General features: G+C 39.2%; 2 long non-coding RNA genes across 6 annotated transcripts; both read left to right on the plus strand.

Annotated features, from left to right (window-relative positions):
• Positions 1-24,527: 24,527 nt before the first annotated feature.
• On the plus strand, positions 24,528-28,923 carry LOC311600314. The gene is made up of 3 exons (XR_014780210.1): positions 24,528-24,593; positions 28,656-28,717; positions 28,804-28,923. It is a non-coding gene; the product is annotated as an uncharacterized lncRNA (long non-coding RNA).
• A 2,691-nt stretch (positions 28,924-31,614) lies between these two features.
• LOC311599887 lies at positions 31,615-59,703 on the plus strand. Of its 5 annotated transcripts, none has more exons than XR_014780047.1 (5): positions 31,625-31,739; positions 40,033-40,186; positions 40,445-40,581; positions 53,406-55,892; positions 59,499-59,703. It is a non-coding gene; the product is annotated as an uncharacterized lncRNA (long non-coding RNA). The 5 variants fall into 5 exon arrangements; XR_014780048.1 differs by lacking the exon at positions 59,499-59,703 and adding an exon at positions 51,287-51,357 and having other exon boundaries at positions 53,406-58,405; XR_014780050.1 differs by lacking the exon at positions 59,499-59,703 and adding an exon at positions 58,237-58,405.
• Positions 59,704-72,089: the final 12,386 nt, after the last annotated feature.

Here is a 72,089-nt window from a genome sequence, read left to right on the forward strand (position 1 = left end):
CCACAAGCAATAATGCACCTTCTCAAATGTCCCTAGTTTCCTGTTTGTGGTCAACCCTCTCTCATCACTAATGATATTTACCTCTCCCAGGATCCTGTCTGTTCTAATTTCCTTTGTGCTGCTGTGGTAATGAACTCTGACTAAGAGTTTAGTGGAAAAGGGTATTTTTGGCTAATGCTTCCATAAAACAGTCTATTAATAAGAGGAGTTAGGGCCGGACCTCAAGTAAGAACTTGAAAAGGAGACTGGGAAGGAATGTTACTTACTATCCCACTTACAGATACATGAATAACTAACTGCCTTAAACAACCCAGGATGACCTGCCTAGTGTGTGTTTTACCCACAGTGGGCCAGGGCCTTCTACATCAGCTGACAATCAAGGCATCTATCCACTGAAATCCCCATAGGACAAACTGATAAGTATACTCTTTGATATATATTACAGTTAAGTCTAAATTCTTTGTTTCATTTTATTTAATTTGATATCCATCAATAATTTTACATATTTCATTTGTGACTTCCTCTTATGCAGTACTCTTCCATTGCAGCTATGATCTCACCACTGAAGTACATTATTTCACAAAGTTGACTATAAACAAAAATCACACAAAAAATCACATCATTTATAGACATTTCATCATGTCAGGTTATTACACTGATGTGTATATTTAATATCCTTGGCTTGAATCTCACAGTAGGATCCCTAGTTGTAAGCTAAGATCAAGTTTTACTCTCTAATTTATTTTCAGTGAGCTGTTTACATTAGTGATATCATTTTGCATTCCAACATCAGATGATTAATTCTTAGGTTAACTATTTGATTAATTTTCTTTTGCATATATATTACATTAACTATTTTTAATTTTAATAACTATTATTTTCCCTAATGGGAACTTCATTTACTTATTTTATCTGTACCTGATAGTTTTTCTAAGGCATTGCTACTTCCTTCTGTTTTCATTGTTTTCACTTTAACATTTTAAAGTGGTTATTTTCTCTCTGGTTTGTTGTAACCTGATACAGTTAGTGTCTGCAATCTAATTGTGCCCTTTATTTCCTATTTTTGATATGTACATTAATTTTACTCAATGGGAAATGTTATAGCCTATCTTGTAACTGTGGATTGAATTATCTCATGTGTTTCTCCCTTCCCCTGGGGGCCATTGGCCACTGGGCCATGAGGACAAAGGGAGCACAAGTAATGAATAGGTTTCAGACTGCCTTTAAGTATGACAGACAAGACTCATGGGATCAGCTTCAGAGAGACAGCTTATTTTATTGTTTCAGGGGTGAGGTATATAAAGGCTCTTAGAGTTACAGGTGGAAAGAACTGATTGGTCATAAAACAGTATCTAATTATCTTATGGGCAGGCAAAGGAGCCAAACTCATTCATGTGCAGCATCTTGTGCAGCATCATACTCTGAAAATGGCCAGGCATCTGTGCCTAGAGACGCTCTCCAGATGACGTTAAGCAGAGAAGAGGAAGCCCCCGCTGTGAAAGGGAGTCCCCCATTTTGCACCAGTCTTGGAGAGCTATCCAGACATGGTGGACTGTGACCTTAATAGCAGGGTTTTCCAGCAGCTCCCCGCTTTATTTTATAATATAGAAGTGTCATCATAGGTTTTGAGAGCCTTATAACCTATATTGAAGGGGACCATGCCTGACAGTGGACCATAACCTGGTTGGTGGTAATTCTAGTAATGGTGGTAATCTGTTGGGGAAATCGTCTAAGACAGGGAACAAGCATCAAAATAAAATATAGCATATTTAAGGGACTAGGAAGAGGTGGGAGCCAGGAAAACAAGATGATATTGAACCAGCTTAATTGTTCAGTGGAAGAGCAAAGAGTCCTGCTCCTTTTGTCTGCCCATAGGATAATTTGGTACTGTGTTATGACCAATCAGTCCTTCCAACCTGTAGCTCTAAAACCCTTTATATGCCTCATCCCTGAGACCTCAGGGTAGTATATTAGATAAATAGTGAAACCTTACGACTTAGCTAGAGAGGTTCAGAACCTCGAGGACATGGCCCTAAAGGCACGTGACAGCCTGCATCCTCATGTTCTCTCTCTCTCTCTTTCTCTCTCTCTCTCTCTCTCTCTCTCTCTCTCTCTCTCTCTCTCTCTCTCTCTCTCTCTGTCTTTCTAACCATGAGATGAACATTTTGTCCCCTCCCCTATATCCTGCTCCTATGATGTGCTGTGTTGTCACAGACTTACAATCTCATGAACTGTAACTTTCAAACCATGTGCCAAAATTATTCTTTTATCTTCCTGAGCTGGTTACCTAAGGCACTTTGCTATTGTAAAGTGAAACTGACACAGTTGACTGACAGTTGAAAAGTACAATGCTTTTTATAAAATTAATTTATTATTCTCTTGTATATTACATCCTGATCGCAGTTTCACCTCCATCCCCCCAGTCTTTCCCCTCCCCCATTCACTCCTCCTCCTTTCCTTCTTATTAATATTGTTTCACTTAATGTACTCATGTGGCAGTTTCCTTGTGTGTCCGTGACCTCTGTAGTTTCGTATGTGGTGGCTCTGGAAATATTTGAAAATATTGCCCGGCTCTATTTTGCTTTTGCAAAATGCTAGGTGTGAGCGTTCTTCAGTGGCCTTGGGATTGATCATTTAGCACTTCTTGTCCCAGTCTGCATTCAATGCAGAAGTATAAGTCAGTGAACGGCATGCTGTGGCTTATCCAAGATTCACTCATCATATCTGAGATCTAATGCAGGAAAGCACGGTGTTCTAAGCAGACAGTAGCGTAGACTTGGGGTGAAAACAGAGAACAGTTCGCCACTGCTGCTGTGCACTTGTATTATACAGAGGCGAGTTCTCAATTGCTTACCTCTTGTAAGACGCTGTGTGGTTCATTTCTTGACCACAGCGGGCTGTTTATAAAGCCTTCCCAATCATCTCTTAGATGGGAGAGTTAGATCAGAGGTAAATATACAGCAAGGTATTTAAGAAAAGATCCAAAGGAGCAAGAAATATTGGGAATGTTATGCAACAAGGTTTTGCATGAGTCTATTGGTAGAATGTTGACAAGACTCCAATAGATAGTAGATAAAACGCACACAATGTTTACTGGGCATGCTCACATCTGTTGCTGAAAGATCAATTCTTATTATGTTTTCTCTCTTCCTGGCTCTCCTTATCCATTACTAACCCCAGGGCCCACATTAATATGGATGTTTAGGCTCCAGTTATATGTGTTATAGCATTAAACCATACAAAGCAATTGCCAATGTTCCTTGCTTTTTTTTTTTTTTTTTTTTGCAATTTAAAGATTAGAAATCTCAATCCTATTAGAGTTCAAATCTGAAAAGTGTGGCAAAAAACAAAAACAAAACAGGAATTTGGAATACAATGATTTGTAACATTGGTTGAAAAGTGTGGTGAAAACAAAAACAAAAACAAAACAGGAATTTGGAATACAATGACTTGTTACATTTCATTTGGGATAATTTGGGCTGAAGTTCCTAAGTAATTTATTGATGGAGAGGGAATTTTAGTAAAAATTGTGGCTTTATTCATGCTTCAGGAAATGCACAGAACCACTTAAAAGAGGAATCATTTCTTATGAGCACAAATCATCTGCTTTCAATAGCTGACATCTGTATTACACATCTAGTCTTCTCTAAATTGGAATCATAGATAGTCACTGGGAAAAGCACTATTAATTGATTTAAGCTCTGTGTCTACAGAACTTTCTTTAGTTAAAATGTAAAAAGAAACAAAGCGACAGACAGACAAGACATTACAAATTTAGAACCCACCACTATTTCAATTGGTGATAAAGATACAAGACCAGGATATAAATTTGAATACTCATATTGTGAATTCATGTGGCCTTATCTAATGAAAACAAAAGTAAGAATACATGATTGTGCATGGCTTCAAAGAAACTAGTTGGAAAAAACAGAACTAGGTTAAGTCTAGTCTAACCTTGCAAATTGCAAAAGAGAGAAGAGCCAGGCACCCAGTTGCTAGTCCCCTCTTGCTTCCCCCTTCTCTATGGAGCTACCTGTCAAGGTTGGATTTTTAGAACATTTTTCCTGTGTTGACTTCCCTAGGAAACATTTCTTGACCTAAGGTCTCTGCCTAATAGCACTGTACTATTATTCCAAAATACTGATGTAATCTTTGATATAACATTTCCTACATCATATCATGAGTCTGTTCACAAGTCCAGGTATTTCCTGACTCCTCCCCTGGAGTCATAAAATTAATTTGAATGTCAAAACCATATCTGTTTCCCCAAACAAATAATTTGGCAGAGAGTAGGCACTTGTGAATGGGTGGGGTACATACTGTCATGATGCCAGAAAAGACTTTAATTATAAAAGCGTTTTGTATATTTTATTAGACAAATATTTTAACAACATAATTTTTTATCACCCCAATACATTATTTTACAATGGTATTTCCAAGAAATATAGAAAAGAACACATTCAAGATGTTTTAGACTTACAGTTGTTTCAATATTTTTGATGCTCACTGAATGGGATGAAAACCTTAAAAACTTCATATAATTGAGAAGGTTTAATTCACTATTAAGTAAGAACGAGGAAACAACTTAGGAACAAACTGTAAAAGAAAAAAAGCTTAACAAAGAAGAGATGAAAACAGTGATATAATACCCAAGTCCACCCAAAACTTGAAAAAAATCAATATCAGCAAATGTCATGGATTAAATAAGAATGGTTCCCAGTAGAATGGCACTCTTTGGAAGAATTAGGTGTGTGAAGCTTTTGCCGGGTAGATGTGGCCTGTTAGAGGAAGGATGTCACCAGGGACAGGTTTTGAGGCTTAAGAAGACCAAGCTTTGAGGCCTCAAAACAGACCCATGACTAGCAGTAAACATATGTGGACAAAAGGCTATACTGTGTGATACGCTACAGCTTCTGTGACAAGATTTTTTGTTGGTCTGTTTGTTTCATTTTACTGTGGGAGGAAAGGGATTTGGGTGCATGATGTGTAAATCATAGACATTCAAGTTAGAAGGAGAAGGAGAAGGAGAAGGAGAAGGAGAAGAAGGAGAAGAAGGAGAAGAAGGAGAAGAAGAAGAAGAAGGAGGAGGAGGAGGAGGAGGAGGAGGAGGAGGAGGAGGAGAAGAAGAAGAAGAAGAAGAAGAAGAAGAAGAAGAAGAAGAAGACCAAGCTAGTCCCAATGGCTCAATCTGTCCCTGCTGCCTGTCGATCCTGATGTGGAATGCTCAGCTACTCCATTATCATGTCTGGCAGCCTGCCACTGCCATGCTTCCTGCCATGGTGACAATGGACTTAACCTCTGAACTGTAAGCAAGCCCCCAATTAAATTCTTTACTTTACAAGTGTTGCTGTGGTCATGGTGTCTCTTCACAGCAATGGAATGCCAAGACAGCATGTATTGAATATCTGCAGTGAACCATATGCTGGGATTTGACACCAAGTAAATGTGTGGTTTCTGAATCTAAGCAGTGGTATTTACAGCTTTACAGTAAAATAATAAATGATCTTATTTCTCTTAACATGGTCCAAGGAGCAGTTATAGAAGAAGGTTTCAGGAAGCACACTTGCATAACAGCTTACTTCTGGTTAATAGATGACCCATGAAGGAAAGACAGTGGTTACCAGTCACATTCTACCAGTTAGTAGCAGAGAGCATAAGATAAATTACATATGCCAACTATGGTTTCCTGCAACAGCACAGCCATGCACAGTGACCGTAAAGGTGAAATGCTGAGAATAAAACTCAGTCACATGCCTACCCCATAGTGGGACCTTATAGTTATAGTATAGTATATGTAATATATAATTATCATTTAGTATAGTATAGTATAGCATTAGCATAGTATATAGTATATACTAGTCATCTCTAGGTAATAGTCCTTATCTTAACCCTGGCTAACAACAGGCATCTTGAAAGTACTGGAAACACTTAAGAAGTTTAGGGATTCAAACACTCTTCAATGTCCACCCATAGGTAAAAAGAACGACGCAGAATATGCGTGGCCAGCATCACCTAACAAACGTACAGCAGAACAAGGCATAGAGAGCAGCCCTCCCATCTGGGAAAGCTGGACCAGAGCAGTGGCTCCTCCAGGGCCGGGTCTTCCACCCCTGATGTCTTCAGTGCTTTGTGTTATAGTGGACATAACGAAGGGCTAACTCACCTCTGTTGTAAAACCAGCATGCATTTATCTGTGACGTATAGAATTCCCCCAGCCTAAAAATAATTACTGAAGTGAAAATGTCAATGGCTCTCTGGTTCTAAATTCTCTTCGCATTGTATACTTTGCTAAAGAGAAAGGTGAGGGGAAACAGGGAAGGAAAACCCTCATTTCAAAATCTCCCAGAAGGCAGTTACCATATTTTTCTGACCATAAGATACACTTTCCTCCAAAAAAATTAAGGAGGAAATTAAGGTATGCATTGTGGTCTGACTGCTGTTCTCCTGTTTTTCTTCTTTTACTGCTCTAAAAACTGGGTGTGTCTTATGGTCAGGTGCATATTATAGTCTGGAAAAATATGGTACTCCTCTGCCTGATGTGGAATATTGTAGGAGCTATGTGAAAAAGAATATGAGGGCAAAATTATAGTAGCTATTTATCTCTATGTTAAAAATTCTGCTTTTTAATTTTGTTTTTATAGTAAGCATTCAAAATATTGGTTTCATGGTATTTGGAAATATTTTATTTTTTTAATTTTACTATTTTATTTGATGTGTAAGTAAGGGTGCTTTGTCTGTCCGTATGTCTGTGCACCACGTGTTTGTCTAGTACTAGTGGAGGCCAAAAGAACATGTCAGGTCTCCAGTAATTGCAGGCTGTGAGCTACTTTGTGGGTGCAGGGAACCAAACTCAGGGTTCTTTGCAAGAGCAACAAGTACTCTTAATACCGCACTATCTCTCCAGCCCCTCATTATGGCATTTAAAGAAAAGTATTTTAATATGCTTTCTTCCCTCTCCACTCCCCCACTGAGTTGTCTTCTACCTGATGTGTAACTCCCCCTTGCTTTTCCATTTTCACATCACACGTATCCTATTGCATAACCCCCACATCATCAACACCTTTCTTAAACCCCCATCTTGTTCTTCTTTATTAATTATTTACACTTGTCCACATTTACAGAAGTTTCATACATAGGCGTATGCATTTCAAGCTAGGGCTGTGTATGGGAAAGAATACATGTGACTTTTTCTGAATTTGGGCGACTTTGTTTAATATTATACTTTCCAGATCCATCCATTTTTACTGCAAATCTTACAATTTCATTTTTCTTTACAATTAAGTCAAATTCTTTTTTATATACATACCATACTTTTACAATCCGTTCATCTGATGAACATTTGAGTCCACTGACACATGTACAATTATATGGACACATGTACAAACCGACAGGGATACCCTAATAAGCAAATATGCTGATTAACTTACTAATATTCCCATCGATTCGGGACATGGGTGGAGTAGTTAAACACGTGAGTGGCTTGGTAAGCAAGCAGGAGAGAAGAGAGGGCATCAAGGGAGGTACTATGCAAAGCAATCATGAGAGGCACCACAATGACCCAGTTACACTACAGTACACTAGGAGGTCTTGGATTGCATTAGAAAAGGAACAACTAGTTTTAAAAGCCAAAAAGATTATCCTCAATTTGGCAGCTGAAGATTCTAAATTTGTCTTTTCTATTTGGAGCCAACATGTGCAATGATATTTGGCCTTATCCAGGTGCTGGCTGTCTGATACCAACTGAGACATTTATTGAAAAGATTACATGTGCTGGTTATTTATTTTCTTAAAAAATATGAAGAAACCCTTAGTTCCCACAAAAGATTTTTCTCCAGTATCCAACAGCAAAAGTTGTGAGTCTTCAAACAGCAATATGTTGAAAATAATAAGAACATTCATCATCCATGTTCTGTGCCTGTGTCTTAGCACTGGCTACTCAGAGTGCTGTCTGATATCCTACTTTGATGCCCCTGTAGATCATGTCAATTGGATGTGAGCATCCCGTGTAAAATAGATTATGAGTTATATTCTGCCAATTACAGTTGTGCTGAACTCCGTATATGATATTCAAGCCACTGTATAGCATTTTTATTCAGTGATTAATTATAATTTGAAAAACTAAATGATTTAACTATTCAGAACATGAATGTTCACAACAGTGCTATACACAGGCATATTTTTATATATGTCTTAACTGGATAGATGATTCATGGCACAAAAGAAGACTTTGAATACGATGATGAAGACCTTGCCATTTTAAACACACACACACACACAATATACAAAACTGTCTAATCATTAATACAGACCTCCTAGCATTTAAGGCTATACTCCTCTTTTCAGGAAATCATTCTGAAAACTGACATGTTTCTGGCCTCCATCCAAATTAGCACACTTTCAGAGATTTTATTAAGATAAATACAATGGTCTAATGGCCCAAGAGCTCTGCTAAGTGATGCAGCCTCATGAGCCTGCAGTGTTAGGCAGAAGCCAAAGAGCTGTGTTGCATGATGGATTGTCCTGATTGCCAAGGTTGGTATTATGTGTCCCTATGGCACAGATATGAAATCGCAGATATGACCGTGCATAGAGGTGGCAGGGGAAATCATATTTTCTACCCGATTCCTATATTCCTAGCCTTAGATGACTTTAATGGTGGCTCTGCCAACATCAACATCTGCAAAATGCCTGGAAGCAAACAACAGGAAGCAAGTGTCAACTTAGGTAAGGTGTTTGTCATTTTATCTGCAGCGTATCATTGAACCCTAATGCAAATCAGTATTCTGAAATTCACTTTATCTAGGGGCACACTGGGGCCCTGAAAGGGTAATTTATTATCAAGATGTCAGTCCAACTTGAATCATGCTTACTTTGAAGTCAACGGCATGAATTTTGAGTGCAGCCTACAGGAGCAAACCTCAGAGCATTCCAGACTAGGAAACATCTTACCATAAGTCTGACAGGAGCCAGTTTTAGGGTAAACACAGGGCATCCATTTCTCTGACAGATGGCTGCCTCCATGAATTTCCCTTCCAAGGTTGCAATTGCTGACAAGGATGTAGATCTCCACCAGGCAGGAAAAGTCACACTGCTGTCTGAGGAGGTGTCTGGGTTTTGGCAAACCCCCTTTCTCACCAGCAGAGTCCCAGAGGCTGGAGATGGAGGTGAGAATGTTGTCTCATGTGGGCTCCCAGGAAGTGTGGTGGCCAACTTCCTAACTTGGAAGGAAGGAAGCATCTCCTACCCAATCTCTGCCTCCACAAACCCCAGTGTGTCTCTTAGCACAGATTTCCTTCTTGTAAGTCGTATAATTTAAGAGCAAAGAGAAAATTTCTGAAGTCAGAGCAGCAGTTTGGGAATTAACACTACTTTAGAGTCCCAGTCTTTTTTAAAATAGGGTGTCAGGACGTAACTGAGAACTAACTGAGGAGGGGACGTGAAATGCTACTTTTAGCTGATGCGAAGAGAAGATGGAGAAACATCACTTCTGTCAGTTTATCCTTTGGCATGTAGAATGCAGCTTAACTGAGTCCCTGTCCCTCCAAATCAGATGCAAAATACAGTCTGGGCTTTATCTACCTTGGGCAAAAACAGTTAGTCTCTAGAAATACGACTTTAGTGACCAAAGGCTTGTGTCTTCTCTGATGGGGCTGGGTGAAGATCAGCTTGGAGCAGGTCCCATGTTTCTCCCAAGGAAACTTCCCAATAGCTAGTAGTAGTGTTAGCGACTACACTAGGTTTAGGGAGGGCTCTATAACGCTAACAGACGCTGACTGAAACTATGACTCCTCTAGCAATGCAGCCAGAGAACACACAAGCAAAGTCGGTCAAAATATAAATGGAAGAAAGGCAATGCTAAAAAACAAATAAACATGGCAAACATGGCTGTTAACACATGGAAAAATGAAGCAGGATCTTTATCTCTTACTCTGCATCAAACTGACCTCCCCATGGGCCGAGGACTTCTATATAAACCCAATGACCTGAAACCGCTGCAGGCTGAAGGAGAGAGTAAACTTCAACTATTAAGCACAGGTAAGGACTTCCTTTAAAAAGGAGCACAGGAGAGGAAGCAAGACCAACAATTGAAATGTGATGTCACCAAATTAAAAGGCTTCTGTTATAGTGAGTGAAACTGCCATTTGGCTTAAGACGTGGCCCACAGAACGGGAGAAAAGCTTTGACAGCTATAAACCCAACAGTGTATCTAGGATATACTAAGAATGCAGAGCTAAACATGAACACAGGAAACCAACTTAAAATGGGCTGTGGAACCTAACCGAAAATTTGCAGAACAAGGAATATAAATGACTACAAGACATTTTAAGAAGTGTTTGACACATTTGGCAGTTAGAGAAATGCATATTAAAACCACTTTAAGAGGCCAAATCTCCCCAGTGAGATTCCCCATGATCAGGAATGCAAATTACAACAAAAGCTGGTGTTAAAGTGAATGGAAACTAGTGAAGCCAATTTGAAAATCAGTATTGAGGTTTCTCAAAACCAAACCAAGAACTGTTGCATCACCCAGCTATGCCAGTCTTGGGAATATACACAAATGACTTTATGTCCCTCTACAGAGATATTTGCATATCCATGTTTATTGCTGCTCTGTTTGCAATAGCCAGGCAATGGAATCAACCTTAATGTCCATCAACTGATAAATTAATAACAAAAATATGGTGCATGTACACATGGAATATTAGACAACTATAAAAATATGAAATGTGAAGGTAAGTGTATAGAACTGCAAAAATTATCTAGAGTGAAGTCACCCACACAAATTTCAGAAATGCCTTGTTTTTAATAGCTGAGTAGTATTCCATAGTGTAAATGTACCACAGTTTCTTCATCCATTCTTCTACTGAGGGACACTTAGGCTGTCTCTATGTTCTGGCTATTATGAATAAGGCTGCTATGAACATGGTTGAGCATATGTCCCTGCTGGAGCATCTTCTGGGTATATTCCAAGGAGTGGAATAGCTGGGTCTTAAGGAAGCCCTATTCCCAGTTTTCTGAGATAGCACCAGACAGAGTTCCAAAGTGGCTGCACTACTCTGCATTCCCTCACTTATAACTGGACACTAGCCCAAGGGGCAGGTCTCATGAAGGTCTTCCCTAACCAGGAAAGTGGGATAGAGATGAGGACATCCTATTGGGACTCTAGGTGAGAGAAGCATGGGAGAATGGGGAAATAGAAGGATCCAGAGGGTCCTAGAAACCTACAAGAAGAATACTATGATGGGTGTATCTGGGCCCAAGGGTTCTGCTCAATCTATGGCACCAACTAAGGACAGTACGTGCAGTCATCATCAAACCCCTACCGAGATCTAGCCAAGGAACAGGACATTCTCCACAGTTAAGTGGAAAGAGGGAACAGACTTTCACACAAACTCTGGTGTCCCATATTTGGCCATGTCCCCTTGATGAGGAGGCCTGATGGCACTCGAAGGAAGGATAGCAGACTACCAAGAAGAGACTTGATATCCTAGCATCATATTCAGGGGAAGGAGGTCCCCCTCAGTCACAGTCATAGGGAAGGGGAATGGGGTGAAAGCAGAAGGGAGGGAGGAATGGGAGGACATAAGGGATGGGCTAACAACTGAGATGTAATATGAATGATTTTATTTTGCAATAAAAAGTAAATTTAAAAAGATAATTTCTAATAAATTTGTGTTAACATTACATATTTATATTTACATATATTTAATAAATAACTTCTTTGAGTAAAAAATAAGTAGAAAGCGGGGAGTACTGGGGACTGGAAGGCCAAACATAGAAGAGATGGGGGATGAGGGATGGGTAACTGGCAGAGTAGGAGAAGGCTTAACCAGAAGATCAAAATATTGTATATTAGCATATGAAAATTTAAGAATAAGTAAAAATATTATTTTAATAATAAATGAATAACATACAAGATAAATTAAAAGTTATTGCCCCCATTACTTTTCTTCTCTTAGAGTGAAGAACACATTAAAGATACTGGAAGGATTTTTGAGATAATTCATTTCAATCATCACTAGAAAGAACCTTCTTCCTTCTCTCTTTTCTTCTCTCCTTCCTTCATTTCATGCTAAAGTTCTGTCAGGAAACCACTAGTACTTTTATTTCATAGCAATATCTGGCACATTTCTTGCATATAACATGTGTTGAAACACTGCGTTATTAACTTACTAGAAGTCACATGTCTGGAATAAAGTCAACAGACAGAAGATCATATTTTTAAAAAACACCCCAGAGTCAACCTAAACTTTTGTAAATGTACTTATGTCTTGATTATGTCATGCTGACTATAAAGTCTCAGCATGTGACTCATGGTGGCACTTGCATTCTCTCCTGAGCAAATGTGAAGAGATCTTTAGTGCTCTTAACTGTTGACTTATGCCTGCTTTCATCCTAATTTTATGCTTTGAGGAACTTCCATGTTGTTTTCTGTAATAGGTATACTAACTTGCGTTGCTACTAAAACTGTCTCCACATTGTTATCCCGTATCCTGTATCCTGTATCCCGTACCAGTGACCATGGGGCTTTTCATCATGATAATAATGTATCTTCACAGGTCTGAGAGGATGGTAGCTGTTCATGTGCTTGGTTTGTACCTGTCTGCAGATTAATGATGGCCAACATTTCCCACACATCTATTGACTAATGGCATGCCTTCTTTTGGGGATTGTCTCATTAGTTCCCTTGCCTTATTTTTTTTTTGAAGCAGTGTTGGAGTTTGTTATGAGATTTTTAACAAAGATTTGAGTCATAAGAAATGAAAGAAAATCCAAGGGATGAAAGTAAGAGATGCCTAAGGATGTGGACATGGGCTGTTCAAGCGGGGAGGTTTTCCCTTTGCCCGTTTTCACAGTCCCGCTGGCCTTGAGTTGTTTGAGTTTCCTCCACATTTCGGATAGTCATCCTTTATAAGATGGATCGTTTCTAAGCATCTTCTCCCATTCTGTTCATGGCCACTTAGGTTTCTAATTGTCTCGCTTGCTGTATAAAGTTTTTGACTTTAATAACATTTCATTTACCAAAAGCTTCTGTACAGCTTACAATCTGGTCATTTAATAATCAAAATAGTAACTTGACACAGGTAGGTGATTGACAGGTGTAAGTATGAAAGTGAGTTCAGCCTTGACTATGTAAGTTCCAGGTCAGCTTTAGGCTACAGAGTGAGAACTTGTCTAAAAAAAAACAAAACTGTGTTTCACGGTGCCCCCACATCTCAAGGAGGTCCTCACACATGGCTGTACAAAGCAGACTGCCCGCAACTCCTCAGATAGCAAAGCACCCAGGAAACAACTGGCTACAAACACTGCTCACAAGAGTGCACCCTCTTCTGATTAGGATGAAGAGACCTCATTAAAGGTCTGGTGCTGTGGCACTCCGTGAAATCCGATGCTATCAGAAGTCCACCGAATTGATTCACAAGCTCCCTTTCCAGCATCTGGTGTGAGAAATTGTTCAGGACTTCAAAACAGGCCCAAGCTTCCCGAGTGTAGCTATTGGTGCTCTGCAGGAGGCAAGTGAGGTCCACCTGGTTGGCCTTTGTGAGGGTACCAACATGTATGGTATCTATGCTAAACATTTATGCCAAAAGGTGTCTGGCAGGCATGCAGCACGTGCGCAGGACCTGCTTGAGGAGAAACATTTCATTCAAAAAAAGTTCCTCTCTTCTGCCTGTTATCAAAACCCAGGTATTGACAGTTTTTCTGTTTTCATGTGTGTGAATTTTTAATAGAAATGCAAGGTATAATAAAGCATTAATGCAAGCAAAAGGCTTCAGTGAGCATGTTTCAACAATGCAACCTTATGATAGTTATTTTAAAAACTCTTATTAAAGTTTTTTGGACAATGTTGGCACTTAGATATTTGTAAAATAAGTACATTTCTTACAGATGGCAACTAAATGGCATTTGTAACATTTTTAATCATACAGTAGACTTCATCCATTCACTATATTTTTATAACTGAGTTGTCCTACATGGAATTACATGTTTTTAATGTTGTCTATCTTCTGTGCTGTTCCTGTAATACTGCTATTAAAATACATTATGCTCTAATAAAAAGAAAAAGAGTTAGCAGGGCATGGTGGTGCACGCCTTTAATCCCAGCATTCAGGAGGCAGAGACAGGCGATCGAAGTGAGTTCGAGGCCAGCCTGGTCTACAAAGTAAGTCTAGGACAGCCAAGGCTACACAGAGAAACCCTGACTCTATTAAAAAAAAAGAAAGAAAGAAAGAAAGAAAAGAAAAAGGAAAAGAAAGCCCAAAACAAACTGAAAATGTTCCATAGGTTGAGTCCTATACTGCATTTTATGTATTCAGATATTCTTTTAGAAGATAAATATGCTATATATTATTATTATTTTATTATTCCAATTTCATCATTCTGGTAAATTTTGCTTTTGATATTTGTGTCTGATACATATCCATAAAATCATCCCTCAGATTAATGTCATAGACCATCCTTTCCCTCATTTTTTCTGGAAGTTTCACCATTTCAGGGGTTAAAGTTAAGCCTTTAATCAGTTTTGAATTTATTCACTGTCATGAGATAAGGCTCGACTTTTGTGTGTGTGTGTGTGTGTGTTTATATTAATGCATTGATGTACATACAACAGCAACAAGAAGAGGTAGGGAGTAAAGCGGAAGCATAGGCGTTAGGAGAGGGGACATGGGAGGGGATGGGAGAAAGTGGTATAATTGTATTTTGATTAAACAAGTTCTAATAAAAAAAACAGTGCTGACAACATGCCACATTTCTGAGTCTCCTCCCTCCATGAGAAGAAGCCACGGATGTCATACACCCAAGGTGTTTTGGTTCTGAGCTAATCAGATTTCAGTGACCCGAGGACCCACTGTCTTTTGCATATGGACATCAAGTTTCCTCACACAGTTTATAAAAGGACCATCCTGTTCCCAGTGTCTAGTCTGGGTACCTTTCTGGAAGTCAGTGGATCTGAATGGCTTGGGTTATTTCTGAGCTCAGTAGCCTATCCTATTGGTATGTGTCTGTTTTTATGCCAGGACTTGACCATTTTGATCGCTACAATTTTTAGCAAAATTCAACCAGGTTATATGACGATGGTAGAACTGTTCTTGCCCAACTTTAGCTGTTCTGTGTCCCAGTTAGCACCACTAAATTAAAGGACTGTATTTTCTACTTCTACAAACAAAGGTCATTGAAAGCTTTGTGAGCCTGTCTGTGTCTTTATATTATTTGGGTAATCTGGACATTTCAACAATATTGGTTCTTCTAATCTATTACTATTGAGTATCTTTCTTTTCTTTCTTTTTTTTTAATGTTTGCTTCCTTTTGTGCATGCTTTATAGTTTAAAGACTAAATCTTTTAGTCCTTTAATTAAACCTCTTCCTAAATACTTTGTATTTAGATCTATTAAAATCGGGCTGCTTTCTTGATTTTTTTTAAAATCAGATAGGTTTTTATTCATGTATAAAAAGAGAATTGATTTTTGTTGCTTCTGTAAGCTGCAACATTATTGATTGCTCATCGTATAGCTTTTGGTGGTGTCTCTTGGTATTTTATTGCATAAAATATCATATAAGCTTCAAGCAAAAGCACCTTTGCTTCTTCCTAATTAGGAAGTCTATTATAGATTGCTTTTTTATCTTGCCTACTTGTTCTGTCTAGGGCTTAAAGTAATAGCTGGCAAACAGTGCTGGGAGTTGTCCTTCGTTCTGCAGGATCTAGGCGATAAAGCCTCCCACTCTCTCTGTGTAGTGGACTCCCCATGAACGGGCTGTAGCTTGTACACTTAATTTGTCGAAAGCTACTAAATCAATAGAATGCTGAATTTCAAAAACTATTTTTGTGTCTATTGACGTGAACATATACTCTCTAGCCTTTATTCTGTTAATAAGATTTGAGTGTCATGAGCCACTTATAATACATCTTAGGGGTAAATCTCAGTTGATTATCTCTGTAGTTAGGTTTTATGAGATTTTATTGGGGAGACATGCATTTATTCTTATCAAATATTGGCCATTGGTTTCTTTACTTGTAGTGGCCTTATCTGTTTCAGATATCAGAGTAATACTGGCCTCATTAAATAGGTTTGGAAATGTTGTTCAGATTTGCACATAGTAAGAGGGATTTACATTGATTCTGTAACTGTTTGGTTAGAGTGTCCCCTGTGAAGCTACCAGGTCTTGGTGTTTCCTGTGTTAAAATGCATTTTAATACCTCCTGACACCCCTTACATGTTATCTTTCTTCGGATTTTTCTCTCTTCATGATTCAGTCCCAGTGTGTTCTCTTTCTAAGAATTTATCCACAAATGCCTTCCCTTTCTATTTTGTGTCATATGAGAGAAAATGTGATATTTGGTGCCTATCAGATAACGTGATAGTCTCCATTCAGTTCTGTCTAATTGCCTGAAATTTGTACAACTTGGTTTTTCCTTATGGATGCATAAAACTCCCCTCAAGTAGCTGTACAATTTCTTCCCTGACTTGCTCTTGCTACAGTCCATGCCTTGGGTTTCTACTTTAGTTTTCTCACTACACTTGATGCATGCTCTGGCATTTCTTCTTCGATTCATCCAATTGTTCAGTGTTTTTGTGTCTAAGTGTTTATGAATGTTTGTGTCCGTTCTGTTCCTGAACTCGTGTGATTGTGTTTGGGAAAGACACTTGGTATGATTTCAGTCTCATTAAATTAAGATTACTCTTGTGGACTAATAGATGGTCTGTACCGGAGACTATTGTGTCTTCTTGACAGAAAACTGTATTCTATGGGATGTATGCTTTCCTCATGTTTGTCTATTTGGTTTAGATGGTTTTTCAAGTTGACTCTTTTCTTATTGATGCTTTGCTGTCATGTATTCACTATTGAAGACAAGATTCAATAAAATTATTGAATCACAATCCATTTTTCATTTCAGTTCTGCTAATATTGGATAAATATGTATATTTATATATGTATATTTATATATTTGGGTGTTCTGCTATTAGATACTTCTGGACCTATCAAATCCTTTTGATGAACAAGTTCAATTCTGATTATGCAGTCAATATTATTTGTCTCTTTAAGTAGTCTTTGAATAAAAGCCTATTTCACAGTGATACAAATATAGTAGCTCTTGCTGGCTTCTGGTTATCAATAGCATGTGATAGGTGTTTCTATCATTTTAATTTCAGATTGCATGTGCTCTTAAAGTCCACACAAATCTCCTGTATATAATAGACAGATCAGTGTTTCTAAAAAGCTATTCAGTAAAGATGCTTCAGTACATTAAAATTTTAATCCCTTTATACATTTATTTAGTCATTAGTGACAGCTCAGACTTTCATATTGTCATTTGCTATTTTCTAATTTATGGTTTCCCTGGGTTTTTTTTCCTCCTTTGTTTTTACAATATGATAACCATTTTACAGTGTGGTTTGATTGTTTTCTTCTTTGGTGTATCAACTATAGATTTTCTCTTTGTGGTAACTGAATCTTATATATAATATCACTTAGATAATAAAAGGCTATTCAAGATTGAGAACTTAGCTACAGCTGTATATTTAAAACAATATTTCAACTTCTTTCCCTTACAGTTTATGTTACTGATACCATAATTTGCTTTTTATTGTATTTGATGAGCTGTTTGTCATAGCTATAGTTGGTTTTAATACGTAAGCCTTCAGAAATTTTATGCTGTACCAAAAAAAAAAAGATTTAACCACAACCGTTGCTCCATTAGACTACTGTGAATTTGACAGCACTCTTACCTGTACCATGCAGGTTCTCTTTTCATTTATCTGTGTACTGATCATGAGTGTCCTTTCATGTACCTCTAAACCTCTCAGAATTCCTTGAGAGGCAAGTCCACTGGTGATGATTCCTAGATTTGCGCGCGCGCGCATGTGTGTGTCCGTGTGTGTGTTCTAAAGGACTGCTTATCTGGGTGGGAGATTATTCTTATTATTATTATTCCCTCATACAATATACCCTGACCAGTTTCCCCTCCCTCCATGCCTCCCATTTGCTGTCCCCCAACCCCCTTCCTTCCCTTTGCTCCAGATCTCCTCCTCCTCCATTTCCTTTCACAAAAAAAAAACAGGCTTCCCAGGGATATCAACCAGACATGGCATAACAAGATGCAGTAAGACTAGACACAGACCCTCATATCAAGGCTGGGTGGAGCAACTCACTGGAAGAGAAAGAGTTGCACAGAATAAATGCTTGGAACAACTGCATGCTGGATTGGCAAAAGCAAGCAAGAGGGCTGACGAATGGGTGTGTCCCTGATTTAGGCAAAGTCCTGGTGGATTGTGCTTCGGGACTGATGATTGTTGCTCTATTACCTTCCCATGCTTGTCTTGTATGCCTGGCATAACGCAGTTGAGTATGAATAGACTCTCACTGCCTATGGCATAATATTACTCCTCCCTAGGGGGCTACTCTCTCCATTGGGCAGATTTCCTACAGATTGTATAATCCCTGATACCGGCACCTGAATTGATTCAGGTAATTTAAAAAACCTTCTTGTAGTATAGAAAAAACTATTAGGAGCTCCATGTGAATTACACCAAGAAGGAAAACAAGATGAAAACAAATTAATAATCAAGGAAACACGTTCATTCTAGGTTTAGTCCAAGGATAAGGTGTACACTATGATAAGAAAGACAATATGAATACAGAAACAAGGAAGAAATGGTTAGCTATACAAGACACGACAGACACCTGTTTCTTAGAAAAACCTTGACATGAAAAATTCTTGCTTTGAACACATAACATACATTTGAAATAAGAAAAAAAAATTTCTGTTTGAACTTATAATGAGCATAGACATAAAATCACTGTCTTAAACTTATAAGAAGCAAAAGTATCTAGTTAGATAGAGTTCTAATGAAACAACTTAGAGTCAATAGTCTTGCTCCCTTTTTATGGAATTACTGTATCTATTTTTGAATAAGGCAATTTTTCATAGGTGATATAAAAACCCAGGACAGAAATAAAGTTGTTGTTGGTTGATTGGAGTTTTCCTCCATTCACCACCCACCATGTAGGTGTTTGTCGGTCTGATTGTCTATGTCTTTGTGTATGTTTATAAATGATCTGTGAGAGTTCTCTCTCTGTGTGTGAATATATGGGTTTCCTCTTTCTTTCTTTTCTTTACAAGCAGTGGCCCGAAATAGCAGGCTACCAGCCAGAGAGTAAGAGTTCAAGTACAGCAGCCAGAGCCATCAGCCTGACAGTAAAGAGTTAAGAAAGCTCAGAGTTTCTTCCCATGAGCAGAGGCCCAAATAACCTGAAAGAGTTAAAGTACAGAGAAAAGCACTGGAAGGAAGCTGCTCCTAGTTCCAGTGTGCCTGGAGCAAGAGCCCCTGGACCCTCTTTTGTGCTGACTCTGCTCTCCCACCTCAGCCACCCCTGGACCATGTGGATGTAAATCCTGGTTTTTACAAATAAAGGTCATATAGGCAAGCACTGCTGAATGCTGTTTTCTCTTCCTTTACTGAATACTCTTGATAAAACAAGGTGTTTGTGATTCCTCAAGGTTTTCTATTTCACTCTTCAACCAGATCCTAATTTTCAGTCTTATTTGGAAGTAAAAGCTCTTTCCAGCTGACTATAACATAAAATGGGAGTGGCACCATGCTCTAGCTTTCTGGTAAATTGCCAAGTTTTCTAGAGGATGAGATGACAGAGCTGAAACGGACTGCTTTATATCTTTGAACAAATTGGACTCTGTCTGTAAATCAGGAAGTGGGGTCCGTCTTGCAGATGTTTTCAGATTCTACAGGACAGAAACAATACTAATACCTCTAGTTTGAAGTTGCAATGTTAGTAAAAAGTATGTATATTTGTGTGCATTTTCATGGGTATGCCTTCTCTCTCATATGTGTCATGTATTGATGAGATAATAAGTAAGTTATACACAGGCTTTCTTGTAATGTCATTTAATGTTAAACATTATCATAAGGACTGCCTATAGAATGACATGAGAGATGTCAGTTTTCGATCTACTCTGAGCAGGTAACATAAGCTGTTTTAAAATAAAATTTAACTTTGGTCTTTATTATGGAATGTTGCCAAGCATCATCATCATCATCATCATCATCATCATCATCATCATGCGCTAATCCATCATGAAATTATAAGGAATCTGCTGTTGTTGTCATTTGTACATGCTTAACTATCACATATAGTCTGCCACACAGACTATTGTAGACTATCTCACTTAAACATCTCAACAGTGCATCCTGCAGGTATTAACACACTTATATAAGAGACACATGTGCGATTCAGATAATCATTAACTTGACATAGAGCTACCAAGCTTTTGAATGGCAGACACAGATTTGAAAGCCAAGCAGTCATTAACTTTGAATAGCATGGGTGAGTTATTGCTCTCACTTGGAGATCCATCTGTTGGAGTAGTTGTGAAAGGAGGATCATTTGCATCTATGATTGTTTGTCAAGTCTTCATTAACCATCTTTGGTTGCCAGAAACATTACAAGAAATACCATAATCTAGAGCTGGACTTTTGTTCTCCAAAGCCACACAGTCTGGGGAATAAATACACTTCAGGTGCCCTCAAGATTCCTCTTCTGCTGGGGAGGAGGGAGACACTTAACACAAACCCAAGCAAATGGAGATTGTCACCTGCACAGACAAGTCATCCTGCCAGCCAGTGTCAAATGTTGATTGCACAGCTGACATCTGTATTGCATATTAATCACAGGGCCCCAGCTTGGCCTGAGATGCAAAGACTTAGACAAGGAAGCATAAATGAGCCAAGTTCCTCTATAGTCCTTCCACCTGTCTATCACAATTACACGTACGTGGGCTGAGCTAAACTGATACATTCATAATGGAAAGGGCCGCCGGCAGCGAGACAGCAAGAGCATCCTAAGAAATGATCGAGTCAGGATGTCTATAATGTCATACCTGTGTACAATGGAGAGTCACTCCTGCACTAAATTTGTGACTATGGTCTGTTTTTTTTTTTTTTCGACCTGTGTAAAGAATTCTATCATGGCTCCCTGAAAGACCTCAACTGTGTAGACTGAAGAGTTTTGAATAAGTTCAGAGTGAAAGATAGTCAAGCTGTAAAGAGCATTTGCTTTGAACAAATTCATCCATTTCTTAGAATTTTACCCTATGAGCATATAAAGGGGGAGGAAGTCCCCCTCAGTCATAGTCATAGGGGAGGGGAGTAAGGGGGAAAATGGGAGGGAGGGAGGAATGGGAGGATACAAGGGATGGGATAACCATTGAAATGTAATATGAATAAATTAATAAAAAAACAAAACAAAACAAAACAAAAAGAATTTTCATTTCATTTTTTTACCCTCTTCTTAGTTGGACCTCCACACTGAGACAGTCCTTTTCCACCACCCTTTAACTTGCCTCCTTCAGCCTTTAGCATCCTGAAGAAGCTCTAAGTGTCTTCCTTCCTGGGTGCCATATATTCTGCTTAGATCACTGGTTCCTAGTCATGCATGCGACCATGGGGATCATGTGGAAAACCCCAATAAAGAGGTCATTTATAGAAGAAGAAATTAACAATCGCCCTATTACACATTCTTACACTTATGTGCTCATGTGCCTGTCTAGTTTCCTCCATAACAGACGATGCCATTGGCACATGAGTCAGACAGTTCTTAGGGAAAATCAAGCCGCTTCAGGGAATTGCGTGGGTGCCAATGCGCAGAGGTGGATAGCATCTCACTTAGTTCTCAGAACATCAAGACACTGAAGTTTGGATACATTTGCTTGAGTGGATGTGTGCAACCAAACATTTGTGCACCTTAACTGACCCTGTTGAAATGAGGAGAGCCTGAAGAAGGTTCTATAAGGATACTGTGTTTAGCTTGTATTTTAATATTGCTGAAACAGAGATAGAAGAGCATGGCTGAGAGGAGATTTCCACTCCAGTACATCCCACAACAATCTCTGTCAGCAACTCCGGAGACAAAATCACTGTCTGCCAGTAGTGTACCACTGGGCAGACACATTAGACAAATTAAACATCCATTCTGTCCAGATTTTAATTGTAGCCTACAGAGTGACTGATTTTTAAAATACACTTGTGTCACAGAGAGAGCATTTTTTAAAAAATCAGATTTTTCCAAAAGAGTACCATGGTTATGTGATGTTGTTGTTGGATTTCAACTAATTAAACACACAAAAAAAATGTTTAGGTACTTTAATAATTTAAGAGCAAACACTGAAGAGAAGCACAGGTAGGATTTTCTAGGCAATGTGTACATACTAGTCGTAGGGATTAAACTCACTTTCTTAAACTGCTGAAGCTCAAGTTTTATCTTTAATTAATTATTCAGTTTGTTTGAGATAGAGTTGCTTGCGACTGGGGCTAGCTGCATCCTTGCTATCTAGCCAAGGAAGACCTGAGCTCCTGATCCTCTTGTCTCTACCTCCCAATTATCAGGATTCCGTACCTGACCAAGACTTTCTCTTTTTTATTTTAACCAGGTCAGTTTTACTGGTTACTAAATGGATATAGAAGAATAAACGAGTCGAGTATCTTGTGAGAAAATAAGTGGAGATGTCAAGCATAGGAGAAACAAAGCCAAAAGAATTATGAGCCTCACAGTTGAGCCCCGCAGGGTGGAAATGAATTTATATCTCATTACTTTTCTCTCTCTCTCTCTCTCTCTCTCTCTCTCTCTCTCTCTCTCTCTCTCTCTCTCTCCTCTCTCTCTCTCTTTTTACAGATGAGTAAAAAAGATGGGCAGGAAGTCATTTCAAGGATGAAGCATTGGGGGAACGACACACAGATGCAGCATCAGGGTGTTGTAGACTGAAGTTGGCCGAGTCCTTCCTTGGTTCCACTCTATTCAAGTTCTTATGACTTTTTCAGATGAGTCTCCTCTTTTGAACCTCCAGAACCCTCCGTTTATGGTTCCTCCATGTCTAATATGCTTCCTCTCCATGGATGTCCAGGTAATTTAGAAGTGGGAATGCTAAAACACACCCGATGATATTATGATAACCCTAGAAACACTGGTACCAGGAAACACAAAATATAGCTAAAGTTTGCTTACGTGGAAATCTAGCAATATCTAATTAAAAATAATGATATGATGTATAAAAACATTGAAGAACAACATATTGTAACATTTAATTCTCAGTGGTGGCGTGTGCTGGGCCGTGGAATAATGGTTGGGCATGTGATAAAAGTATGAAATTTTCAACATGGAAAGAACTCAAGATGGGAAATTCTTCTGTCAGAGTTCGGATTGTGTAGGGAAAATACCACAGTTGCAGGAGAGTGATGATCTTTTACCCTACACTAGGAAATGCTATGTAAAGGTTGGCAACCAACTTTGAACATATAATACATAACAAAATGAGACAACGCAAGGAGTCTCCTCAAAAGTGCTTACGTGAAACTCTTCCCTTTGATTTTTCTAATTGTGAAAATCTACATGGATGGAACTCCATTGGAGTTCCCAGGCAAATCCCTTTCTATTAACTACAACATGGCACACAGTTGCCATTTGTCCTATTAGTCTGGTTTTGTGTTATAGTAACACACCAAGATTTGAGTACTTTACACAGAAAACAAAGTTTTCTTTGTGTCATGGTTTTAGAACTCCGAGAACATGGGGCTGGTTGTCTGCCTAGGGCCACTGGGGGCCTCTGGATGCATCATGGCACAGACATGGCAGCTTGCACTATGGTGGGAACATATGCAAGACACAGAGAGATCACAGTAAGACAGGAAGCGAGAGGCTAAGCAAGGTCCCAGATCATCCTCACAACAACTGCCGTGGCAGGAACTGGTTCATATGTGCCTGGCCCTTACAAAAGCCAGAAGAAAGCATCATATCTTCTTGAATTGGCATTATAGATGTGTACGAGTTGCCATGTGAACGCTGAGGGTTGAAGCTGGGTCCTTTAGGAGAATAGCCAGTGACCCCAGCCATCCCTCTCCCCCCATTTTTCCAGTTCCCATGTATATTATTTTAATGCGCCATAAAATTTCAGCTTATGTAAGATTTTCTATTTTATGTAAATTGGGTTGCTTTATTCATGTGAAGTCATGGCAGATTTCAGATACCTGGTAATAGCATGTAAAGGGCTTTTTAAAGACAATACTCAAAATATATCACTATTTTTCTGTTTCCATCCTATCAGCTCATCTGTTTTAAATGAAAGATAGCAAAAGTACTAAAAAATATCCTGGACTCTAGAATCTAAAGAGCTGGATAAAAAACATTTTGAGTGAGTTTTGACAGAAGGCTGCAATTTATCTCTTTTCCACTAGGGGGCAAAAGACAATATGGGAACTTGAAGAAGACCAGTCTGGCTGTGAAAGTCTAACGGAGTCGTGATGGCCTGACTACAGTGACCCTGCACTAGTTTCAAGAACACAGAGTAAGGAAGAGCTGCCTGGAGACTGTCATGGCTGCAAAATCCCTTAGCAACGGTGACAGGTAGTAATAGCTTGAAAACAAAGACTAGACTTTGAAGAAGAAATTTGGGCAGATAGAAAAGTACCATGTAAAGACCCATAAACATTCTAGATTCTGAGTCAGGAGAGAGAGAGAAAGCCAGAATGTCCCATGAGGACGTGGAACAAGAAGACGAGTGAGCTCTCAGCTGTGTTGCGTCTTAGGTTAGTGCCAGGCTAAAAAAATAAAATAAAAATAAAAAGCAGCTCTTCTTTTCTTAGCGAAGAGCAATAATGACCACTTTGCCCTTAGAAGTAATAAAATCATGATAATCTTTTGGTATCAATGGGTAGGAAAGAAATATGCACAGAATATCTTATGAGATGCTTATTAGCATTGCAGTGGGAACTCCATATCTCTAGACCTTACCACTTTAATGCTTGAGAAATAGATGTCCTGAGTTAGTTTTTTCGTTTTCTATTGGAGAAACTACAAGTGGCGATAAATGGGTCACTAAAAAATTGTGCAGGGGCATGGCTATGTCACTTGTTCTGTAGGTGTGAGGACTTGTGTTTGAACTCCTGGGACCACATATAAATTGGATGTGGATGCCAGCTCTGGGCATCTGAGATAGGCAGCTCCCCAGAGTTTGTCAGTCAGCCAGCCTAGCTGTCAGCCTTTCTCTGTCAGATGGTGAGCTTCGGGTTCACTGAGACACCCTGTCTCAAAAAATAAGATGGAGAGTGATAGGAGAAAACAGGCAATGCCCTAGGCTGACTGGACACACGATGTGCATACAGGATATTCATGTATATATAATATCTCAGAGAGCTAAATAAATAAGCAAGGTAACATAAATTGCAGCCACTCTGTGGTCTAACACTAGGTATTACTGTTTCATTTTTAACCACTCTGGCTTCCTTCCAAAGAAAGTACAAAGATAATGAATCGAAATTTTATTACTCAATCTATCTTTAATAAACATTGAAAAGATTACAGACTTATTTTAAGATATTTATTCTAGTGTCTTATTTTATGCTTCCAATAATTTTTAAGTCAACAGGCTCATCCTTACCTAGCATATCATAAATATGCAAGTATACCTAACAATGTGATTAATTTTAATTGCCACTTTCTCTGCCCGACAGAACTCTAAACTGAGACATTCCTGGGGGGGATTTCTTTTTGTGTAAAAATGAAGGCAATTATAAACGTGTTTCTGAAGTTCCAAGGGGAAGAAATGCCTAGGTAATCTTTTAGTAAGGGAAGGGGTTCCCGTAGTAGCTCTTCAACTAAAATCTCAAATGCTATGGAAAGTGCCAAGCCAAGAAAATATTCAAAAGCCTGCGTCCTTTAGGGCTCAGTCCTGTGCTGTGTATTTCATGCACAGGCATCAATGCCCTGACCATCCTGTCAGACCAAAGGAGTTTGGGTTCCAGCTCCATTCACACCCGCTGGAACCTGGAAGGGATGCACGGTTCTTTCGCTCTGTCTGGACCAATCCATCGCAGCCCTTAGCTCATGGAGGCCTGTTTTGTGGAATGGATTTTTTTTTTTATCCATGTAGTAGACAGACTTAGTCTAGTGTCTGATCCAAAGTGTATGTGCAATAGATTATAGCTATTATTTTAATCACTTGCTCAGAAATCACAACATCAGAGCTGAAAGGAACGTAAGTGATTATCTGATTTGGGAATTAGAAAACAAAACAAAACTAAGGTCTAGACGGAAAGCATTTGCCCAAGGTCACAGAGATAATCCACTACAGGCCCAGGGCTGTAACCAACGTCGTTTAGATTCGGGTCTGGCATCCTTTCTGCTATTACACACCAGCGCCATCGCTGCAAGATATAGTGTGCGTGGTTTTACAACAGATGTGTGCCGGTTCTGTCTGGCATAAGAATCTGTAGCTGAAACTCAAGCAATTTGGATGCTCACAGGGGAACGGGTGGAATAAATAAGAGCTCGCCGCAGGCTCAGGCCCAGATTGAAGAATCAAGCTCATTTATCACGCGTACCTGCTCCTGCTAACCTTTATATTCTTTAGAAAGGATTTACAGATCTTCCTTCTATGAAAGAAACTGACTTCTTTGAATGGCAGGTGTGGTGGGACATAAGCCCTGAACTGCAGAGTGACAGCAGCTGCTGAAGTCCCAGCCCTGCTGTGGGGACCCCTTCACCTCCAGGCTGACAGAAAGCTGCTGGCATCTTCTCATCTGCCAGTGTCTTTTCTCCTCTGAAATGAGCAAATGCTCTGAGTCCTTGTCTAAGATGATGGGAAACAGTAGCAAAGACAGTGAAACCCCTGCACAGTCAAGAGCAGTCTATGACCGGGAAAGGAGTTGCTTGCTGGCCCGTGTTTATTATATTCCATAGCCGTGAATAAGAGTCTCTTCTTAAGAGGAAGAATTTACAGTCAGGACCAAGCTACAGCAGTAGCTCTTTCAACATAGAAACAGCAACAATAATGACAATAATTTAAATAAATGGTTATCTTTCTAGTGCAGTGTGGCTTTGTATTTTGCTCTTGTGTTGAATTAGAATACTGAATTAGATAATTTCTAAAGTCTCAGCCATCCGTCTTGTACATTGTGACATTGAGATAAACTTTTTAATGTTTAATTGCACCTATATATCTATTTTATTTCTCTGTGATGCTTTACTAGTCTATTATAGCTAAAGTTCCCATTGGTACAAGAAGAACCATTAAAAAATACCTTATACACTCAGGTTAACTTCCAAAGCTGTTTACAAAACCTATTTAGACTCCTGGTACACTGAAAAAGTATAGCTATATCTAAGGATCAAGAAATAAGAAGTAGAAAATTAAGAACAATATTATATAGGTAGCATACACATGAACATTTATTTTGCTATTTACAATCCAAAATTCACCTCATTTTAGTGAATTATTGTTGTATCCTTACCTATCATAATGTGAGAGAATTATAGAATTTTTCATTTTACCTATTCATAGTTTTGGTTGAAAGAAATTGTAGTTTGTGAAGAAAAATATTGGAAAACTTCTCCTGAGATATTATCTTTAGGAAAACAAATCTTTCTGGAAATAGATGAAATATTCATGATGAATCTAAGACAGTTTTAAACACTGACAAGTTGATCTACTGTAAATGTAAAGCATTGTGACGTGATCCTTGAGGCTGTAGATATCCATAACATGAAGATCGAAAGGCATTGAGCATATTTTAATGTTTTTTCTTTCCTGCTATTGTTTCTAGTAGTCTAGAGCACTTAAAGTGCAGACATAGCTTGCTATGATTTCACAATACATATGCTACACACACACACACACACACACACACACACACACACACACACACACACCCCACTTGGGGTGATAACACTCCCTCACAAGGACCATAGCCTTACCTAAAATAAGCATGGAAATCTTCCCTCTGAGTTGTTAAAGGGGCTCAAGATACTTCTCAAACAATATATGATATTGCTGTTGACCTTGGTTGCTTTGCAGAACTTGAGGGTTAGCCCCTGTCACTGAAGACACCACACACTTCAGACACAGAACTTAGAGGAACCAAGGTAGAACTGACCTGAGTTTCAGGGAGACAATGTAGCTGAAATTCCCACTGCAGTCACTGACCAATGGTAGGGTAACTACTGAGTGAGTACAGTATTTGCACACTGCTATATGTATATATTTTTAAAAACTGTGTTTAGTGACACTGTAAAGATAAGAACAAAAAGCTGAGGCTAGACCAGCAAAACCCCAGAGTCCATTAACTAAAAACTATGATGAGAAATTGAAGCCTGTTTCACATCCAAAATAACCATAGTGGCAGCAGACCTCAAGCCCATTGCAAAGCTTAGGAGATTACTAGAAAACTCTACACCAAGTCCTTACAAAACAAAGAAGTAGGTATTAAACAGGGAAGAATGAAAGCAAATCGTGTCATTCCATACTATCTTATGTAAAATGAATGTTTTAACAAAAATAATAAATGATACAAAAAAGGAAAAATTGTACTCTGGATAGATTTTTACAAGTCAACAGAACCAAATTTAGATGACAATGTTCATTGGAATGCTGTCATGAGAACTTTAAAATAGCCACGATTATTGTCCTGAATATGAGTGGACAGGAGAATTGTTCAGAAGACCATGCTGAGAGGCCTTGGGGGAAAATAAGAGCAAGTAACATGGATGAATGCTGAGGCTAACATAGTGCTAAGCAAGCATTAATCTGAGGGGGTGGACCGTGATTCAACAATGAAGATTCTGCATTAATCAATGTATTTGTATGCTGACAGATTCGCATTGTGACTAGATCACCAGGGAGTGTTACAGATGTAGAAAATGGGGCCCAGTAAGGGTAAGTAAACTGCTGTGCACTTGATTTTGAAGGGTACAACTTGTCTTGGTGCCTTCATGATTTTCTCTTTGTTTCTTGGCTGCCAGAAAGGGAGCAGCCTCCTCTGCACGTGCTCCAATGACAACGATGGCTGCTTTACCAAACGCTCACCATGGTGGAGTCATCTAAGCCCAGTCTCAAACTTTGGAAACCATGGTCCAAAATAAATACATTGTCCTTCCAAGTTATTCCCTGGGTTTTCTGTCATGTTGACAACAGCCTGACTGTGCACAACATAGCCCAAAAATGGCAACACAGGACTACTTCTTCCTTCTGTGTATAAATTCTAAGTACACAGAGAATAGAAGCACAAAGGATGGACAATTAAAGATATCATGGTAGGGTCCTCATACTACACATGTGTAATATGAGGTATTTTCTTCAAACAATCATATAAGCACACATGAAATCATGATGATATAAATATGAATGAGCAAATAAGTTATTAAATATAAAGTTCTTTGTTATAGAAGATTCTACCCAGTGGTTACAGGAGATTTTAAAAGAAAAGAAAAGAAAAGAAAATCACTATTAGACCATGATAATAGTAATTGTTCTCTGGGTTCATATGCTCATGGATTCTAAAATTAGCTGTCAATAGTTTCAGAAGAGGCAGACTGTCTGGATACCCTCATTGTTGCTCTCCCAAAACTATCATGGGCAAAAATAAGAGTTTGTTAGTTAAACCAAGATAGCAAAAAATCATTAAAGATAAAATATAATGTTGTTCTCTTCCAATATAGCTCACTACCTGAGGCTGAACACTTCTAAACACAATAGCAAAAACTCATGATGAAATCTCTACATTGCCCAGAGGGAACATGCCAGAAAATAAATGCCTAGTACTTTTTAAGAGCCATGATCTTGGGAAAAACTGCTGATTGTAATATTAAGAAGATAACAAGGACACTTGGTACACGAATGCCTCACTGAACATGGCATTAGATCCTGAACAGAAATAAAGAGCTAGTGAAACACTGGTATATGCAAGTCAGTGTCATTAGTTCATTTGAATATCACATTGACTTTAGTTTCTTCATTTTAGTTATTTCACTATGATAATTCAAGATACTAATATCAGAGGAAGGAAAATAGAGATTATATGGGATATCTGTACTACTATAATAATTCGTCCTCAAATCTAATACTATTTCAAAGTAAGCAAAAACATATCAAACATATATGTGCCTATGAGAACATTTTTTAAATTTTAATACAATGCAATATAATAAAAATTGCAAAGAATGATAAAGAGAAATTAAAATAGCACTAATAAATGAGGAAATAGGCCATCTGTACAGATATAGATGGGACAGTGGTCAACATCTCCCAATCGACTTATAAAGTCAACAGTATAGTCATTAAACAGACTTTTAGAAATAGATCACTTCAGTTTTCCATTTGATAAAGTTTGAGTTGCTGATCTACATATGATAGCTCAAAATATGTCATTACAGATAGATTTTTCTCACTTCTTAGGAGCTGATATAATAAAAATAACTGCCATAAAAGTAAGTTTTTAGCATAATAGTTAGAGAACACTAAATATACTTCTGTCATTATACAGAGATTGTGATTTGTTTATCTCCCTCTATATTGAAAATGCAGAAGGCAAACATTTATTTAAAGTTAAGTAGTAGAATATTACTTAAACTCAACTGTCTTTAGGTAGAAACTTTGTAAAAATATAATGGAACTTTTATAGACTAAGAAGAAAAATGGCTAAATTTTGCTCACTAATGTCTCCTACAGTACATCGTAACTTTGGGGAATTGAGCGATCATTTAACTGAAATACAACTTCTCACTGACACTAAAACTTTGTTATATTGGAAAGGTTAAAATATGCAGCCTTTCCAATAAAATTATGAGTTCATTATTCTATAGCCTTATAAATTTTCTATCCCTTCAAGAAGATAATTCATCTGGTTTTATATTTGTCCATGTCTAATGCACTATAGTTAAAGCATCCTCATAAAAATGTGACCATCAATGTGCCAATATCCTGATTCTGCTATGGGAAATTTCCATGGAGAATTCATTTTGGTTTTGTTTGGTACTGCAGAATAGACTGAAATTACACTGTAAGAAATAAGTCCTGACCGTCTATAGTCAGTTGCTTAATGCACTGTCCTCAAGTGCTCAGAGACACTCTGGACCACAGAAAAGCCTATCAAAATCTGTAATTTTGTAGTTTTACATGATCCAGAAAAACACTGTACTATTTAGGCTCATGGTTTGAGGCTAACATCAGAATGAATGAGGGGTTGTGAAATGGATAATGAAAGAGCTCCCAGAAGCCTGGTGGCACTCAAAGAAAGGATAAGCAGGCTACGAAGATGAAACTTGATAGCCTTTGACCATATAGTGGGGCAGGAAATCCCCCTCGGTCATAGACCAAGGGGAGGCGAATAGGATGAAAGTGGGAGGGAGGGAGGGAGGAACAAAAGGATACAAGTGATGGGATAACAATTGAGTTGTAATCTGAATAAATTAATTAAATAAAAAACAAATAAAGAAAAATTAATAAATCTCATAATGGGTGGATATGGAAAATGCATAATATTAGGCTACCTCTCAGATGATGTATGATGACACCATATCACTGTAAGTAGGCAGGGTCCTCAGTTATTCAACATTGGGGAAAATATTTTTGAGAGGTACCCTGTAATCTTGACCATTATGTCTTCCTTTTAAGCATCCAGACTCCTCCAAGTCTCCTTCCACCTCTACATGTTGTTTAGAGTCATCAGGGCTTTAGAAGTCATTCACTCATGTATACCTATGATGACATAATGGGCTGGATGCTAATTTGTTTTCTATAGCAACAAATACAACCAAAGTTACTTTCCCTATGAACATTTGCAGCCAATTACAACAATCTAGTGATGTTTCACCACTGTGGACTGCCATCTATCCGAATTGTTTCAGAAATAATCTGGGGAGAAAAAGCTTATGGTCTATGACAATGGGAGATGTCCAAGGTAAGTAAAGCCAGCAATTTCTCTAGATTCCTGTCTTGGATGAAACTCCCTAAAGAGAGAGAAAGCACTACATAGAGGCAATAGGTCTAACACCAGACTCCAGAATTTTTGTTACAGAAAGGGTGTAGAAATAAATGTAATACACTAAATCTCTTTAAGAGTATTCACTATTCAAAAATAAGTTCAAAAGAGCCAACACCCAATCAAAAAGTACCAAGCTTGATCAAAATAAAAATACTCTAGTGGAGGAAAATAAATCAAGAGAAAGTGAATTAATACTGAAAGAAATGAAGAATAAGAAGAATTTTTCAAAGTGGCTGTACTAGTTTGCATTCCCACCAGCAATGAAGGAGTGTTCCTCTCTCTCCACATCCTCGCCAGCATGTGGTGTCACTTGAATTTTTGATCTTAGCCATTCTGATGGGTGTAAGATGGAATCTCACAGTTGTTTTGATTTGCATTTCCCTGATGACTAAGGAGGTTGAACATTTCTTTAAGTGTTTCTCAGCCATTTGATATTCCTCTGTTGAGAATTCTCTGTTTAGTTCTGAATCCCATTTCTCAATTGGGTTATTTGGTTTGGTGGTGTTTAATTTCTTGAGTTCTTTATATATTTTGGATATTAGACCTTTGTCAGATGTAGGGTTGGTGAAGATCTTTTCCCAGTCTGTAGACTGTTGCTTTGTCCTCTTGACAGTGTCTCCTGCCTTACAGAAGCTTCTCAGCCTCATGAGGAGAGGAGTAAGCAGAAAATGGGAGGGAGGAATGAGAGGATACAAGGGACGGGATAACAATTGAGATGATATATAAATAAATTAATAAAATACATTTTAAAATCTCAAAAAAAGAATTTTTCAAATGATAAGCTAAAATATTTTAAAAGCTATGAAGTAATACATAATGAAATTGAGGAAGGAATTGGGAGAATTTTCTTTAAAAGTGCCATAAAGTGGAAAATACAATATTAAATGGAAAACATATTTTGGTTAGAATTAACAGTAAAATTTATATAAAAAAATAGGAAATTTACATTATAAAGATACACTAGAAATATCCCAGATGAGTCATACAACAAAAATGTAAAGAAATGACATGTGCCCAAATGACTTCTGGGTTAGTAACAAACAAATCAACATGTACACAATTAGAGTACCAAGAAAAAACAGTGACGAAATGCTTGCAAAAAGTAATCACCTTTAATTTCCAAATTGGATGAAAATGATTAACCCAGAGCTCTAAACTGCTCAGAAAACTAATTGCATTGCTGCTTCCATAGGAGGAAGAGTGGAGGCCCATGAAACACACAGGAAATCTATTCTTTCCACTGGGATCATGAAATCTAAGAGACTCTCCAGGAAGGTTAGACAAATAATAGACAATGGTTGAGGGGAAAGCTCCTTGGTGATGTCTCTAATTGTAAGTTTCACAGGGGAATTGTGTGATAAGATGTCCTGGGTCCTCACTCATCCTGGTGTGAACTCATTGGTGATGGAGTTGCCTAAATCAATTCCTGAGCCGGTAGGTAACCCAAGTAAACTCATGGCTCACCCCACTGGGCTTAGATCAAGTTGCTTTTTTCATCTGTCATTGTCCAGTCCATATGGAGTGGATAAAAATAGGTTTCCTAGGAAAATTAATGACACAACTCCAAATTAATAAACATTTTTAAAATCAAAATAAACCATAACCAAATTTCTATAAACCAGTGACAAAGGAAGAATGTTCTTTTTTTTTATTTGACACAGAAAAAAATATATGCAGAGACTTCCAGCCAAGTCACCAAAGTAATGAACGCAGAGCACAGTAGGACTGCACATCCAATATGTTTAAAGAAATGTAGATTAACCTCTAGTACTCTGTCCAGTGAGAATATCCTCTTAAAATTTAAGATAAACAGAAATGGAAATTAAGGCAAGCAAGTCAGTACTCTAAGAAATGCTAATGGATATCTTTTAGGGGGAAAAAATGACATCAGAAACAAATTTCACTCATCAATGAATCAAAGGCAAACAATTCAAATGAAAAATACATGACGGATGATTTTAAATTGCCTCACTACACAAGTGACCCAGTGGTTCAGAAACCCAGAGCAAGGCACGGCATGTGGCGCTCATAACATAAGTAATAACAGCATGGAGTAACCCTAGCATGATGAATGGAAGGGGTAAATTTCACTGCTGTGTGAACTTGATGAGAAATGGTATATTATGTATAAATCATTTAAAAAAACTTTTTCAGTTTTTAAAATTTTTATATATAAATACAGTACACTACATGCAGCAGGAAGAACCACCAAAACAATCAGAAATTATATAAATGTTACATTCCTAGTGTTTTGGTTATTTGTATTTGGCAACCTTGAAGAAAACATCTTTCTTGTCTTGGTGAGTCTAAAATTCTGAATGTAAATCAATATGTGCCATATCTCATCTCTATCAACTTAAAACATCTATCTAGACCTAAAAATAACTTGCTCACTAAACAACTAAGCTTAATTGCAAAACCAAACCATCTGGTCTTCAACCCCATCAGAGACTTGAGAAGGGATAAAACTAAATTACCTGAGTAAACCAGGGGTGCAGGTTAGCAGTTCCAAAGTGAAAAGAAAAATGACAGAGACAGTTTGCTGCCTGATCAGTCACCAAAAACTCCCTATAAAGTTGGAGCATCTTCATCAGCCTTCTGGCCTACTATATCTGACAGACATATTTGTGAGGCAGGAACGAACTATCAAGGACTTGTTTACCCTGTCTTGGTAGAGATTGGCTGCTGCCTCTGCCTGCATCCAAGCTTGCTCATTTTTATGCAGAATTCTGTCTGTGGCAGATATGAGGGCATTTTACCCGGTGGCTTGTCTGCCACATTTGAAGCCGTCTTCACAATTTAAAGAGATACAATTTATACTTTAGGGCAAGTTTTTGCCAGAACCCTCTGGGTTCTTCTATCTCCCCATTCCCCATACCACTTTCACCTGGAGTCCAGTAGGGTTTCCCAGCATCTGTCCCGACCCCCTGATGAGTGGAGTCTCTAATCCTACCTATCCATGAGTGTAGGAGATATTTCCATCTTCTGTATCTTCTTCAATTTATTTCTCCAGAGACTTGAAGTTCTTGTCATATGGGTCTTTCACATTCTTGGTTAGAGTTGCACAAAGATACCTAATATTATCTGTGGCTATTGTGAAGGGTGTTGTTTCCCTAATTTTTTTCTCAACCTGATTACGTTTTGTATACAGGATTACTACTGATTTTATTGAGTTAATTTTTTATCTGGCCACTTTGCTGAAGGTTTTTTATCAGCTGTAAGAGTTCCTTGGTAGAATTTTTGGGTTCATTTATGTATACTATCATATCTTGTGCAAATTGCAATACTTTGACACTTTCCCTTCCAATTTGTCTCCTGTTGATTTCCATTAGTTGTCTTATTGCACTAGCTAGGCCAGACATTTGATTTTTGACAAGGAAATCAAAACCGTACAATGGAAAGAAAGATAGCGTCTTCAACTAATGGTGCTGGTCTAAGTGGAAGTCTGCATAAAGAAGAATGCAAATAGATCCATATTTATCACCCTGGACAAAACTCAAGTCCAAGTAGATCAAGGACCTCAACATAAAACCAGATACACTAAATCTATTAGAAGAGAAAATGAGGATTAGCCTGGAGCTCATTGGCACAGGAGAAAACTTCCTGAACAGAACACCCACTGCTCAAGCTCTAAGATCAACAATTAATAAGTGGGATCTCATAAAACTGAAAAGCTTCTATAAGGCAAAGAATGCTGTAAATAAAGCAAAATAGCAGTCTGCAGACAGGGAAAAATATTTTCACCAACCCTATATACGACAGAGGGCTAATGTCCAAAATATATAAAGAACTCAGGAAATTAAACAGTAACTAACCAAGTAATCCAATTAAAAGTGAGGCACAGAGCTAAACAGAGAATTCTCAACAGGAATATCGAATGGCTGAGAAACACTTAACACCCCTCCTAGGTATAATACCTAAAAGATGTTGCACCATACATAAGGACATCCGCTCAGCTATATTCAGAGAAGCTTTATTCATAATAGCCAGAAACTGGAACCATCTCAGACATTCCCCAACTGAAGACTGGATAAAGAAAATATGGTACATTTACACAATGGACACACAATTCAGCTATTTAAACAAGGAAATCATGAAATTTGCAGGCAATTGTATAAAACTAGAAAGGATCATCCCGAGTGAGGTAACCCAGACCCAGAAAGACACATATGATATATTCTCACTTATAAGCAGATAGTAGCCGTATATTGTAGGAGAACCATATTACAATTCACAGACCCAAAGAAGCTACATAACAAAGAGGGCCCAGAGGAGGCTCTCATTGAGTCTCACTCAGATGAGGAAATAGAATAAACAGTGGAAGTGGATGAGGAGAGGAACTGAGTAGAAGAGGGTGAGGCCAGGGAAGCAACGGGGCATCAGATGTGGGGGAAGCTGGGAGTAGAGGTGAGAGGGCCTGGAGAGAAAAGGGAAACTGAGGGCGAGGCATCTCTGAGATAAGCTGGAGACCCGTGACAGGGTAGGCTCCAGGGGGGATATGGGGATGTCTCTAGCTGAGCCTCCTAGCAGCAAGGGACATGGACACTGAAGGGGCCACCTTTCAGCCTGGCAGGACTTATAATGGTGGGAGAATACCAATCCAGCTACAAAACTTTCTACTCAAAATTTGCCCTGCCTATAAAATGTGCAGAGATAGATAGAGTAGAGACTGAGGGAATGGCCGACCAATGCTTGGCCCAACCTGAGACCCATGACATTGGAGAGAGGCAACCCCTGACACTAGTACCGATACTCTGCTGTGCTTGCAAACTGGAGCCTAGCATACCTGTCTTCTGAGAGGCTCCATCCAGCAGCAGATCAAAACAGATGCTGAGACTTATAGTCAAACATTGTGTGAAGCACAGGGAGTCTTGTGGAAGAGTGGGGTAAAGGATAGAAGGACCCAGAAGGGACAGAACCTCTTCAAGAAGACCAGAAGAGCCAACTGTCCTGGACCAGGGTAACTTATGGAGACTGATGCACCAACTGGGGACAATGCATAGACTCAACTCAGTCTCCCTATACATATATAGGTCCCCTAGTAAGTTCAGCAGGTGCTGTCTATAACATGGAGTTTGTTTCATGCTTTTCGATCACGTCCCCCTAGTGGGGCTGCCTTGCCTGGCCTCAGTGAATGAAGTTGAGCTCAGTCCTGATGAGACTCATTCAATGTGCTGGGTTGGTGGTGGTAGGGATCCTCTTTTCTAAGAAGAAGGGGAGGTGGGATCGAGAGAAAGTCAGAGGGTGGGGCTGGGAAGAGAAGAGAGAAAGGGCTATGATCAGGATATAAAGTGAATATATGCAATAAAAATAAAAATTTAAAAAACAGATGCATAAATCTATCCTTAAACACTTGAACAATTGTAGCAAAGAAGTGAATATGCTTCTGGCGTTTTAAATAGTGACTGTTTAAAGAGACTGTGGAATTACTACTATACAGTAGAAAACTCAGCAATATTAAGGAAATAAAGAACTAGTGTATGCAACGATGTGTATCATCTCATGCACATTGAACTAAATGAAAGATGGGCACAGAGACATTATCTTATTCAGTGATGTTGAATACTGAAGTGGACAAAATGACAGTAATAAAAAGAGAGTATCAGTACTCCATAGATTTGATGCCGGGGGGGGGGGGGGTGTGAGGCTGATGACAAATGACAACACAGAAATACAATAGGGTGGTAGAAAGGATCCACATGTTGACTGAGATGTGCAATTGTTTTAGTTTGCTTTCTATTGCTGTGATAAATGTGGACCAAAGTCAATTTCTGGGGTGGATGAGTTCACTTGGCGTAAGTATCCCTTTTATAGGCTACCATTGAAAGAAGCCAAGATAGGAGTTCAAGACAGAATCCTGGAGGCAGAGATGGCAGTAGAAACCATGAAAACACTGCTTACTGCATGGTTCATCTGCTTTCTTATTCAACCTGAGATCATCTGCCCAGATATCACCCACCATGGGCTAGGTCTTCCAAGATCATTAATCAAGAAAACGATCTGTAAATGCAATCCAAACTGATAGGGCTGGAGAGATGGCTCAGAGGTTAAAGCTGTTCTTCCAAAAGTCCTGAGTTCCGTTCCCAGCAACCCCATGGTGGCTCACAACCCTTTACAATGAGATCTTGTGTCCTCTTCTGGCATTCAGGTATACATGCAGGCAAAACACTGTATACATAATAAATAGATAAATCTTAAAAGAAAGAAAGAAAGAAAGAAAGAAAGAAAGAAAGAAAGAAAGAAAGATAGATAGATAGAAACAAAGAAAGAAAGAAACTAACCTGAAAATGGCATTCTTTTTCAACTGGACTTTCTGTTTCCAGATGGCCTTGAAATATGACATGTTACCAAAACAAACAAACAAACAAAAAACAAAAAAAGTCACAAATAGACATGAATATGAAAATTCATAAAAATCTATTTTTGAAATTAGTGTATCTTATTTGTTGTAAACAAGATAACAAAATATTCTATTCTACAAAGTTAATTATGATTAAAGAATATCATTCAATCAAATAGTAGTATGTGTACTTAACTACAGTTGGCATTAGTACTCAACAAACATTAAAATTCTTGATAAATTATGTTATTTTCTTTCATTTTATAAAGCTAAGTTATATATATGTGTGGTGTCAGTGGGAAAGTCACTGTTTTTCTGAGTTGATATTCCTCTGTGGCTTTATAAATGAGGGCAATACCTGATGTGTGTGTAGATTAGGGGCAGAAAGAATATACAAGCCCCCTGAAGTTCATAATAGCCCATCTCTTGATTTGAATATTATCAAACTAAATATTTTTTAAAGATTTATTCATTATGTATAAAGTGTTCTGCCTACATGAGCCCTTGCACACAAGAAGAGGACACCAGATCTCATTATAGATAGTTGTACGCCACCATGTGGTTGCTGGGATTTGAACTCAGGACCTTTGGAAGAGCAGCCAGTGCTCTTAACCTCTGCGCCATCTCTCCAGCCCCAAGCTAAATATTCAACTTGTGAAAATGCATATGTGCAACCCCCCAAAAGCATTTTACGTATAAATAAAGATTCAACTAGAATATAAACAGCATCAGGAGAGAAAAATAAAATCCTGGGGTTTCTTAACGACAGCGGAGCAGAGTTTACATGCCTGTGTCATCACAATCGTCTTTAAAATGGGACAGATGAAGAAAATAGACCATATGCCCCATGGGAGTTTGTGCTATTAGCTATTAGGGGTCTGTGGGGTCCGGGCCTGGGCCATGATCTTGTTAAAGTAGACTTGGACTAGGCAAACTGTGGAAGGGCTCATTCATATCTTTACTGACAGTAGCGATGGCGTGATTTCCTGCTGGAGGCAGGTGCAAAGCTCAGATATGCTCTATCCCTGTAGGAGCCAAATGGCCAGAACATTAAGCAACATGGAATCCAACGGAGCAAGCTTTCATACAGCGATTTCGGGATATATGGTTGAATCAGGGAAAACATCTCTGTTTGATGGCATTAGCAGGCTGTCTAATGACCCATTTTCAGCGCAGGGAAAGCAGTGATCCAATGCTGTTCCTAAATTAAATATGTCTATGTTGCTTTCTTTTCATAGCAGCCTTCCGTATAAGGCATATACAGACAGCTTTTCTACTGCAAATATTACTGTCAAATCTTGTTCTGAAGCCACTGAAGGTGGTAGATTCCTGCAGTGCCAGGACTCAGGGAGCTGAGGAGGAGCCACTGTTCAAGGACAGCCTGGACTACTAACTGAGATCCTGTTTCCGAAACAAAAGGGAAACGCAAAGTAATCATCTTACAGAAGGATTGGCTGTATGGTTGTTTCTAAGAAGTCAACAAAGGAGAATTAGTGTAGACACGGGTTTGGTGGCTACCCTTTCTAGCACAGTGAACAAGCCCTCCAATAATCAATGACGTTTATGAACACTGAGACAGTAGCTTGACTGGAAACTAAAGTTATAGCTCGATACAGAGACACACAAATAAATCACAAGACATAGTTCCATAAATCCTCTTTTTATTGTTTAAAATACTATATGCATGTTTGAAAAATTACATATTAAGCACATGTTTTAAAATGTTTTGCATAAAAATATACCTGAAGTACACTTTAGACTAATTTATGCACCCAGTAGGGCTACATTTGTACAGTCATTCTTAAATTTCAACATCTATGTTCCCTGTGGGCCTCTGTCATTGAATTTCATGCTTTTTTTAAAAAAAAGGTCTCATCATTCTAGGAAAAGGATAAAGTTAGTGAAAGTAAATGTCACTTTCTTCCTAAATACTTCAGAAATCTCATCAGATTGACCCTTAAAAACAAGACTCTAAAGCTGCTACTCTCAGATGGGCTGGGACAAATCCCATGCGACTGAAAAGGTTAGAAAAGAATTTGATATTCCCAGGCATAAATTCTTGCCTCCAACAATACAGAAACCTGTTTTAATCAATAAAGAAGGGAGATTTTATTTTATTTTCTGATTTTTTTAATTAATTAAACATGTTTTATATTTTACATGTACATTTATATTATTACACATATATACAACAAACTACCTATAGCAAGAAGAACCATGACACAATCAGGAATTTGATAAATGTTACATTCTTAGTGTTTTGGCAATCTGTATTTAACAGCCTTGAAGAAAACATCTTTCCTATCTTGGTGCATCTAAAATTCTGAGTGATCTGTCCAACACTGGCCCCAGAAAACTGCGGTGCTAAGGGTGGCTGTGCGATCTGCTTAGTCACTTTCTGAACATAGCAATTGGATGGTGAGCATTTAACTCTTTTGTTATTTATTTAAGCAATAATCCAGAGGTGAGGACACTGGCTTCCTGGAAACATTATATTGACCTCCCAGTGGCTCCATAAGCTAAAGAAACAGAGTGAAAAGTAGCCAAAGACTGAGTCATCCTGCAGAGAAAGCTTTCAAATGTTCCATGTTTTCCACATCTTCTACTCTAAGAGCTGCGTAGCCTGAAGAAAAACCAATGAATGTACCCAAGGAAGCTGTACAAAGCCATTCTTTAGGCTTTATATTTCAGGAATAAAGCAGCCAAATGTGTGTGTGTGTGTGTGTGTGTGTGTGTGTGTGTGTGTGTGTGTGTGTGTGTGTGTGGTGTTTGTTCCTTACTCAGGCATTAATATCAGAAGATTAATGTATCATACTTCTGTTTGCATTTCTATCCTCAAACGTAATGGCTCAGCTAAGTGCCTTCTGTTTTTATTAATGTTTCCAGAATGTGAAAGTGATGGCTGGGTCTTTCTTCAGGGTATGCAAATTTTATGAAACCCAAATATATTGGAGAAATGTAAACACACTTGTATTGACTAAGGACTCTAGCTGAGGATTGAGTTTTTGATTTGAAATTTTCAGAGAGAAGTGCATAATGTAGTTTCAAAAATCTGTTCCTTCGCAGTGTTTTATTCCATAGTGGTATACTTACGAGGGATCTACTGTGATAATTCTTACTTGACAAGTGGGGAACAGTATGATATTTATTTTTCTCAGTTTCAATAAAGGGTAGACCTGCTTATCATCCACAGATCTCATCATGTAGAGACATATTGTGTGCCAGATCTAATCCTGAATGTTAGAAGGGAAAGATGATCAAAAGAGAGGGCTAATATTAAAGAGATATGGCATAAGGCACAGCCAAAAAATAATAACTTATCAATGTCCTCATCTAAATAGCAGCTAAGTCTAGAACATTGTAGGAAAACACTAAACAACAGACAATGTAGTTTAGCTGTATGTACTAGGGGGCTGTGAAGGGTCAGATAATTAAAACTGGAAACATTGGTGAAGGCTAACAGGATGAAAGACTACGGAGGACATCCAAGGCAGTGACATTAGTATATACATTATAGAATAGATTTTAACATGGTCATAGAACCAGCTAATCTACAAGTGGTGCAGGAACATATGGTCCACACAGAAAGTGATGATTAATTAAATTGCATATGTGAGGATGAGATTTTAAGAAATCCTCAAGTTATGCTAAGGAGGTTTTACATTGACCATAAGACCATGGAAGATCAGGATGACATCTTGGGAGGAACATACAGCTACATTTGTGTACACAGAACAGAACAAAGCCACTTCTTGCGGCATGTGGGGGAATGGCTTGGAGACAGGCTAGGAACAGATGTGCCCAGTAAGCAGGCAAAGCAAGGCAAAGTCCCCAGTAAGGTCAGAAGTTACACTAGGAATAAAATAAACACAGAGATACTTTATCACTTACCTTGTGACAAAATATCTGGCAAAAGTGACTGAAAGAAGAAAACATTCATGTTTTGCCTTGTGGTTTGAGAGAGATAAAGCACATCATGGATGGAAGAGCACAGTGGCTGATCACATTGCATGTGGTGACTGGTTGCATTGCATGTGGTGGCTGGTCGCATTGCATGTGGTGGCTGATCACATTGCATGTGGTGACTGGTTGCATTGCATGTGGTGGCTGGTTGCATTGAATGTGGTGACTGGTCGCATTGCATGTGGTGGCTGGTCAAATTGCATGTGGTGACTGGTCGCATTGAATGTGGTGACTGGTCGCATTGCATGTGGTGGCTGGTCACATTACATGTGGTGACTGATCACATTGCATGTGGTGGCTGGTCACATTGCATCTGGTGACTGGTCACATTGCATGTGGTGGCTGGTCACATTGCATGTGGTGGCTGGTCACATTACATGTGGTGACTGATCGCATTGCATGTGGTGGCTGGTCACATTACATGTGGTGACTGATCACATTGCATGTGGTGGCTGGTCACATTGCATCTGGTGATGGGTTGTCACACTGCATGTAGTGATTGTTTGCATTGCATCTGGTCATGTTGCCACATTGCATCTGGTGGCTTTGGCTAGTCCCATTGCATTTGGTGGCTGGTTGCATTACATCTCCAGTCAGGAAGCTGAGGATGATTTTATATAAGGTTTTTATATAGTTATATATACAGTTATATATAGTTATATATATATAATTATGTAGTTTAGTTATATAGTTATAGTTATATATACAAGTTTTATGCTGTATTTTTTAATTTGGTTTGTTTGTTTGTAATGATTTTGGTAAGCTACTAAAATCATTCACTTGTGAGTGGATGGGCTAGTTAAGAATTGTTGCTAATGAGATAAAATCTTGTGGTCTTGACCTTCATTGGCAGGCCTGTAAATGTGAACCTTCGTGCTTATTAGCAGTAGGAGGAGCTGTAAATGGCTCATTATCGCCCTGTGCCAAGGAGAAGCCACAGATGAGGTTAACCCATTTGAACTCAAGAGGAGAGCTCTTGGTAATAGAGGAAACAAAGTCTTCAGAGACTTTATAGACAGAATAAGAATTGCACTAAATCCGAACAGTGGCATCCTAGGAGGCCTGGCTATCACAGTGGTCAGTATCCTGAGTGACAGATAAAGCGGCCAATGTTATTATCTCCTTTCCACGTTATATTTTCTCTTTTCATGTACATTTGTCCTAACCTTAACCGTCTTTTAGACAACATGTATTGATTTGAAGCTTTCTTCATGTAAGCTGCAGAAGGACTTTGAGGACTTTAGTGACTGGAAGAAGACTGGCTTCTTAGAGCTCATAACCACAACAAAGAGGAGAAGGGTAGCACGTTACACAGTATTCCCCCCATCTTTCTTGGCTCTGTTGAGCATCCTCTTTGTTTCCTTCCTCTTTCTAAAACCTTGAGTAGTAAGATGAGGACCATAGCTCTTCTCTTCTTTCCCACAGCATCCTTGACTATCACTTTAGGACCCCAGACATTACTTTTGGAGAAATCTGGTCAATGGCCCAGTCACTTGGCTAATCCATGGTTTCCCTGTAGGCAATTTTCTTTTCTTGCTTTACATTTTCTCTGGGGTAGGGGAAATATCACAGTTCAATTTAAGAACAATTGAAGCAGCAGGCACAGAGCCTGCAAGGGTCAGCACCAGGTCCTCCTTGTGGATGTTATAGCTGTTAGCTTGGTGGTTTTGTGTGACTCCTAACAGTGGGAGCAGGAAGCATCTCTGACCAGCTCTGGGGACTCTTCATCCTATTGGGTTACCTCATCCAGTCCAGCCTCGATATGAGAGTTGCTTAGCTTATATTATTGTGTGTTTTGTTTTCTCCTGTTTGGTTGTTGTCTCTTGAAGGAAATGGAGAATGTGTAGATCAGAGAGAGAGGGGAGGTAGGGAAGGGTAAGGTGAGTGGAGGGAGGCAAAACTGTGCTCAGGATGTATTATATGAGATAATAATCTATTTTCAATAAAAGAAATGTAAAAACCATTTCTACATAGTAAGTCTTTTGTTCCTTTTGGATAGCTTTTTGTTGTTTAGGGTTTGTTTGTTTGTTTTGTTTTGTTTTTTCCAGACAGGGTTTCTCTGTGTAGGCTTGGCTGTCCTGGACTTGTTTTGTAGATCAGGCTGGCCTCAAAGTCACAGCAATCCACCTGCTTCTGCCTCTGCCTCTGCCTCTGCCTCTGCCTCCAGAGTGCTGGGATTAAAGGCATGTCCGGCTTTTTGTTTCTTTTGGTATGACCACCAAGCCATGGATTGCAGTGGAACAAGCTTCAGCAGCTCAGGCTCACTCGGGTATCTTTCTTTTTGACTTCCTCTATTTTCTTGTCATTTTTCTTTGCCTGTTCAGGATGCTATCATGGATCCTGAGGTGCTTGCTATACTCAAAATACATAATACTTCTTTTGGCAGCAACCCTTCCTCTAACTTGCTTGCTTCCAACACCACCAGCAGCACACAGAACAACACCAGAGGCTGTGTCTGTTCTGCCTTGCTCACATTTGTGGGACATTCCCTTTTGAGCTGTCCCCATCCCTTCCCAACCTATGTATCACCTTTCTTATGAAGTCCTGTATACATGGAGCATTTCCATGTTTTCCAAATGGCCTACGGAATACTTAATGGTTGTCACACGCCTCTTATCCTTTGTGACTATGGTTTTTGGTAATTAATAGGAAATAATGGGTCTGGCTGAAGGGAGGCAAAATGCTTTAGCTTGCTGATTCTTCTTTTTCAGTGCACAGCCTCACTCAATTCAGTTTCTGACTGACACCTAATTGTTGAAAACTGTCACGACAGTGACGATAACGCAGTGAGGAATATGTGAGATGTGAAGTTATATAAGAAGACAGAGGATGGGGTAACATTCGAATCAGGCTTAGAAAAACCAATCGATTTTGGATGTGTAGAAACAAACTAAAGTTGATATTCGCTCACCAAACAACGAGTATTTTGGGCAAAACCAAATATTTACAGATGTTCTCCATCTCATGGGGAAAAAATATCAGGGAATCGGCATAGTCAGTTTAGACTAACAGCAAAATATCAGAATCTGGGTGGCTTAGCATTCAAAAAGGAATAATTTCATAGTATGTTTCCTACTCATATGCCCCCATGTCAACTTAGCCATCTCCAAAATCCAAACTCCATCGCACTTTGCTCAGAGTATCTCCAGACATATTTTAAAGGGACACAATCCAGTCTAGGAATGACAGTAGGAAATGACATTAGGATTCAACCCTATAAGAATGAGGTATGTGTATTTGCATATGCCAAGCATTTGCCTAAGCTTTGTCATTGTGAAATTCAAGAGCAACTTCATTTCTGTGTCACTTTCAAACGGAACTCTTCTAATGGCATCTATGAGGAGATGATCAGGAAAGTGTGACATTTACATTGAGATATTATGACTTTAGGATGTACTTGTGGTTTGGGTGAGAAGCATCCTCTATAGGATCATCTATTTGATGATGTGGTACCCAGCTTGTGACACTATTCATGGAAGCCATAGGAAGTGATTGATCTGTTGCTGAAGGAAGCACACATCCCAGGGTAGGGAGCTGGAGTTTGAGGATTGCTCTATAACTGTACCCCATTTCCTGTTCTGTCCCTCTGCTTCTTGTGAGTCCTGCCTGGCAGGCTGCTCTCACACTCCTGCTGCCGTGTCGTCCCCATCATGGTGCACGCGATTCCTCTGGAACTTAAAGCAACAGTCAGCTGTTCCTTTCTGAACTTGCTTTTAGTCAGGGTATAATATCCGTACCACAGAAAAGTAACATTTAGAGCAGGTAAAGTCCAAATACTCTACAGTGGTGATGATTTGTGGAAAATACCTCCAATGTAAAATTTCAGGGACCAGCGCATATTCGAATATTTGGGGACCAATTGTCATTAAGTTTCTTCCTAGATGACAGTTACAGCACTGATTCTAATCGCATAGAGCATGGGTCGGTTGGCTGTGTGTCTTGGGCCCTGTGGCATTCCTAAAATCTTGTCTCAGGGCGTCCCTTTTAATTTTGCCACTTGTCTGCATCTTGGCTACAGTAAAACCAACCCTAGACTATGCTGCCTTTAACGCCCAAGGAATGGAAGCAAGTGTTTAACCACTTTTGGTTTAAGTGGAGCCTTCAAGACCTGTATTTTGCCATAATAGGCCTGAGAACAGCACTGTGAACTATGTACTTGAAGAAAGGTTTAGGGCTTTTTGTTTTTGTTTTTGTTTGTTTGTTTTGTTCTCATGCCCATCTCTCTTCGGTTGGCCGTGTTTAGATGAGATGCAAAGCAATGCAAGTCATGCCTTTGATGGAACTTCTTCCAAAAAAAATCATAAATATTCATCTGGAATTTTTCAAGATAACTGTCAGGAAATAATGTGGGCAGTATCCAAGAAACAAGAATGTCAGACTGTTGATAAATGTTGATATTAAAAATGTATATGTGTGGAAACACAGAGGTTTAATATATGATCTTCCCATTTTGTGTATGTTTAAAGATTTCAAGCTAAGAATTTTTAATGCAATGTTTAGACGACAGCAAGCAATTCGTACTGTGAAAGGAGTGATGATATATCGGCACCTGAGATGGAAGACAGGCACTACACTCTGGATGGCTTGCTAGGGGGAAGTGAGCTTTAACTGAGTTCTCTTGTGAAGGATTCTGCATGAAGATTTGGTGTAAGACTGCATACTGAGTGCCAACAAAAGACATGGTTGTTAAGTCACCTTTATGCAAATTTGCTATCTTAGAAACAGCAGTGGACCCGTGTCTCTGAGTAGATTTGATAGTCCGAGATAAAGTTCTATGTGCTGATGGCTTTGTTTTTAATTTCTTAAGTCAGATAAGCCTGTTAAACTGAGAAATCAGGTTGCATAAGATCTCTGCTGCATTGACTCTTTCATATGAAAACGAACACATTCTTCTACTCCTGGAAAGCATTGTTGTTTCCGTTGCATGACAAGGCTGAGGGTCACAGCCATTTTTCGGTAATGGCCTGGTCAAATGTAATAGAAGCCAGCAGCAGGGGTCGTAATGATTTCATCCAGCCACCTTGTCCTCTCACCAGAGCTAGATTTAAGAAACTCGGAAAGTCCAAATCAATTATACAGTCTAACAAAAGAACAGCAAGGCGGTCCAGATAAAAGAGCCAGAAACAGCTCAAAAGCATAAAAATATAATAAGGTTTTATATAAGCCTCCAACACCCCTGGGGTGGGGCTGAGGGGGGAGATCCTGGGAGGAGGACCAGGACCCAGCTCTACTCACATTTCTTGTTAGGCTTATTCCTATATCCCTCATAAGTCTGTGCTCTGTCAGCACAGGTCATAACCTTCTGTTTTCATACAGCCCCATAACCTAGAAGAGCAGATGCCATAGGATAAGCATCCTGGGCTGTGGGGCTTGTCCCTGTCTGCAAGTGTTGCTGTTGCATTTGAAGTCTCAGCGGAGGAGACAATCTCTATCCCCTGGCTGTCGCAACCTTACATTTGCTTGGTTTTAGCCTGGGGCTAATCCACTATTCTTGGATTTTCAAGTGGCCTTTTAGTTTATGAACTCTACTGGGCTGGTGAGTCTGTGAGTAAGACAGCATATATGTCGGGTCCCGGCCCACTGGAAAATTCGAATCAGGGTTCACCTGAAAGAGGTAGTGGGGATTAAAAGTAGGATACAAAGAAATAGCGAATCAAGTCAGGAAATTTCTAATCAAGATTCACTTTAATGGCGACTAGTAGGAACATACATAGAGCAAGGTCAATAGGATCTATTTTAATCTCACTCATCCTAGCCCCCGGGCAAGAATACAATAGCCTAAATCACTCCCTGTAGAACTTCCTAGTTCTCTGAGTAGTTCCCCTGTAAGAACTTTCTTGATCCTCTGGGTGGTTCCAAGTTAGGACTTCCCCACTTCTTTCAAAAGTAAATAGTCCAAGGATAGCCTGGAACACAAGACCTCATGAGGTAAAGGTCAGCAACTCAAAGGTCACAGTATATAGCCTAGGCACAGGATTTCTGACATGGCAGAATTTGGCATGGCTTCCCACATATATATGTGCAACTACCCAGATATGAGGCATTTTAGTAATATCAATGATCTGGTCATTCCAGAGTTGATGTAGATCTTGGCACTGTTTCCCAAGTCACCCAGATGATGTATAATCACCCTGTAAGGATGTGTCATCACCGAGATAGATCATTGGACCTCCCTAACCTCATTCTTAGAAGCCTAGCACTACACAATGTAGTACATAAGTAGTTCAGGTACCTACACTTCTCAGTATTCATAGTCACATAAGCAACTGCATATACACAAACTTGGAGTTGAGCTTTCTGTCCCACAGGGAGGAGAGCTTAAACCACACACAGGTGGCCTCAGGAGTCAAGTACTCCAGAGCAGAGTACACCCTCCTAAAGTAGTTGAGAGACAGCTGACAATCATGTCCCCAGCTGATGATGGGACAGTGCAGCATCCTACTTGGGAAGGGGGCCTCATTTTGCTGAGTTTAGCCAGGTGAGCTCCTATATGAATGCAGTTGGTAACAGTGAAGGGTGTTGGGTTCCCAGCTCAGGCCTGTTGTGAGACATCACTGAGAAACTTCAGGGTGAGGAAAAGCAGATAAACAGGTGAGATTATCTGTCCTTGTTTGCTTAGCAGGTATTCCTGTCTGCTTTTCTGCTGGCCAGTTTCATTGGACCAGCGTTTCGTACAGAAACCTCCTTACACCCCTGGCATAAGAATAACAACTGAGCTGAAATTCTCATTATTCTGAGCTCTGTGTTCCCTATTGCCTCTCTCTCTGGCTACAGGGCATTTGCTGGTGACCACTGAGTCAGTTGGAATAACAAGCTAACCTTGCAGTGAGATTGTTCTTGGCTGAGGACTGAATGAATGCTAAACACAGGAAGGAAGTGGGGCATAGGGGGAAGAAATGGCATAGAATAACTTCAATAGTAACAAATTGAAGCAAATGACTTATGACTGATGACATGGGTGTATCTGCAGGTCAAAGAGGAAAATTCAGAGATAGGAGAAAATTTAGAAATATAAACTACATGTATCTGGGCAAAAAGAAATAGATTGAGGAAAATCAACACCTCTTAAACGTAAGAATTTTATTCATTGTTTATCATTATACGACTTTGTATCCACTACATAGAAGCCTGGACGTGGGCCTTTGTATTTTCACACATGTCTGTGCATGTTATGCATCCAAATGTGTATGCATGTTTACATATGTGAGAACACATGTATGCAAATGTGTGTGGATGTGGATGTAGAGGCCTGAGGCTGATGTTGAGCATCTTTTTTGATTGCCCCACCACACATATTACTCACTGAGGCAGGGTTTCTCAGTTGACCCCAAAGATCAAACATTCAGTCACTCTAACTTAGCCTGTTTTTTTCAGGGATCCCCTGTCTCTGTGTTCTGGGATGCAGGTGGTCTACCACAATCATCCAGAAATTATATTTCTGTCTGGTGGGGATCTGAATTCTGGTCCTTACACTTGTGCATGCAAAGCGCTTTATCCTCTAAACCATCTGTCCAGTTCCCAGATTCAGACATCTGAATCCATTAGTCCAAAGGCTATTCTTACTAAATCAAAGAAGACCTTCAACTGTTGGAGTTTATGCCTCCAAAGGACTGTGACCTCAAATAATAATTCTACCACTTTGCCATCCAAGCACATTGTATGCTATTCACAAAGATGAATCTGAGTTTTGCTTTGAAAGACTTTCTTTGACTATACTCTTGGCTCTTGATTTTTGTAGGACAGCAGTCAGACTGGGAGAAATAAAACCTCCCAAGAACAAGCTAATCTGAGCATCACTTTAATGACCCTCATATTCATGATACAGAACTCTTTCATGGAAATTTCCAGGAAAGGGGGAGCCACATAAACCTGAAACCTGAAGAATTAGTGAGGACAGAAGTTAATGGAGAGATGGACAGGCCCCCAACTCCCAAGAATGCAACATGATCCCAGAGGCATCAGGAAACATGGTATTTTGCATGACTGGCAGAAGCTCAGTGTGGCTATAACAATTTATAGACTGTAAGAGAAGTGGCATAGAATGAAGGAAAAGTAGATGTAGCAGTAGGCTACCACATTCTGTGGGTCCTGAACAGGGCCTCTGGGCTTATTCGTAGAACAATCAGAAAGCATTGAAGAGTATTACACAGTACACAAAAAGCTGAGACCAGTGTTGTTCCAGAACTTAAAATATCTAAATTAAAAACTTTTAATATGAAAGCAAATGAATACTATTGCTAAACTGAGGCTGCTAGAGCCCTGCCAATCATGGTGACTTCAACATGTCCCCAACCTCTTTTCCAAATAAAATCTTGCCACGTCTGGTGTAGCTAAAGCCAATTACTTGCCTGGAAGCCATGGGAGATTTATTTTGGTTGCGCTCTTAGGCTATTATGTTATTTTCATTGGGAGTTGGTTATAAGTTATTATTGCTTTTAATTAGAGAGAAAACAAGATTCGACTCAGGGATGTCTCCTTTTTTGTTTATCTTTCATTCTTAGGTTTGGAATTAGGGGTTGAAAAGAAAGAAGGGAGACTATAGAAATATATATGGAAGATAGGACAAAAAGTAGATTAGTGAATCTACTCCTCAATGCCTTAACTGTTACAAGATTATTTTTAATTCACTGCAATGGAATTTCGTATAAAGACGCAAAATAAGTTTAACTTTTGATACTTTGGTATAGAATTCAAATGTAAGATTATTCTTCACCTACATTTTATATATTTCTACTCTAATATGATGCATTGTACTCATACAACTCAGTTATAATACAAGATTTACTTCTAATACCTTTAAAGTGCTATTGTAGGCTGTTTAGGATAAGTAAGGTATACAAATTAATGGTTAGTTGATCAAATCACGGTCATATCAATTAATAGTCTATTTTTGTCATAAGACTATCCAGATAGATATGATTCTACAGAAAGATAAGGTAAAACGGTTAGATAAGGTCTTCAAAAACCTCAAAGACCCAAAGAATATGGCATTAAAATTTTTTTATTATTTTAAAGATTGGTTGACAATGAGGCAGGTTAACTCCTGTTAATACCCAGCCTACCTCAAAGAAGATGTTGAACTTTAAAGAACTTCTTTATAGAGATGGCTTCAAATGTGGCAAACAAACCACTGGGTAAAATGTCCTCATTTCTACCACAGACGGAGTTCTGTCCAAAAATGGGCAAGCTTGGATGCAGGTAGAGTCAACAGCCAAACTCTGCCAAGACAGGGTAAGCAAGCTCTCAATAGTTCCTAACTCACAAATATGTCTGTCAAATACATTGGTCCAGAGGGCTAAAGATGATGCTCCAGGTTATAGAGAGTTTTGAGTGACTGTTCTGGCAGGAAACTGCCTCTGTCATCATCTCATTTGAGAAGCCGCTAACCTGCACTCCCTGTATACTCAGTTAATTAACTTTATTCCTTCTCAAATCTCTGACGGGGTTGAAGACCAGATAGTATAGTTTTATAATCAAGCTTAGTTGTTTAGGGGTTTAGATTTTTTTAGGTCTAGATAGATGTTTTAATTTGAAAATGATGAGATATGATAGATATTGATTTACATTCAGAATTTTAGATACACCAAGGTATGAAAGAAATTTTATTCAAGGCTACCAAATACAAGTAGCCAAAATACCACGAATGTAACATTTATTATAATTCCTGATTGCTTTGTGGTTCTTCTTGATATATATATATATATATATATATATATATATATATATATATATATGTATGTATATGTGTGTGTGTGTGTGTGTGTAATAATATAAATGTATATGAAAAAATTAAAAGAAAAATAAAAAAGAAAGATAAACTAAAGTAGAAGTGAAGCAGGAATTGGTGGGCTTCATACTGGGGAAGATTTGGGGGCTACCCCTTGAATTCTCAGTGTATTTATTATATACTGGAAGAGCAAGGGATCTTAGCAGGGGATCCCTATTGAGGCACATGTGATCGTGCCGCCTTCTGCAGCAAGACAATTGTGGTGAGAGCCTTCAGCATCAATTGCTTTCTTGTTAAAGGTCAGCTGTTAACACAAGCATCTGCTTCAGCAAAGATGCCAGTCTCAGGCATGAATGAGTCCACGTCATTCCCTTAGCCTTGAGGCCTCTTAGACAAGGTTTTCCTCATATCAAGAATGCAGTCACGCAGGGGCATTTTGTCCCACTGTGTATCCTAGGATAGCTGTTAATTTGAGCTCCTTTTGCCATAGCACCCTGAATTCTGGGCGTACAAGGTTTGTGAGTCCATTCCAAGTTTCCTCAGGTTCTTGTTAGGAGGGAGGTTTGAGCAGTGTCAGTCAATCAGAAGGTGTGAATTGTTGGTAAGAAGGGACTATCTTTCTCTTTCAGTATACCGTCTACCTTCCCTATGGGGAGGAAGAAACTATGACCCATATTCACACACAGTCCTTTTCTATTTTCCTCCTAAGATAAAAATGTGGCCGGTTACCTGAAGCTTATGGCTTTGTCACCATCTCAGGGTCCTGTGCAAGGTCAAGGTGGACCTGGATCTTTCCATTTTCTTCTTCCACGGGATGATCAGGCGGTGCCTAGTTTCCAGGAGAAACCGGCGAATAACCCGGCTAGTAGAATGAGGGTCTCCTTAGGGTTCCAGCTGTTATTCTTCATGGTAAATATGGCTGAAGGCATGGTTTCCAATCCCAAGATGCTGATGCTTAGCATAGAAAAGGATGGGATCCAGGGGAAAAGGAGTAATCTGGGAAGATCCATACATGTCTACAAGGAAATTCCAGCAGCTTGTATTGCTATGTTACTCACAGAATCAGGGAGTGCACTTGCCGGTAACCTCCAGAATCACTGTAAAAGCTGTATCCCATGCCATAGCTTTTCTCCAAGTATTACCACATAGCATGGAGGTGACGCTCACATTTATTTTTATTTTTTTAATTTTTTTTTTTAATTTTTTTTGGTGATAGGCTAGATACTATATAGAAACTTGGCAACAAAAACTTGAAAACACTTCCCTATACTTGTTAGGCCAATATAAAAACTTCAGAAAAGTAAATGACAGTTCTTGGGAAGATCGGCCACCAACCAGTAAGACTGCACTGTTCTTCCTACCCTCATCCAATGGCGATCTGCCCATGCACTGCCTGCCCCATGTAGTCACATGCAACGTGCCACAGACATTGTGAGTGCAAGGAGAAAAATCTGAGGACAGTTGTCTAAAGACATCTCAAACGAGAATCCTAAAAGGAGAACCTTCTTCTGCCACCCACTCTCACTCTAAATGCTCACCCTTATTCTTACAGGAAGTGCAGCACTTGCCTCTGGCCAAAGAAACTTCTCTTTGCAACCGATGGAGACTATCACATAGTGACAATGCAGAGAACAACTTACCGTGGGATGCCCAGCTCTGCCAGATGTACACCACAAGTGTAACACCTAAGGCTCAGGAAACATTACAGAAGAAGGTGCTGGAAGATCACAAGAGCCATAGGATCAAGATACCTACTGTGAGATAAGTGTCTTCGATCTCTAGCTGGGACCTGCACCCATGACATCTTAGCAGTGTAGAAGCCTAAACAAGATCTACACAGTGACATCACTGATCTGGATGGGGGAAATCTTATAGACTCCATTCTTAGATGAAGAGTTACAGTCAGTCAAGGGCCACTGAGAGAAGTATCTGTTTTCTCTATGGACTACCCTCTATGACAGTTTATCCAAGAGGTCAGCCCTAAAAATGCATGTACATATGTAATGGCCTTAGTAGGTTGTATTTATATATACATATGTAACATACGTGCAGATATACATATATAAAACAATAATCAAAGAAGAAGATGTCATGAATTTGACAGGGAGTTGGGAGGCACAAGAGGGAGAGGAGTGCAGAGAGGGAAATGTTAATGATCAAAGTCAATGCTTACGCATGAAAATCTCAAAGATATTTAAGAAGAACAAGTCAAAGAGAAAGTATGAGAACAAAACAAAAAAGTTTCGGCAGCACCAAATGCCAGGTTCATATGACACATCTAAGTGGGGCTATCAGAATACAACAGGATACGTCTGCACAGGTCTCTAGGGAAAGACTTGGGTTTGAAACCCACGCGTGAGCATTCTGAGCATACAGACAGTAATTGAACCATGGAATTAATATTCTTATTTCTTTCCCTACAGCTAGACTTCATAATGGTACCATTTCTCCTGAGCCCTTTTAATGGATTAAAAAATGCAAAAAGGAGCAACCTACATTTTATATTCTAATCCATAGAATTTAAGATTCCTTCTGTTTCCTATGTACTAATTCTCAGTTGGTGCGGAACCATTGCTACTCTGAGGTGACAATAGAGCCCTGTATGGAATCACATATGAAGATAAAGTGTTTCCTAATTGTGCAATCATGGGACATTCCAGATGAGTTTGGTGTGAGAAGTTTTTATAGGATATTTTAAGTGCTTAAGAAATATAGAGGATAGATACAATTATAATAATATCTGCTTGGCTTATTTAATAAAACTGTTACTTGAAATAAGTAACTGGATAAGGTGATACATAACTGTAATAACAGCACCTCCTTAGAGCTAAATGCAAGAGGTCCAAGAGTTCAAAGTCAGCTTGAGCTACACAGTGGGTTCAATGCCAGCCTGGGCTACATGAAACTCTGGCCTGAGAAACCAAATAACAGCAACACATGCCGAGTAATAAGGATATTTATGTCCCTGGTGTACCCAGTGACATGCATGAGACTGTGATGATCAGACCTCCTGTGTCACATTTCTCCTCAGTAGGCAGAGGTTCGATGAAAGCATTCTTGGGAAGGAGGCATGCACTGGGAAGGAGAACAAACACTAGTAATCCCATGCCTTCTTCATCCTGGAGAGTTATGTCTACTATCTCATAAGAGGAGAGAAATAATTGAATATCCTTTTAACTATTCTTCATGTGCTTTGTCTCCTAATAATATTCTCTCACTAAAATGCATTTCTCACTCTCAAGTATCTAAAAACCTCATCTTTTACCAGCCAGTGTGTTCTGACCTGATCCATGCTGGATTCATGCTTGCCTTCACCTAAAGTTGCTGGCATTCTTTAACACTTCAAAGCCTTTAAAGGCACACTTGGTGATGTATCAAACGTCCTTTTCCTAGGGCTGCACGATTCCAGACCCAACACTGTGGCATCTCCCACCATGTTAGGGTATCTGAGTGACCACATAGAATTTTGATTTCTTTTTGGAATAAAAGAAAAAGCATGATTAAATTATAGGAGTCTAGAGGGTTGTCTTAAAGTGCAATTTCTACTATCCCCCATGAATAGATAAAAATTCACCTAAACATTAATTTAAAAATTAGTCTTAAGCTACTAAAACGCCAAACTCACTCTTCAGTCAGTGCTTTGATATAATTTTCAAGAAAAAAATATCCTGATTAGGAGAAAAGCTTGTAAGAGGATGTTGAGACAGGTTTGACACCTTCATCTGACCCTAGTACTTGTGGGGTAGAGGCAGCAAGGTCGGGAGTTCAAGGCTGGGTTACACAGGAGTTTTGAAGCTAATATGTGCTACACGACACTGTGTAATTATAAGGAAATAAATGAAGAACAAGGATAAACACGTGTTGTGTCTATCAAAAATTAAGAGACAGAAATTTTGAGAAAGAATGTTTGTTTGTTATTGTCTTTTCCTTCCCCCTATCAATATTTCTAGGTTGTAATCCTCAGTTGGCTGAGAAACATTCAAGCATGTTGCCACTCCTAATGACGACAGTGGTCAGGGGGAAATTTGCTTTCGTTAGGGTGAGTTTGAAAATGCATCATTCCTGTCGCATAGTTCATCCAGCTCCGTAGCAAACCAAAGAGAAGCTGCCACATCTTGTTTCCTTTTTTACTAACTATTGATCATTTTCGTACTTCTGAGTGGCATCTGTTCCAAATGCCGCAGGCCATCTGCTGAGATCCTGTTCAGAAATCTGGTTTCTTCAGTGATCCACACAAACCATACTCCTATGCCATGAAACAACACAAAATACTCCAAACAAGTGTAGCCTTACCTGCATCCACAACACTGATGGACTTACTCATAAGTGGCCCATTAAGTCTGAGGATAGCACATACTTCAATGACTTTTGAGCCTAATAAGGTATTTTGTCTGTATTTTATGTTTGAGGAGCATTATGTTGAATTTACAAATTCCAAAAGACAGTTTTGCTTTGTTTTGTTTTCTTCTGTTATCTTAAAGATATTGGCCCATTGTTTTAAGACTAACATTCTTGGGGGTCGGGGTGGGGAGTTGGCATGACCTCTTCTGTTTCCATTTTCTCTGGCCATGTGTCCACAGTTTTCCTTTCTCTCTGGTTTTCAATCATTTCATTTTAAGAACATTATGGTGTGACTCTGTTTGTTCTATTGGAATTTCTTTGAAGTCCTTAAAGTTTCCATATAAGTCTAAGGTTTTGGTAAGCAATTTTTAAAAATGCTTTCCCCCTCATATCCAACACTGATATCTTTGCTAAGCTGTCTTTCATTCTCCCCACAATCACTGTGGCCTTGGATTTATGGGTGTGTTCCTAAGCAGCCTACAGTCTATTGCAACCTCTTTCCATGCATTTCCTTACTTTGTATCTTTGATCACCAGGACTGGCACCTGTCTTTTTTTTTATTCTACTTCTTTGCTTATTCTGGTTATATTTTACTTTAATTCTTAATCATATTTATTATAATGAAGCCATCACCAACTAATCAAATTGTTCCTCTTGGTTCTGAGCCAATTTCTACTGGATTTGGCTCTGGCTGTGGAGGGCATTGTATCCTTAGTTGTTTCTTCGGTGTTCATCTCAATTGACACTGACTTCTACATGTTATATATCTGAACATCTGCATTCTACTAACTTCTTTATAGTTCATGAAATTTTATTTTGGCTGTAATAATGTTACTTATACTTTAACTTAATATTTCTAGGGACACTTCCAGGAGTTTTGATGAACTCCATGGTGTTCACAGGGGCTTTTTCTAGTGTGCATAAACTTGTCTCCATAAAGTTTTGAAATGGTTAAGCTCTGTATATCTTCTTTACATAATATCCCTATATGCATAGAGGACTTTCCACTTGAAAACGACCCTGGGCATCCTGTGAAGATTCTGTATAGGGTATGTTTTGTAATAATCAAGTTGAAAATGTCCTAAAGACTTTCTTTCCTGCAAGCACAGCTTCTTTCCTACACTTGGCAAGTTCCTAGCACTGCTCTTTGCCATTAGCCCCACTGTCTACAAAATGACTCCATACAGAAACCTGATGCATCTCGAAAACTGTTCTTCTTCTCTCTTAAGAACCTGAAACTTGTAGGATCCTTGCTGGTTGTGCAGCATCTGAAATTCATGTGGCCTTCATGTGTCTATGGTAGGAAGACAGTAAGGACCTTCTCTATCAAGACACTGGCATTTCCAGCACTTTCCTTGCCTCGTGCTTCAGCAACCTGTGCACTACTCAGAGTCTCGGTGATGATTTGATGCTCAAAGGCATGCTCTATGTTGATTACAGAATTTTCTATGTATACTGGGAGAGATTCTGTTTTATCAACATGTATATTTTTTTAAAAGTCCTTCCTCTCTCATGAAGATATCAAAAGATATTTTCAGGCAACAAAAATGACATACATTTTACTTTGAAATGAACTACAATCAATTCATTGGAAAATATTGACTACATATGGTAGTTCATACTACCAGGAAAAAGAAATGTAATCATGTAAGGAAATTACAACATAACTGTTGATGACAAGTATATTTAATTCCCTCCATTGTAAGTTCTATCCTCTTTGCTTAATACTGGGGACATGAAGTATTAATTTAAACCTGAGAAAATAATATGCATTCTAACCATAGTGAAACCCTATGCACAAGAATGCTAAACTTTCAGAAGATTCCAGGTGTATCCAAGTAAACAAAAATCCAATGACCTAATTATATATTCTTTAAGAAAAGTCTATTACTGATTTGAAATGAGGAACTAGATTTATGTTTGTTTTGTTGTTTTTTGGTAGTGAAGACTGGGTTAGACTGGAAACAGAAACATATAAAAACCAGTGGCCACTCACATAAAATGAAATCTTCTCTACCCACATTTTCTACAATCTTCTTTAGTGACTACAGATCTTCAGAGAGCCATCACAAGTTCCTGGCGTCTTGTGACAAATAAGAAGCAATAAGATGTAAGCCCAACGCCATTAAATCAGTAACACCAGCTCTGACTTCACCCATAGAAGCAGTTTAGGTGCCTGAAAGACTATACTTTTGTTTTTGTTTGTTGTTGCTGCTGCTGCTGTTGTTGTTGTTGTTGTTTGGCATCTTGATGTAGTCATTTTGATGTGTTTGTTTCCCTAAAGGAATATTTTCTGCTATATCTCTCTTACTGATTTTGTTATGAGTTCTACCATTACTTATCTATTATGGAAAGCAATGGTTTATAGACTTTAATCGAAGAGTATAGAAGGAAGAGATGGTGAACTACTAACACCAATGTCCCAGGGTCTGAAGACAAAGCGTATTCATTGAAGTACTTGCCTTGCATCTGTGAGAAGCAGAGTTCGATCTCCAGAACCCATGTGAAAAACTGAGGTATGGTCCTGCACGCTTGTAGCCCTGCCTCTGGGACGCAGAGATAGGCAGATCTCTAGAGTTCACCAGCTAGCCAGCGTGAGCTACTTGGTCAGATCTAGGCCAATACAAAAGCCCTGTCTCAAAAGAGAAATTGAGCATTGCCTAACAATAGCTGACATTGTCCTCTGACCTCCACATACATGCTCACATATGTACATGTATGTCTGCACACATATGGAAACATACGTGCACATTAGAAAGCACTCTAATTTGTCTAGAGTCTTCTACCTGTATTCTTATCAAGGAATGTTAACTCATTTTAGTTTTACGTTGTTGTTAATAGTACACACACACACACTTTTGTGTACATATGTAAAATTTATAAAATATTTAAACACACACACTTTTCTCAAATAACTAAGCATTAAAAGCATTAACAAAGATAATGGGCTTTTCCTACATAGAATTCAATATGTGTTTTTGCCATATTTAGACCTGTAATTTGGGATGCAATGTAGTCTTAGGCAAACATTTTTTTTAACATTTAATGTGTTAAAATTTGGGGTAAATAAATATATAGGTGGTCTCTTATTTTCTCCTCAATTTTGAATTCCTTCTCTCAATTCTGCAATAGGCATTTGACTTTAAGTCACATATGTTTATAGTATTAAAGAAACCTGTACGTATGGCTACCATGACCAAGCAGGTCATGAATTTATGACTTGAAAAGCAATGTGAAAATCAAGTCAGTGAGCAGAGGAAAGCAAAGTGAGGCAAAATTAAAGATGTTTCTTTCTCATTCACAGCATCAAGCACCTCTACAGTGACAGAAACTTCAAAAGACTTGGATATCTACTTATGCTTTTTTGATAGAATGAAGTTTCTCAAGTCATCTTCAAAGGCGTGCAATGGAACACTTGATGTGCTCCTGAATAGATGTTCAATTCTTAAGAATTACTGTGACTCTCTTGTATCCATTAACTCTATTGTAAAGATCCCATTGATTTAAACAGATGCCATTACAGACTGGCGGTCTGGGCTATTGTCTCTTTGTATCCTTTGTTCAGCAGTCATATTTGTCAATCATTACATTAATCATACAAACAATAGAAGATGTGATAAAGAAAATTTCACCAGATTCTCAGCTTTTGGGGACAAATGGAAGGAGAAATACTTTAAAAAAAAAACCCACTAAGTCCTACATGGAAAACAAAAGAGGAGAAAATTCAGAGGCAAACTTAAAATGAGCTGTTGATTAGCTACAAAAGAAGCCAGGGTCTAAAATCTTGAAAGTTTTACAATACCAGCAACAACAAAATCAAAATACACAAAGAACGCTGGAACAAAACAGCTATCATCAGTGTCTGGCAGTGTAAGTCATGGCTAGGAGCTGCACTCCAACCTGTGTCCCCTGTAAGATCAAGACAGCCTTTCCTTTCACCACACACATCCATCTTTAGCCATTTCTCACCAGGCAGGTCTTGGGCCTCCCTTTCCCTGGGTGACTTGGTTTGGATCTTCCCACAGAAGCTTGGAAGACCATAGCATAGAGGAAAGCGCAGTGGCCCCCTTGAATCCTCCAGAGGGCAGCATCCCTGGGGCATCCACAGAGCAATGGCACTGGTCTTGGACCACAAAGCATCAGGAACACTCTTCTGGTGATGTTGTTTGCCTCACTGCATCCTGGGGCACATTTCTCATTACTTTTCCAAACTTAGTAGCAACAATAGGTCTCTATTGTTGCTAATCTCTAAATTTTCATTAGGTATTTTAACCATTCTCACAATTCAGTAACATATCCCTTAGTTAATTTATGTCCCTCGGAGTAAATTTCCTTTCCTATCAGGAACCTGGTTTATATAAGAGGTGTTTGTTATATCCGTCTGTGAGCATAACAGTTCTGTTTTCTACTGAAAATAGCAACTATGTAAATGTAGTTTTGCATCTATCCCAGTACATTTAGTGTAGTCTTCCTGAAGGATTAAAGACTGGATCACTAAACATGAGAAAATAAAGCCAGGTTGATGGAGAATAGTGGATACAAAAATGTATTTACTCAATAAAAAAAGACTGATTTTATAGCTTTGAATCCATTAGATTCTAAAATACTTACCAGTAATAAGAATGACGTGGCTGCTAAGGACATTAAAATTTTGAACATTTTCTGCTTTTGGAAATATTTCCCACTTATTCCAATCAATTTTGCCTATAAACTTCTCCCAGTGAGCTCTTCAGTGTCATAATAGTTTGCATGTCTGACCTCATCTGTCAACAGTCAGCTTTCAGACATTTGAATAGTTAGTATTATCTCGTTGAATTTTATCTTGCCAACTAACCAAATTCTTCCTCTTCTTCTTCTTCTTCTTCTTCTTCTTCTTCTTCTTCTTCTTCTTCTTCTTCTTCTTCTTCTTCTTCTTCTTCTTCTTCTACTCCTACTTCTTTTTTCCAAGACAGGATTTCTCTGTGTTACCTTGGCTGCCCTAGACTCGTTTTGTAGACCAGGCTGGCCTAGAACTCACAGCAATCCACCTGACTCTGCCTCCTGAGTGCTGGGATTAAAGGTGTGCACCACCACCCCGGGCCCCAAATTCTTCCAATATATGATCAGACAACTTTTATAAAGTTTATTTTCCCATTTCTTCCCTATCATTCAGAACGCTCCTGTTATCAGAATTTGCTAGAGTACCATACTCTCAAATAGACCTCCGGCTTTCCAACTCAGATCAACTCCTTTCACTCTCTGCTCTGCTGATCCACAACTTCTGATATTTTTTCCCCAGCTCCATATTTTTCATCTCACATATTACATACAGCATTCAGTCTACGCGTGACAGCTAGAATCAAACTTTTCCTCAACTGGTATGAGTTTATCTACCCTTGATTCCTCATTTTCTCTACCAGCCCCAAATTATAGCCAGGTCTGTATGGAAATCATGGAAAGTGGCGGGCCTTCTGCTTTTTTATTTTCACCTTTGCTTCATGGGTACTTTTCCCCAATTAATTTATCTAGTACTAACCTTGTCTATCTGCCAGTTGTCATTCATGGTTTCAGACCTGGGTTTCCCACCTTTCTGACCTCTGGTCCCAAGTATTTCCTAATATATAGGTATGTAATAGGCTCAGCTTTGTCCTTGATATAGCCAATCACTCTGATAATACCTGTACTAATAGCTTTGTTCTAATAAAACAAAGGCTTGCATGAGTTTGTCCTGTTGAGACAAAACAGTTATTCTAGGGGCCACCCAAAAATATTTTAAGCCTCTTCTAGAACTGGACGCAAGAGAAAGTGAGAACTTTCCTGGTCTGGCTGCCAGACTCTCTTCTCTCAGCTAAGACCCTCTGTCCTATTTTAATGGAAAGGTTTTCAACGTAAAAGCAAATATATACCTACAAACTCTCAGAGGGTCTCTATCATCAGAAGTAGAGGAAAAGTACAATGGAGCAGAGAGGACATGGGAGAGTAGCTCTTGTAGAGACATCATAAGAATTCCGAGAATACCTCAAGATGCAACTTACTACAGGTGCAGCCTTCCATCCATCTGCACCTCTTTGCTCTGCTGACATTTGTAGAGCCCAAAGCACCACACAGACCCTTCCCATCTGCTCCTGATCACAATGAATACAGTCTATTGAAGCATGGCAGCCCACAGTGGCTACAACCAATACTAAGCATCCTGACCCTGGACACAGTCCTTGAACACAGGCTGAGTCAACCCCAGCACCCCCAGCCCCTCTGACTCTGCTAAGTGTGTGGACTTGAGGGGGTCCCCTCATGGTCTAGGCCTTTCGAGTCTGTTCTGTCAGTGAGAGGCTACGGTTTGATATCTCTGGGGTTCTTTCTAACTCCCCCTTTCTAGTTATCCCATTTGCTTACAGATTTGGTCAAGGCAACAGAAGGAGTCAGCTCGCCTATCTACAAAGAGAGCGGAAACCTGGCATCGGAATTCAGGGCTCCATGGGGGTAAATGAGATTATAGTACGATCATTATGATTCATCAGGAGAATAAATTCCCTTGTTGGTTACACATACACACTCCCTACCCCTTCCCACTCACAACGTCTACTTCCTGGTGTAGGAACAGTCTAAAAGTAGAGGCAGATTGTGGGTGGAGGGGGGGGGAGCAGGGAGGGAAGTGCTCCCTGTTTGGAAGAGACCCAGTAGTGGAAACTGTTCTCCTGCTCATTGGTACCACCTACGGTGCTTTTGTTCTTCCTTACAGAGTGGCTGATTATCATAAACCAGACAGAAAGTAATAAGTCAAAATAGCTATTGCCACTTCTTTCCAGGCATAATAAGTTCAGTGAAAATATTTGCATACGTGCACAAATGATGTTTTAATTTACTGAATAAATTAAAAGATATTGAAATGAAGAGGCTTGATCACATAGGAGCACAGGATTGTTCTCTAGCAGGGAAACGGCAGTCACATTTCAATGCCTATGAGTGAGACAAAAAACAAACAAAAACAAAAAACAAAAACCAACCAACCAACCAAAAAATTTGCCTTTAAAAAGCAATTTTCCACCTCTTGTACTGTGATAGTAAAGTGAGCTGACTCTGTAATGAAATAACTTAAAAGCAGAACATATAAGTCCATTTTATTAGCAGATAAGCTCAAGGTCTCGCTAGGTGACAGGGCTGGTTGTGGCGGTCTGGGATCACAATGTGGAAACTACTGGACTTGAACTGCTTCAGTGATTGTAGGCAGGTAGTGTCAGCACAATGCACTTAGCTGAGCTTTCTGAAGCCCTCAGAGTAAAAGGCAATTTCTAGTAAGAACAAGGGAGCAGATCTCATTTCTCCCTGATGCTCCTTGCAAGGTACCACAGCAGGTACCATACCCAGGATACAGTCAAAGGCGAGAAGTGAAAATTGGAACAAGGACAACAAATGTTTAGGAACCTCATATCTGGGTTGACAACAGAACTCATGCCTCTTCTACTAAAAGGCGAAAGGCAATATGAGCCTTATGTATTAATAACCTTAAGCTAGCAGTAGGTGGTTATTGTGGATGGTTTGCATGTCCTTAAATCTATAGGTTGAGATTCTTGCCCGGTGCCATTATTTATTTGAAGTGGGTCCTTAGGAGGCGAGTCAGCTTGGGTGAGGTTTTGAGAGGAACTCTCATGATAAACACAAGCTTGAACAAAAGGAAGAAGAAACACTGGAGGATCTCCTCCCACGAGCATGGAAGACGGCCCCGGCTGGAACCCAACCACGCTGGCTCCCTTGCTCTAACACAGGACTGTGTGAAACTCAGTATCTGTGATTCACCACCTAGGTTGTAGTAGTTTGGTAGGGTAGTGTAGATTAAAACAGTGACCCCAAAGATGCTTCTTCCCTAGGAAGACCATAAGAGCTCTGAGAACAACTCAGAAGAGACTGGCAGTCTAGCGAGGGGAGTCTGGGGAAGCTTTGCTTCCCAGCTGCTGCTGCTGTGAGCTTCCGGGTCTGCCTCTGAGAGCCATGAACGGGAATGACTCAATGATGTGCTTTGTGCAAGGCACTCTTCCAGCCCTTAGGTACATTGGGGAAAACCAGCAACAACAATCTTGTATTGGAAGTTACATTTGAAGATCTTCTCTGGTTAAGGCTTGTAAAAAGGCAGCTGAATAAATGCAATATGAAGCTTTTCATGACGTGCATATGTGCAGCTATTGGTATACAGAATAAGGTTTAGGCACATATCCTTTTCTACAAAACAGATGGCACAGTTAGACTACAGTTCCCATGATTCCCTTTCCCTAATACTATTGCCAGGGTTCACCTTAGGCCTGTCCCCAGGCTTGCCACGGATTCTAAAACACATGACCCACGCTGTTGCAAGCTTAAGGTTGTGTTGCTTTCACCCATCCCTTTATCAGAATTCTTGCTCTCCACAGCAAGAGTGATTCACACTGCAGATTTTAAATACAGTTTTCTACATGACTTCTAAGGAGATTGTTCCTCCCCAGTGTCCTCTGTAAATGCCAGCTGCATGCTTGAATCTGGAGAGGCATCTGTCGGCAGGCTGCACTACTGTTCTGCTTCACAAACAGCACTTGGCTTTTTTTTCCCCCCTTGTGTTCAGCTCAACGCTGAGGAAATGGCAATTGCTTAATAGGCCCCAGCTTGCTGGGAGGAAAAGTAATTCCCTAATACAACCCAGGCCTCAAAGCTAGTTCACATGGAGTTAAATCACGACACCTCTGCATGCCATGAAACAGGCAGCCCCGTGACTGCAGCTTCCTGGGGAATAATTATTTAAATGGTTGGGGCTAGCTAGCTAATATATATACGGTCAAAACAGAAAAGCATGCGCCTGTGCTTTCATGCTTATAGTGTGTTTACATTGCCTATAAAATACAGCCCATTCAACTCTGCAATAATGAGATGTTTACTTGTCTTTTAAGGTTTTTTGTTTGTTTGTTTGTTTGTTTGTTTTTATGTTTTCCTAGCACGGTGAGTTTGAGTAACTGAGAAGACAATACGGATTTTTCCATACTTCTTACTGAATACTCTCAATATATTTCAATATTTTGCCACATACATCGAATTGTAAATTCACATTCATACATTGCTACAAAGAAAATGGATTCTAGACCAGGGTTTTCACTTCAGTCATTGCCCTAGATCCTTGTCTGCGGCCACACCCGCCTGAGTAGCCTTGCCTCCCCAGCCTCCTCCTCTCTAAGAGTTTCTCAGCTTTGTCTTAATGAGTTTCGCAGTCTTAAAGATTACTGGCCAACCAGATATTTTAGGAAATGTCCCTTCCCATATCTCAATTAGAATAAAGTCATAGGTTTAGGGAAAGAAATTGACACATGTGCTCTGGTGCCATCACATCAGGGAGACTTAATGTGCACAAGGTGACACTGATGGCATCAAGTCTCATCCTTTTGACAAGATGGCTTTTGCCAACTTTCTCCACAATAAAGTTGTCGGGTTTTTTTCTTTCCCTCTTCTACTCTTTGTAATTTCAAAAGAATCTGTTCACTGTTTTGAAACACATAAATTAGTAAAAGAAATAACAAAACTTGTATACTGACTACCTAGATTTTAATAAATTTTAAAATTCAGTTGTTTTTGCTTCAGTGGTTTTTATTAAAAGAACATTACTCATTGAGGTGATATATGTTACTCCACAAGTTTCATTTTCTTTTTATCTATTGCAATGACAAAGTAATGAAAAATTAATGTTTAGTGAAAAGAAGGTACTTTCAAAATGACTGACAGGATGACAGTATTTATATATATTTAAAGACAGAAGTAATACAATGCAATATATTTTATGAGTACTTGAATACAGCACCAGAGTCAAAGAACCAAAATCTTTACTCTACTGTCTTAGTCTTTGTTGTTGAGATTCCCTCTTTCTTTTAAGATCTACCTTTAATTTTATCACTTAATAACTTTTCATTAGCAAATGTTTGAGAATACTGAATGCCTAAAATTGGTTGTCCAAAATAATTTTTACTGTGTCCAAATTAATTCAATGATATTTATTTTATTTTATTTTAATAACTTTTGTATTAATTCATTCTTATTACATCTCAATTGTTATCCCATCCCTTGTATCCTCCCATTCCTCCTTCCCTCTCACTTACCCCCTACTCCCCTCCCCTATGACAGTGACTGAGGGGGACCTCCTCCTCCTGTATATGCTCATAAAGTATCAAATCTCTTCTTGGCCTGTAATCTTTCCTCTGAGGGCCACCAGGTCTCCCCATCAAGGGGACATGGTCAAATATGTGCACCAGAGTTCGTATAAAAGTCAGTCCCCACTCTCCACTCTCCACTCAACTGTGGAGACTGTCCTGTCCATTGGTTAGATCTGGTTCGGGGTTTGAAGTTTACTGCACATATTGTCCTTGGCTGGTGCCATACTTTGAGCAGAACTCCTGGGTCCAAATCCGCCTGTCATCATGTTCCAGAGAATTCTCAACAGAGGAATATCAAATGGCTGAGAAACACTTAAAGAAATGCTCAACGTCTTTAGTCATCAGGGAAATGCAAATAAAAAAGACTCTGAGATTCTATCTTATACTCATAGAATAGCTAATATAAAAAATTCAAGTGATACCACATAGTAGTGAGGATGTGGAGAAAAGGAATACTCCTTCATTGCTCGTGGGAATGCAAACTAGTACAGCCACTTTGGAAGTCTATCTGGTGCTATCTCAGAAAACTGGGAATAAGGCTTCCTCAAGACCCAGCTATTCCTTTCCTTGGAATATACCCAGAATATGCTCCAGCACACAACAAGAACATATGCTCAACCATGTTCATGGCGGCCTAATTCATAAGAGCCAGAACATAGAAACAGCCTAAGTGTCCCTCAGTAGAAGAATGGATAAAGAAACTGTGGTACATTTACACTATGGAATACTACTTAGCTATTAAAAACAAGGAATTCCCAAAATTTGTGGACAAATGGATTGAACTAGAAATGATCATAATGAGTGAGTTAACCCAGAAGTAGAAAGACTCAAATGGTATATACTCATTTATATCTGGACATTAGCCCAAGGGACACATCCCATGAAAGTCTTCACTTATCATAAAAGTGGGATAGAGGGGAGGACATCCTATTGGGACTCTCAGTGAGAGAAGTATGGGTCCTAGAAACCTACAAGAAAAATTCAATGATATTTTAAGTTGGTATTGTCTTACTGTTTTGGAGTATCTATTGCCATGAACTGAATGCTCCCACTGGCTTAATAGGAATTCTTTGGAAAGTTAACAATTTTTCCTCTCAGTATTTTGTATTACATTCATTGATTTTTAACCACCATGGGTCTAGATGTAATTCTGCTTTGTTTATGATGTGAGGGAGCCAATGTACTCCTTTGATTCTTCAATAATTTGTATTTTTATTTCCAACTATTTCATAAGTCCATTGATAACGTTCCTTCATCCAGTGAACAAAGCTCATGCATCTGTACAACTAGACGTTACCTAATTTCTATTTCTTCTCTGTCAAAAACAGTCCAAGGATGGCGACAAATGAGGAGAATTCTGAGTGCTTATGAGCAAACTCCAAGAAAATGAGACAAGAGTCTTGTGCCCTCAGTTCCTTCAGAGCACAGAGCTGCTCTTGGGATGTGTTTCCATGCCTCTCCCTGGTGGAGCAGACAGGAGTGAGTTTGCTTCAGCTGTTGTTATTCATGTGCCTCTATGGGAAACATGGTTTTGCCATATGTGGCCTGTCCTTGACTTTCTGCATTTGTACACTTTACTTGGGTGATTCCTCTTTCTTTTTCTCCTCTCCCTCCTCCTTCTATTTTGTATTGCTTTGTTTTTTTGTTTTTTGGTTTTTTTTTTTTTTGAAAAAGCATTTCTCTGTGTAGCCCTGGTGTCCTGGACTCACTTTGTAGACAGACTCACAGAGATCTGCCTGCCTCTGCCTCCCAGAGTGCTGGGATTACAAGCATGTGCCATTATATCTGGTCTCAGGTGATTCATCTTAACCCTCAGAGTATAAATTGCCTGGTGCTTTTAATAAAGTTGGCTATTGCAGGAGACTCTAGTCTGCTTTGTTTTCAGGCCTTGCTCTCCCAGGTTCATGTTGCCAGTGAGAGTGGTAAAGACTCCATGAAGTCTGCTTTTCATCTGATATTGTTACTTTCCTTGGAAGTGTTTTAAAGCTTGCTCTGGGCTACAGAGGCTTACATGGTTAGAATGCCTTTGAGTATTTTCATCCAAGATCTGCATTCCCCTTCTCTCTTCCTCTCCTTCCCTCTGTTGATCTTTTTCCTCTGTGTCCTACATTTCCCCCCTTTAACCCAAAGTTAATCATTCCCACTCAAAGTTTTGAACTTAAGTAATCAGTTGGATTGAAATTTAGTTTACTCTATCCATATTTTCTAACTTGTTTGTGGGGGGACTTAGAAACTGTTTGGACATGTCATGACAGTCTTCCATGATGACGACAAATAGCCAAACAGCATTTTGATGTGTTCTTTTTGATAACATGAAATGAAGCTTACCCAAACTGCAATTTTTTATGCTGCAGAGGCTTGAAGTCCCTTAGAACTACCAGATACCAATTCATGAGTGTAAAAGAAATAAATGTAGCTAGGAGGCACTGTGTAATTATTTAGACTGCTTAGAAGACTTGACTCATTATCCAGAATGTCCACATTTGAATCAAGCTCCAACATTGCCCAGTTGTGTGACTTTGGCCTAATTGTTAAAATATCTCTATCCTCAAGCGTCGCTCTCAGGTACCAAGGCTTACGTGATTCGAATGCATTATTGATCTAGGTCTTGGGAGCTAATTTTGGATGAGTTTCTCCTATTTCATAGAGGTCTACCAGAGCCAACTGAGTGTTGCTTCTTTGATATTCCAAGATTATTAGGGTCAATTTTAAGGTATTTGCTAGAATATGTATTTTCACAAATATATATTCGGAACTGGTTTGAAAACCAAGGTGGCACTCAGAGGAAGGATAGCAGGCTACCAAGAAGAGACTCAATACCCTATGAGCATATACAGGGGGAGGAGGTTCCCCTCAGTCACAGTCATAGGGGAGGGGAGTAAGGGGGAAAGCAGGAGGGAGGAATGGGAGGATACAAGGGATGGGATAATAGATTGAGATATAACAAGAATAAATTAATAAAATAAAATTTTTAAAAAATAAAAAAAACAATGTCAAATAAGAGTAACTTCTCAGGGAGTGGATTTTATGATATAATTTTCTCTAAGAATAACTTGGACTGTGATTCAAACCCATACCAAGAGTGAAGTTGGGTGCTTTCCTGCACTTCAACTGATTAAAGCCAAAGACTTCGATTTCCCATGGAATGTTGGGACTTTATTGGACAGTTCATGACATAAACACGTAAACTAGTCATACAAAAATTGGTCAATAAGTACTAAAGAAAGCAGAACTGATATGTCAGGGAAGATACTCCCGGTGTCCAGGAAACAAAACAGTGGGTGGGACTTTGGGTACCTGGATGTGACAATCACTGTAGCAGATGTAACCAGGCTGGGAGCTCTTCAATAACTGGTCCAAGAAAAACCACTGGGTCATGATGGTAGAGCCAACAGTATGTATTTACAATAGGCTGCTAAAAACTCATGGCCTGGGGTAGAAAGCAATGAAAGAAACAAAAGACATCATTTCTCAGGAGTTGTGATAAAAAAAAAGTCCAGCAAGGGAATGTGCATGAAGCCTAGCAAGATTAATGTACCTGCCAATCTCAGAGAGGACAGAGATATTTTATAACAGTGCTGAGAAGATATGAACATTCTGTTTCAAACATCCCGAGTGAGCGAGGAACGAGGCAAGAAAGGTGAGAGGCAACCACATCCCCCTCCAATACTGTTTAGATCTCCCCGGCAATCTGAAGCTTTCAGAAGATCTTGTGTTACTTGAGAGCAAAGAGGAAAGTGACAGGGTTTCCAGTTTTAACTTGGTGGCAGAGGAAAATCCTCCGTAAGTTGAACAAACATTAAAAGGATAAAGATATGACATTTTTTTCCAAACGCAAATCTTTGATGTACTCCATCCCTCTGAGTTCTCATCCATCCAAAGCTGGACATATAGACTATGCATTTTACTCCTCACTCTCCCGCCAAACTTCTCTGTGTTTGAGACTATTTTCTAAGAATGGCTGGTGTTTAAGATACAAGTCAATGTATCCTGTGTCAGAAACATGACAAAAGAATAGCTAAACCAAAAAAAAAAAAAAAATTGTATATTTTAACCAAATGCCTTGTAAGAGACATTTCAAATATTTCATATTTATCTAAATACAAAATTTTATATCATCATGGTCTGCCATAATGTTCCAGAACACTTGAGTCAAACATAAAATAAAACGTACCATCTATTATCATATATGAATTTGACCCAAATTAATATATGGCAGTATAGTTTCCACATAACTTTCTTTATTTCAACTTTCCCCCACTTAGTGTAATAGCATGTTAATTTATAAGCCAACCACTCAGAAAGAAGGCCCACAGATTGGCAGTGATACAGAAGTGAACTTTGATTTAGGGACACATTTCTATAAGTATATGGTTTTTAAGGTGCACTGAGTATAATGTCTGAGTTGTCTAAATTGTAATCACCTCATGGCTTTCTTAAGTGCACCATTATACGAGCAGTCATGCTTTTATTCTGTCTGTCTCCCCTTCTCATTTGATTGAAGAAATAGAAGAAAACTGAAGCTTGTGAGCTCCATAGAAGAGGGGCGAGGCAACAGGAGGAACTGAGGAATGCAGAGCCGAGACTGGGCTTCCCAACTCTGGATTCTTGTTGGTTGAACTATGTGGGCACCAGTGTCCTTGTGTCAGACCACAAACTGACCACTGACCGCGCACTAGGCTTTGTTTGATTGCCTTTCCCCTTTCCAGCTTTTGTGCCCTCATTAATTTTTTACTCCTTTTCAGTGCTTGTGCTTCATTATGGACCAGTAGCTTCCTAATGAAAACACAGCATCTACCACAGGAGCTAATTCATCTTCATTCTTCTTGTATCAGCAACGATCCCATTAGCTCAGGGTTTGTACAGATTCTGGAGGGCTCTTTTACTTAAAACAAAAACCTACTTGAAGGTAGATATTATAAGTATAGACTTGGCAGCCAGATGACCCTAAGCTCAAAGGCTGCCCTCCACCGAGGAGTGTCAGCCTTCTGTGAGCTGGGGTTGAATTATTCAGACCCTCTGCTGCTGAGTTTCTTCACCTGTAAAATTGCAATGGTGATGCTGTCAAGGCTGTGTGAGCTATAGGGCAATTAAGATGGTATTATGATGTTTGACCAGAACACTGAAGTCAAGTCCACTGTCACAAAGTCCTTGAAGCACTTGAGCCAACTGTGGCTCGCTTACCACCCTCAAACTCGAAACCCGTGTCCCCTTTTTATGTCAGCAACTGAAAGCCAGGCCTGTTTCATCGGTGTCTACCTCAAAATCTGAATGTCAACCCAACATAGCGTTTGGATCATGGAAAACAAAAATAATAAAAATAAAACTCCATTCTCTAGTGACAAAGGCAAGTTAGAGAGAAATGAGGGGGTTTGCTCTCAGCTTTGATAAGAAACCAGTCCAGGTCATGTAGAAAGACTCCTTGTAAGCGGAGGGCACTCAGCCAGTCACTCTTTCTGTGCTGCACTCAGAATCTGGATACTAGGACTGAGGTCTAGGATGAAACTTGAATCTTGATTGGTGCATACACAGGTGCTTCCTTCAGAAGATGAGGAAACTTTGATCTTCACCTCTTTAGGGAATGACTGAGGACTGAAGGGGGTGGGAAACACAAAAGAATGCGGCATGCTTTGCCTCAGAAGCCAACAAATGCTTTTCCTCACTGGCTCATTGTAAAGATCAAATAAAATAATGCATGAAAGCTCAGAGGCTAACGCCAGAAATAGAGGCAGCTATTCCAAGCTGGGGACAGCAGA

Source organism: Acomys minous (genome assembly GCF_964271855.1).
Source record: "Acomys minous genome assembly, chromosome: 6".
NCBI classification, from domain to species: Eukaryota; Metazoa; Chordata; class Mammalia; order Rodentia; family Muridae; genus Acomys; species Acomys minous.